This window comes from Anopheles nili, chromosome 3 (genome assembly GCF_943737925.1).
Source record: "Anopheles nili chromosome 3, idAnoNiliSN_F5_01, whole genome shotgun sequence".
NCBI lineage: Eukaryota > Metazoa > Arthropoda > Insecta > Diptera > Culicidae > Anopheles > Anopheles nili.
Genome location: NC_071292.1, coordinates 55,032,962 through 55,102,514, shown reverse-complemented (window position 1 = coordinate 55,102,514; position 69,553 = coordinate 55,032,962). Strand labels below are relative to the sequence as shown.

Here is a 69,553-nt window from a genome sequence, read left to right as displayed (position 1 = left end):
TGGCGCGAAATGGGCGAAACCTCGTCAATTCTTTGCTTTCGTACGAGCTCAGCTCAACACGGCATTATTTTTCACCCCCGAAACGTGCTTATTTGGGGTCGCCCTTTTTTTTGAAGGACCTCAAACTGCAACAACCTGTTCCCCACCGGTCTAGCAGATCGACTGGCCGGGCACGCTGCGCGAATGAATGAAATCTTCAAACATTTTTCAACATCGCGTTCGTTTGCTTTGAAGTGTTGCACCGGCCGCATCTGTGTACATCGTAAAAAAATCACACGAAACTCCGAACCGCCGGAACACACACACACACATTTTCCGCACCAGACGGGACAGAGCTCCTGGGAGCGTTTAGCTGCGCAACTTGCTTAAGAAGTTGTTTGATTACCATCCGCATCCAATCGCTTCAGGTTCAGGTCGCTTTCCCTGCCCGGGCTCCCTCTCAAGCGGGAAGGGAAAAAAAGAGTCACACGCTAGAACAACAATCTTTACCCGGTTTTTTTTTCGCTTTCCCTCGGCGCACTTTCCCCCAGCGAGCCCACCGCACCACGGGTATGATCTTTCGTCTCGATTTATGATAAACATTGCGTCCGCAAAAGGCAAACCGTCGGCGGGCGGCACGCGAGTATTGAAGCGAAATTCATTTGAAGTCATAAACGACCTCTTCTCGGGCCCATCCGCGGTTCTCTTCTGCTCTGCCGGCCGCCCGAGCAGCCGATGTGAATGGGGCATAAGGTTTCGAACATCAAACAGCGGCCAGTAGTAGTAGCGGCGACGAACCAACGGCCCAGTGGGAGAAAGACCGTATTACAATTTTATGAAGTTGAGGTGCTTCTTCCGTTGTTTTAGGAACACTTCGTAGTGGCACGGTTCGCGGGCAAGCTGCCGGCGAGTGGGACGAAATTTATAAACTAACCCGCTCTTGACAGGAATTCTCGAGAAAATAACAAACGCCCAACACGTTTTCCTCCCAGAACGGTCTCATTCATCGCAACGCATTGAGGAGCTGTCAATGAATTTGGGGAAGTTCTTTGGGGAGATACCTTTTTTTTTTTTGAACATCCACTCGTTCGATCACCCGGTTCCGAGTTGTTCGCAGGTGTCAAAGGCTTTGTCAGTCCACTCGCACAGACGCAGTACGGGCGTGTTGTAGCGCGGTTTTCTCGCGTCTCGCACCATCTGGTGGCAGATTGACCCGCGGCCCGTTGGCTGCGAAATCGCTGCCCAGTTGGAAGAGGCAACGCTTGAGCACTACTTTAAGCCACTTGACTTGAGCCAGCTTCGTCGCAGCTCGCGGCTTGCGGGGGAAATGGCTTAACGAGTCTCATCTATTTCTGATGGGACCTCACTTCCACTTCACGTCTGAAGTGAGAACCCGCAGCTGGGCCGAAGCGGAGCGAAAAGTTCATGAAAAATCTCGAAAGCCTCGCGTAGGCGACACGGCGTATCGTCGAAATGTCACCACCGCAAACAACTGTCAACTCGCTGGGACTTTGCAAGCGGGTCCTGGAAGTCATGGCCAACTACGTCTCTGTTGGTATGACGCGAAATGAATGCAATACACACTACTGCAAGGTATTCGGTAATGACGTTTTGTTTCTCTGCGAGGTGTTTCATTTCGTCTCGTCGCTATTTGCACCTCCAGCACTTTTCGTGCAACCCTTCGTGGTACCTCATCGTCCGCTAGCTGGTACAATTGCGTCCCAGATATCGCTTGTCGCCACAGATCACCCGGATCACGGGCATGAATCGTTCCACGATTTTCTGACAGATCACTGACTGCTCTCTTCAACGGAACGCTCGTATGTGCGTTTGATCAACTTCAAACTCGACACTCACTACTTAGCGCGCTGCTAAGACCAACTTACCCTTCGACCCGCAATTGCCTTCCATTACCACCTGCCCGGTCCTCCGCCCGGACACTCGCCCGCAGTCCAAGACCCCTAAACTAATTCAACCCAGGGGCTTAGAAATGAGATACCCACTCGAAGGGGACACACCGCAACCATCCGCTGACCACGTGGACGGAAAACCTCCGTTTCGGGAAGAGCCTGCGTGATCACGAATGACACGAACGGCACAGTTGGTGGAGCAGCCTCCGGACTGTGTGCGCGTCAGGTCTCTTCGTTCGATCCGGAGCTGCGAGAACGCAAACAAACGCCCGACCCAACGGGCGCAATGAATCGACGGTTTTCTCAACAGCTTTTTATTCCGCCACCTTCACGCTCGCTTATATTCGGGACGAACGGGGCGCGAAGCGTTTCGAAAAGGAAATTCCGGACCAGCGCAAAAGGGGAATAAGTTAACAATAAATATCAAATTTAAGAGTCCTCGACGAATCCGGACACTGCCGGTCCCGAAACATCCCGCCGGGGGTCGAGAATCGGGCCCAAAACGAGGGCAAACGAAAGCGAAGAAGCCCGCAGTCTGGATGGCTGAGTGTCCGGCTTAAATGTCAAGATTATGCAAAAGCGCTAAAAAAAAAGGACAGTGCGCTTGTGAGGCAAGCGACTTTGAAGATCACACAGCACAGGGCTTGGGCAACGAGTGTCGATGCATCCGTCAGGATGCAATTGTTCGATCGTGGCCAGTGCGTTACCCGAACATCACGCCTCAAGAACCTCTCGTACGGGACACGGAGGGATTGATTTCTTGAAGTAGCCTCTACGAGATGCATGGAAACGTTGGACAGAAGGCGACCCAAAATAGGACCTGAAGAGGCCTGATCCTGGAACCTAGGAGAAGCTCGTGAATGGAACAATTTATTAGCGCTATCAGGAGGGAGCTGAGGATCGAGAACTTTCGATGGGAACACCAACGAAGCGATCGAGAAAGCTGATTCCTTACCACGACCTCCTAAGACTTCGAACTCGATCAGCATTCATTCAGATCTACCTGTTTGTGAATTGTGTATCCAAAGAGTTGGCAGCTTAATGGCATTTGGAATGATATGAGTTACTATATAACGAAAATGTACACCAGAACAACACTCTTAGGAGCATCTATAAACGTATGCCGTGTGCTTTAGCGTCACATTTTTTAACAAGCGTGCATTCCGCACAATCAAGGCGTGCTTTTACCTTCACACAAAAGTTCTAACGAAATCCAATTACGCACCAGCAAAATGAAGTTACCGAAACAAGCTTCCGTGCGTTAGTGCACCTCGCAGCGGATCCTATCCGTCAACCTGTCAGCAGCGGCAGGGAAAAAGCCCATCCCACAAAAGGACTATTTATCCGCTGGACAAAACAGCGAGTGAGAAATAACCCGTAGCCACGGTGGATAAAGAAGAATACCTTCCAATTCCCACATGACAAACAGTTTTTGCACCGTTTTCAACCGCACTGGCCCGGCGCTGGAGTAAAGCGACTTCCCGGACGGATGATGGACGATGATTTAACCGGACCGGGCAGGTTGTGGTGTTTGTTTGAATAGTTTTCTCACGTTCCGTTTGGTGGTGGTGGACTTTATAAAGGGATTTCGACAATGAACGCAAGGTGGAATCTTTAATCCTGGTGAGTAATTCCATAAAAGTCATTTAAATACGTGATTTTATGGCTCTTTTGCCGGGTGACAACAGTGAGACGTCGAATTGTGAAGCTATTGTTACGATGGTTAATAAGGCACGTAGCAGTTTCAGTTTCTAAATAATATTTGGGAAAAATAAGCAAACAAACACGATTTATCGAATTATCAAGGACTGTAAATATGCTTTAAAAATAAGAAAAATCATTCCGTTCCTCGAAATATAGCAGTGAAAAATGGTTTTATCTCCATGCAACAGCGTCTGAACAGACTAGTCCCCACCAGAAGAAGCCAACTCAAGAGCAGATGAATTTCACAGCCACGCGCTTTGGTCCATATCAACACCTCGTTCCGGATGCTCAGCTAATTATCCGCTAACGGGCGGTTACACGCGCTATCGATTAGCCGTCACGCACCGGATCTCAGGAAAAATCCCAAAAGTCGACCTCGCAACCAATCCGGCCTGGGCCGGATTTTTTCTCGCCTCTCGCCCACGGACCCACGGAGGGTGGAGAGAAAATCGACACTTCGCTTCCGGGCCGCCCTCCTGTGTGCCTTTACGGTTTGCCGTTCACGCGCTGGACTTTCGCAAACTGTTCCGCACCGATGGCGTTGCGAGCGGCCTCCTAATCCGGAACACGTGTTCCGGTGCCGCCGGTTTCCTCTCGGTGACCGGAGGCAACCGGAAGAGCCTATCTTGTTTGCATACAAAGCCGCTCGCTAAAGCGATGGGCTTCTCCGTTCGGAGTTTTAGGCCGGTTGGCTCGTAAAGTCCTTTTCAAACGCGAGTTTGCCCTCGCGGCGTGACTCCTTAGGACGAGGGGTGTTTGTCTTTCTGGTTGCCTCCTACGGCGTGGAAATAGGACACTTCACGGTGCCCGTGGTGACTGGCAGTTGGGTTTAGAAGCACGTTATGGGTTTCACGCCATCAACAATCGTCACATTAGCACGCTAACGCTGGTTGCAGGATGCATAAATCAAGATCGTGGACAGATTTGGACCCTCGAATTGATATGCGCGCTTTTCACCGTCCAGCTCAGTTGGTTGCTTTTGGGTCAATTTATGAATTAGTTTTATTTTTCCACACGCCAACCCGAACTACGCGAGGCTGCCGCTTCCTGACATCATTAAAGTCGCATGCTCGGCAAATTGAGAGCCGACGAAAACAAATCATACAGTAATTCATTCAACACTCGCGCGCATAACCCTTGCCCCGGGGGCCTAATTTATTATGCGGCACTGCGGCCAACCTCGTGGTGCTATAAAAGACGCATCCCATATCGAGCCAGTTCGAGCTCAAAACCATCTGCAAACCATTGAGACATCAAACGGGCGCTCGGTGCATTCCGGCGCCACCAGACAAACCACCCTCCTCTCGGGTCCTTTTCGCGCAAAAAGTATCGCTTCAATGTAGTAGCGTCGAGGGGCTAAAACAAAGCCACACTGGCGTACCATTAATTGGCCACGGCCGGTGATGTGACGGTGTTACACGTGCAAAGGGCCAGAGGGATTGGAAAACTCGGTTGGAAAATACGGCACGCAATCACCACCGGCTAGCGGGAATGGCGCTGTTTACGCGACGCCCTGAAACTCCAGTCCAGTGTTTACAAAATTATTATACAATGCAACCGGTAAACACGGTCCACCGCTCCAACGTTCTCGCCCCAGCTGCATCGCACGCCCTTCGCTCAAGGATCGGTGGTGATCGTTTTGCTGCAGATTTTTCCCTGCTCAGCACCGAACGTTTGGCTTGCACTCCACGGTACTTCGGTGGAATAAATATATATAACGTACGAGGTTTAATTGAGGTTAAACTGGCGGCCCTTCAGGACCTGCCTTCGGTGGGTCCCATTCCATTCCTCACGGTTTGCACGGTGCAAGTGGGGCGCACTTTTTTGCACCACGGCTCATTGGCAATGAGGCGCATTTTTCATCACCTTCCGGAGGCGTGAACCAAAAGCGTCAGGACATCGCGCCAAGGGGCGTCTGCAGTCGGCCATGCAACGGTTGCTGCATTTTCCTGTTTCCCTTAAAGCGCCATCAAAGCGGGGCGACGAAGCGAAGATCAAAAGAGCATCCACCCAAGCGCCCTGGCGACGGGTCTTTTGATCGGCTTAGAAACCCGACGACGATCGACTAACAGCTCGTTGCTCCTGCGAGATCTTTGGCAGCCTTTAAAATCGTTCCCAGCCCGGAAGGGGAACAAGGAAACCATCCAGAAGCGCTTCCCATGGAATGGGCCAATTCATCTGCTCTCTCTCTCTCTCTCTTTCTCGAAACGCAGCATCGAGCTCTACGTCGACCGGCTGACCAACTGTGTTTCATCCGCGATGATGATTCACGCGATGATGAATGAAGCCGATCGCTTGCGGCATCACGGGAAAGAATAGAGCATCCCCTCCACGAGCATCTCGGCACACTTACCACGATCATCGACTCGAAAATCAACCCAGCTCCATCTCGTTCTCGTTCGAACAGCGTCCACTGCTCCACAGCTGAAGATCATGATCACGACCGTGATCGTATGATCGACGAAGCGTCCAGTGAGGGGCTCGATTCCACCACCACAAAAGTAGCCCTTGATAGGGCGGAACAATCGAAAATCAACGACTCTTTCGCGTGGATCGCTCCGCCAAGAGGGTGGAAATATTTTCCCACACTAATTTTTAGCCCACTCTTCAGGCCAATGGCTGTGTCGTTGCGACCGTTTCCCACAGGTACTCCGCATACCTAGCGGCTCGGAGGAGGCGCACACGGCCCGGTGCAGTTTCAGTGGGCAATGAAAATATTTTCCTTCATTTTCCCTTCCATTATCGTTAGCGTGGAGCTTTCGTGGCCGTGAAACTACTCCTGCCGGTACCGTTAGCGGCGTTGGGATCCCGGTAACTGATGATCTCCTACACCGCTTTCGTAAGGGGCACGTTTGTGCGAGCTACAGGCGAGAAATTCCTTCGAATATTCCACCCACCACCAGCTGCAGCTCCCGTCGAAACCAACGCCTTCAAAGCCAGCCGCATCGACGGAAACCTAACGAGCGTGACAATCAAAACAAGGACCCCGAAGCGGGCCGGAAAAACGGAAGCAAAGCGTTCGAAATGCGACCGATCGCGTCGCCACTCAGTCTGGCGAGTTCTTAGCGATCGCTAAATGCGGTCCCACCATCGTTCCCGGCTCGCACGTTGATGGCCGGAAAATGGCTTCCTAATTTATTTGACGGCTGCAGGTCCTTTTCGTCCTGAAACTGGAAACGTTGCACGTTTCGTGGGATGCACGACCTTCGAAAGGTCCATGATCGCTCCAGACGGTCCGTCGCCGAGGGCTGCGCCCATTAACGGCCGCGACTCATCTGTCATCGAGAGCTGGCGAACGCATTTGTTGTTCAATATTTGCGTTCACCACTAGCACCGAAATGTGATCCTCCAAACACGGCCACCGGCTCGAGTGGATGGAGGGATCGCTTTTGGTGTTCAATTTTACGTCACAGGGACGCGTCCGTGCATCGTAAGGATTAGGCGCGGTGGGACTCCACCCGAAGGAGAAGTTTTCTTAGGACGACCTGCCGGTTGGTGAGGACTTCCTCTAGTGCCATCCAAATGCAATAAGTCAATATTGTCAGTCGGAATTCCTCGAGACCGCACTTCAAAACTTCTCCACTGTCATGCACAACCACCACCACCACCACTTACGGCGTTTCCATTCTACCTTTTTCGAAGGAGATCACCCAAAAATGCACCTCCTGAGCAGGTTTCTTTTTTCGTCTGCTTTCCAACGCATAGCTGTATTGACATTCCCACCACCAAAAGCTGGAAACGATGATCCGCCCCGACAAGATGGCGAAGATCAGATTTGTTCCTCTTTTTTGGTTGGTATTTATTGTTACAAAAAAAAAACGAAATACCCATCTGTTTGTGGAACAAATATTGTTCGAAAAATATATATATTACCAACGGCAGCACCGACAGCGACTACCTCATTTGATTTCAATTGGGAGCTCTGTTTCTAGTTGACAATATCAAATGTTAGATGCATTAGCTCATAGCCCCTCAACCGCAACAACGCAGTGCAACACGAATCTAAAATCAAATCATAATCCAACCGCCAACAATTCGCGAATGACATACGCAACTATATTGAGGTCACGTCTACGGGATAAAATGTTGGTACGAGCGAAACACAACAGAAACAACAGTCTCAGCCGGTTGGTGCTGTTTGGTTTCCGCGCTTTAATGATTATCACTTTTTATCACGGGCCGCAGCTCGCGTGAGCATCGCAAAAGGCTCGGTTGCGCCACGGCTAGATCAACACGCAGACCCCGCAAGGACGATCGCGTACGAGGTGCAACGCAGGAGCGCAGTTGCATTGCTGATAGGCTACAACGAATATCCAAGGAAAAACAATAAAATTGAAAATTATACACCTGTTTGCTGCTGCTGCTGTTGCAGATGCTGCAGGGGGTGTGCGTTGGAGCCAGTCATTGGCTGCCGGAGGGTGGATAAATATTTGGATTAAAAACTCGATACTCACCAACAATAATTACATTTTGCCCATTTCGCCCTCACGATCGTCGTTGCAGGAGAGAGAGAGAGAAAACAAGAGATGTGAAAACCCGTGCAAGAAAGGGAAAGCGATAGAGCAAGTGAATCCGATGACACGGTTTTAGATGCTGGGGAAAATAGTAGTGGTGCGCGAGTGGAAAAACAACTCATGCATCGCTGTGGAAAACACGCGCCCAACGCTTGTTTCGTAGCTCCGGCAGGTTTTTCGAGCAGTTTTTTCGAGCACCTCCCGAAGTACTCTCCAGCACGATGGAAGCTGGCGGTGCAACGGCCTGCTACGATGCGTGTTCATTGTTTTTTGCGCCGGATGATGGAATCCCGATCGAAGCGGGGTTTCTACTGCTACGATTTCCTCGATTTCTCGATTTCTACTGCTACGATTTCGCGTACAGTTCCCTTGCTTTCCCTTGCCTTTAGGGGCCCCGAGTTGCACTCGTCGCTGGACCGAATGCTGAAGGGGTTTCCACCTGTTTTCGTGTAAATAAAATGTAATTAATTGCTTCCTCCATGAAGGTTTTTCCCCCCGCTCAGCGTGATGAGAAGTTGTGAAGTGAAAATCGAATCTCCTGCCCACCACGCGAACCCCTCTCGCTCCAGCAGCCCCATTACTCAGCGTTATTGCACGTGCAGTGAAGAGAAAAACTCTCCACGGCGAGTGGCGAGAGCGGCTAGCTGGCTGGAGTGGAAAATTTATTGCCCCACGAAGCTATGCCTTGCAACTGGACCACACGTGGGTAAGAACACGAGCAAGCTTGCCTTCCTGGAGCTTGCTGTCGGTGGTGGATGAAAAATGTGTTCCTTGTTACCCTTGGTGAATGTTGCAGCCCCTCAGTAACTGTTTAGTCCAGAATAACCCCCCGAAAATGCGTGTCTCATACGTGCCATTTCAGGTGGGATGTAAATGCACTGATTATTGGCTTCTTATAATGGGACATTCAGAATGCACCGTTACGTACGCCGGTTGACAATCATTAACCGACTTCTTAATACCCCTGGGAAAGTCCTGCAAACGCGTCCTGAGTCGAACCAGACGACGGAAACCGCAAAGTCAATACGTTAATCCCGCTCCGTTCGGCCGGCCATTACCCGTTTTCCCGGATGTCCCAATCGCTCGGTGGTTAGCTTTCTTTCACTACCTCATTATCCTTCGTGCAACAGGATGCGCAGGAGCCACGTTCTGGATAAGCCGGGCGTTCCGGATCGAGGCTGCGGGAAAGACCCAAATGCCCAGAGGTCGCTGGGCGACGGCACGACTCATTACTCCCGGGACCAATCGGAAACTCCCGCCGGTTCGTGCTGGGCCTAAAACCGCACCGTTCCTCCTTTAATCCCTATGTTTCGCCAACAACTCTCGCCAACTTTTCTGCCCATCGATTATCGGTCATCCATTCGTTCCGGAACGCCCGAAAACGGGTCGGTTCGTTCACGGTCACGTCTCACGGGGATGAGCAAAGGATTGAGTTGTGGCTGTTCGAGCGAAATGGGAGAAGAAAGTAAAGAAAGGAAATCTGAACATGAGCTAGCCCATGGGCCAATGTCAAAAAAATGAATGATTGAACTGTTTCGTGAGATGGACTACAAAATGAATCCAATAATGTCAGTAACGATACATTGATGTAATAGTAGACAGCATTACCAATCACGTTTTGTCACGTATGCCCTTTTGTCTTGGTGAACAGTATCCTAAATCATGTCTTGGCCTGAATGCATTTACATTTTCTTTTGAATGCTTAAACATAAGCTCATATCGCTAGGTTTTCCATCAAAAGCTTTTGTATATTGCAACGTAACTTGCACACAAGCTGTCACGCAATGCTTTGTATGCAATGAACGAAGGGATGAACATGAAACATTCAATAAACCTCATATTTGTAGGGCGTGAAATGTTTCATATCGTGAAATGTAGGGCGTGAAATGTTTCATATCGTGTTTAAGGGATGAAAAATATCCTTCAAACAATTGGTTTTTGGAATCAAATGAAAGTTATATGATTATTATGAAGGTTTTGTAAAAAACTTCAACACTTGAATATCTTTATCTATTTAGTAGCAAAAGGGGTTCACATTCGTAGTACTTAAACCATATAACTGGTGACGAAATATAAAGATTTGCATCACATTTAAAACATCTAGTTATAACATAAATCTCAAATAACATAATAATTTAGATGGAAAAATATATAAATATTGGATGTAAAGTAGAGCAAAAATGGCAACTACATTGGAACTTAATAATAGTTCGGAAATAGCTGCCATCAATTATAAAGTTTTATGTTTGAAAATACCCCTAATAGTTTTTTTTCTATTTTTAAAGGCCTGCTATGAATTAGTATAAAATATGTAAAAAGTAACACTCGGGTTTTGTTTTCCAAAATTTCTGTATTTCATCAACTAATTTCACTTTATCAAACTATTGAGTAATTACGCACATCCGCGCCTGCCTGTCTTCCATTTTGTTACACACTCTCTCTCTCTCTCTCTCTCTCTCTCTAACTGTCCTTCTCTCATGTAATTTCACTCACGCTCTCTCGCTCTCTTACACCTGATCGCACACATCCACACAACTATTTACAACCAGCCAACCGCGACCGAGCCAACCATACAATCCAAGATGGCCGCCAGTTTCACCTGGCCGAGCGGTCGTTTCCGCCATCGCGGTGTCTTCAGTACGGCGCCGCCAGATTCAGGTGATTACCATGATGGTGGTGATGATGGTGTGGATGTGTGTGGTGGGAGTGTGGATGATGCGCGTGATGATGGTGCGTTTGCAGGTGCGCATGATGCAGATGATGATGATTTCCGATGTTGTGCTGGTGCAGCTGTCCCGACGGTGACGGAGCATTACTGACCGGTGTTCCGTTCGCGAGCATTGCATGCCCCACACCAACACCGTACACACCACCGGTTTTACAGTCTAAGGATGTGGCTTCACCATCCGTTACACCTCCGACGATGACCACGCTAGATGGCGCTGTTTCGTTGCTTCCCGGGCTGCCCAGTACCATCGCACCAAGGGCAGGAGATCCTCCATTTGTCGTGCCCGGGGTCGTCGATCCGGTGGCAGAGGATGACGCTGCACCTGAAGCAGGTGGCACCGTCATTTGTGACAGGGATGGCATCTTTAAGCCTAACGAACCGAGGGATGGGAACATTCTAATTAGTGGAAGGAGCTCCTTACCTAACAACGGATTCATTTCCCTGAGATTTCCCTGAGAGCAACAAGTTGCAACGAGGCCTAGATTAGAATCACTTCGCCCAAAATATCTCACGAGTCGTGCCGTTGACACTTGTCCAAGTTGCCCTTCAATTTTTCATTTTTTTTTCCTTCTCTCCTATTCCCCGAAACTCGACATCATGTCCCCAATTTTTAAGAGGAGTTTTCTTCTCTCTTTCTTCCTCCCAAGGAAAAAACCCATTCACGACGCGACGAAACGCTTCCCGAGAAGAATAGGGAATCGAAAAAGTGCCACACCAAACATGTCGACATAAGCGCTAATGGGGGTACAGAATGCACAGACCCACAGACAGCCGTACGCACACGTCCCATGGTGCCACGGGTTGTGTCTACCGTGCGTCGTAAATCAAATAATCTTAATCGCTGCTAAAACGATACTTTCAACAGCTCTCGGTCCGCGTACAGCTCGCCCTTTCGCTTCGACACATCGCTCCACACGTGACACGATCGCGATCGGGCGACGAGAAGGCGATCCACGGGCGTGTGCACGTAGCCAACTCAACGACACACAAAAAAATAATGTCTTCAAGTGGCCATCATCGAAACCGAGGGCCCGCGGCGCGTGAAAAACGAGAAATCCAAGTGACGGACGCGAACGCTAGCCGGCGGATTGTTTCCTGGTAGCGTCTCGATTCGAGGTTTTTTTTGGGGGTAACTCTATACCAGGGCGTTTCTTTTTGTTTCACCATTTAGGCTCATTTCCATTTCCTCGTGCCAGCAATGATCGTAAAACCGGAGGTCGATTATTATCGTCCAACAGTTGTACAATTGTTACGGAGCAGCGTGGAACAAAACGATGCCTTTTCTACGCCGTTCGTCAATGAAATCGAGATCATGCAATGATCCTCATGATGCTATGCTGACGATCACAGCAAGTGCGGGGATCATTCTCGATGCTAAAGCCACCTCGCAACACTCACCTGCATCGAGTCCGTAAGGAGACGTGGCCGCATTAGTGAAAGTGTAGTTGCCATACTCCAACACCGTCCCAGGTGTCTGTTGCGCTGGAGATCCTGGAGTCTGCAAGGGCTCATGCAGCGACGTGTGCGTGATTTTCGAGTACTGACTCAAACTGTCCGCAGCCGTTGGGTAATGCCAACTAGAAGACCCGGTGGTGGATGAAGCCGAATCGGCATATCCTCCACCCGGTTGGTGTGTGCCACTTCCCGAGGTGCTTTGCCCTATCACAGCCGACGGTGGAGGAATGCTGGCGTACTCCGCATATCCACCGTACGGCTGCGATAGATAGCCCCCCGAGAGCTCCGTCAGCTCGTAGCCGGTGTTTCCGGTGGGGTAGAACGCGCTACTTCCACCGTATCCCTTGAGCTGTTGCTTCCGCCGGAAACCACGTGGCCGTCGTCGTAAGCTACCCTCATCCTCGAACATGTACTCAGCCGACGCATCGATCGTCCAGTAGTGGCCCTTGCCCGGTTTGCCACACTCCTTCGGCAGCTTCTTGAAGCACTCGTTCAGACTCAGGTTATGCCGGACGGAGTTTTTCCAGCCATTGTACTCACCGTTGAAAAACTCGTACCTGTTGGAGAGAATCGGACGCAAAAACTCAATCAAACGGAAGCGCGAGCAACCCTTGCACACAGCTGCCCACAGCGCGTCTCGTAGCTGTCTTCGAGATGTGCCAAACGATTTATGGCTTATTTTCCCACCATTAAAGAGGGACATGGACCACCCTGGCGGGCGCATATTATCCTCAGAAATGGATGCTTCTACGGTCATAAACCTGACCGAATGGGGGCTTTTTTTGTTAGCCGCGGTAAAGAAGATTGCCGGACCGAAAATAGACATCTGCTTGCCGTCGTCCGATGATGTCATGCGCATGAAAAGCGGTTCCATTTTCCTTGTGTCCGGATTTTGGGCCCATTGGAAGCCCGCAACGAAACGTCTTGTAATATGATAAGACACGATAAACGGCACAGCCTACTGCCATAGATCTAGTCCCCAACGTCGTATGCTTACTTCGATTGAAGATACTTGTAGATTTCACTCAATGTGCGCCTTCGATGTGGCGAGTCCTTGATCGCCATCACGATCATGTTGATGTAGCTGAGCTGCGGTTTTTCCTGCCGTCGGCCACCGTTGGGTTTCTTTTGCCCTTCAGCAGATCCATTCGCACCACCAGAACTCCCATTGCCCGTCGTACTGCTGAGCTGTTGCTCTCCACCACCGGAGTTCGAGGATGTACCCTTGCGACCCGTCGAGCCTGTTGGTGTCGTTGTGCTGGCGTTTGTCACCACCGGTGGAGTCGTTGAAGTCGATCCAGGTGAGCCAATATGCGACACGGGCGAAACTGAGCCCGATTTCGAGAGATGAAGTGATCCTCCGTTACCGATCGTAACGTGCCCACCGCTAGTGCTGGTTGCCTGCGTTTGATGTTGCTGTATATGACCCATACCGACTTCATTCCTTTGACCAGAGCACACACTTCCCGTTGGATCTGGACCAAGCGCTCCATCGTGGATCTGATGTTGGTGCAAATTATACTGATGCTGAGGATCCGAGTGCTGCTGGTGTTGTTGCTGCTGATGTTGCTGCACGTTGAACGGGTTCGGAACGATCGTCGAAGAGCTCGGTGAAACGTTACCAGCACTTGGACTACTGCCATTACTGCGCGATCGCTGCACCATTGGTCCACTCTGAAGCTCACCTCCGTAACCCATCATCACCGACGGCTCTCCGGTCAGCTTGAGCGTGTTGATGGAACTTTCCAACAGATACGCTCCAGGTGTGGCTCTCAAACACTCCGCACCAAGCCCCGAACCATCGGCACCGGACGGATCCGGATCGTTTATCTGCGAGATGAGGTACGGCGATCGGTGGTTGATGTAGTACGACGGTAGCTTATCGAACGCATGATGATGCGGATGATGATGATGATGGTACATCGATGGGATCTTTCCACCATCACCTTCCAGCTTAAGCTCGATGTTGCTCGGATACGCTACGGTACCAATTATTCCCGGCGGCGATTGGTTGCGTTCGTCCAGCTCGTCCTTCACGTCTATCCCGTGAGGATGCTGTTGCGGATGATGCTGCTGCTGCTGCTGCTGGTGCTGTTGCTGCTGGTGCTGATGATGGTTATGATGATGATGATGCTGGAAGTTTGCGTGATGCTGCGGGTGCGAATGAGACACGGTCTGTGCGTGATGGTGAAACGGAGCATGATGGTACGGATGGCTCATCATTGGTCCGCAGGCACGTCCGTCGTCCTGTTGCTGTTGTTGCTGCTGCTGCTGATGATGAAGGGCTGGGTTTTCTATGATGTGTGCCGAAGCCATCACGATGTTTGATGTGTGTGGTCGGTAGTGGTACCCGCTCGATGGGTTACTATTGCCACCACCACCGACGACGATGATTCCCTGATCATCAGTAACGTCCACCATGGACGTAGTTGTATCCATATGTTCTTCCGTTTTTATCATGTCGCGGGGACCGATTAAACTAGTTATGGTTTTTTCCCGACGAATTCTCACTGTTGGCACTCAGATCAAACACTTTGCGATTCACGATTCTTAATCGCACACAGCTTTTCACAGGTTCACTCGGTGATCAATTCATTGCTCGTGCATTTTCACTTCAGAGATCGTTGTTTCACGCCACCAGAATAAAAACCAGCACATCGGGCACTAACGGACGTAGTCCATCCCGAATCGATCACGATCGATCGCCTCCGAGCACTTGATCGACACTGAGCTCGACAGCGCCGTAGAGCGAGTATTCGCGCGAACCCGCTCTGGGGTTCGAAGAAACAATCCACGAGAAACCCCCGTCCGCACTTGACGAAGCGTAATGATCGACTAATTTGAGAAATCCTTCCGAAAAAACAAAATACCACACCGAAATGTAAACAACGGTACGGACGCCCGGCCCGGGACGGGTCGGCCGTTGGCGTGCCTTTTCCCGCCAGGGTCGCGTTTTCCCCGATCCCGACCGCTTGAGACGGGCGCTGCCAGAGCCAAGAGGGAATGGAGATCACCGCACAGGCCGGCAGCGCACGCCACTTGCCCTTCGTGCCCTCTGGTGGGTCGAACGGTTTTGGTTTGCCTCTGCACGCGCGTGTGGACGCCGGACGTCTTTCTTCGTCGTGCGCAGTTTCTCCAGCCGCGGCAGCGTGTGCTGGGGCTTTGTTCCACACAACCCCCATCGATTTAACAGTACGGCATTTTATAGCAAAGATCGTGCGCATGTAACCCAAAGGCTTCATATTAATTTATCTCTGATGTTATGTTAATTGTTACGTGGGGTTATTTCCAAAAAAATGCTTTGAAATGTGCTTTAAAAGCGGATAGAAAGTCCCATCCCAATCCCAAAACTTTCCATCAACCCCCAAATGGGGTTGCACACTCAAGGGTTAACGTTGCTCGCATACACTCCCACAAACGCAACCCATCCGACAGCTTCACGGCTTGCTGTGCCATTTTTATTTTTATTTACCCCCACTGCCAATGCTGCGTTGGCAAATTCGCAGCCACAGCGGGAACGATTCGGCATCGAACGCACGCCATTCGCGCCCGGCAAGACGCCGATTGTAGGGACGCGATCGCGAGCTCAATTTATCTTTCCCACGTCGCCACACCATGGGCGGGTTTCGGAAAATGACGATCGTTGTGGGACGCGCGCGGCGTTGGAAAATACGGACTGCCCGCCGGGCAAGACAAATGGCTAGATTTAATGGATGGCATAGGCGGCGATTTTCTCGTTGCGGCAGGATTTCGATCATTTGCTTGTACCTCCGATCTTCGTGATGGAGGAAAAAGTCATCGCTCGGGAAGTACGGGAAATTGATGTAATTAATTACAAAATCGAAAAGCAAATTGGTGTGTAAATTACATCTCCGCGGTAACTCCAGCACAAGCTGTTATGTTCCCGCATTGAGGCGATTGCTGTGGCATTTTGAACAGCTCCAAACAGCAGACATGACACACCAAACCAGCAGAAGATGCTCCCAGCCAGACTGCGCCGAAGCGAGCGTTAATTCACCCTCATGCCCGGAACAGGCGCACGACGGAAAAAGGCGGAGCTAAGCTCAGTTGTCGCTCGCATCCTCGCAACGCTCCCCCACGCAACCGTAATATGGCGGGGGTTGGGTTTTCTCCCCAAGCTTCCTGCATTTTTCCTGCGATTTCTCAGTCACACCAGTACAGCAGCGAGCGAGAGCGTGAAAGTGGTGGCCTGCACGAACGAGAATCTCCACGAGAACGGCAAATCAATCAGCAGGCGTCGGTTTCCAAGGCGAACCAATCCGACGCGCGGGTGCGTCAACCGTCCGCGTCGGTTTGCGTTCGCGCCACGCTTTCCTTCTGCGTGCGTTAATGTCCTTAAAGCGGCTCACAGCGAGCTCGCCGCATGGGCGAACACATTGTGATGTTTTCCACAAGATGGAATCGATCGATTTGGCCCCTTTCGTTGGGGCATATTTCGCTCGATGTCGCTTCCCACATCGCGATCACACCATAACGCGCGTTTCTGCTTCACACTGCAGCTCCAAATTTTATGATCTTTCTGATGATAGTGCAATATATTGTTCTTCTCTTCTTTTTGGAACCGGCAACAAAATACCAACCAATAAATTGTGTTTTTTTCTCCTTTCTCTCCCTACCCTGACGAGAAACAGGAAATCGCATTCTACGGTTTGGTAATGTTTACAATACGATAAAAAAAACTGAGCCTGTAATCGAAATTCAGCGTGATCCGTGTGATGTCAGCAAAATTTTCAACTGAACTTTGAGCCTACGAGGGCAAGAGCAACAAAGTGCAAAGCAGATCAGAATGTGATGAAGTGTGATCACATTTCGTTTTCGATTTTTATCCACATCCGCCTAATGTGTCGAAATAGGCACATTGTTAACACATTCGGTTACTCCTTTCTCGAACGGTTCTATCAAATGTGATCCATGCTCATTTAACGAGCAAAATGAATTGATTACCAACCGCCCCCAAAACACTCCCAATCGGCCTGAACGTGCCGTGTCACCTAAACGGGCGATTATTCATTCACAAATCCACCACAAAATCTGCGATCTGGATAAACAATTTGACGCATGAATGATGCCGCTACAGCCCCTCGGGGGCGATATATACTCCACCGGCAATCAAAACCAAAAGAAGTAATCCCAGCTGATGGCTGAGGTTTACGGTGCGCCGTAGCCGAATTTTGGGTAAACAAATAGTGACCCACACCCGAAAGCCAAACCCCACACCGGTCAGTGCTTACATTTTGCATACTTTAATCCACCCCGGTACACTCCAAAAACGCAGTCACGGGAAAGCCGGGAAGGTCAAGTCCGGCCGTATCAAGGCGCCAACCTGGCTGGTCAAGCCCAAATAATCAACAACCGAACGCCGCTCACCGTCCCATCACCGCCGTTGTGGGATAATCACAGCCGGGCAGCCGGGCAGGCCCCCACGGGCCTGGGGAACTCCATTCACTAAAATATGTTGTATATCTCTGCATTCGCTGTAAATGTTTATGATAGCAAAAGCACCCCTTCACTAAACCCCGCTTTCGTACAGCATTCAAACCCAACCACCGGCCCGGATTTCTCGTCTCCACAGGCTCCAGCGTGTCCGAATCTCAAAAGAACGTCACAGCTTTTGGGGCCAGCCATGGCGTGGGTGGTGATGGTGGTGGGAGACACGAAGGGAGGGCTTAACTGCAAAGGACTTCCCCGAGCTATTTGATAAACAGTGTTTTATAATTTATAACAAAATACAAACTGTTTATATAAAATTTCTATGCCTCCTCGCCCTGGCGTTCGCAAACCCGCCTGCTCCAGTCGAGTCCTTCGTTCCTCCTTGCTTTCGTGGGGGTGCGTGTTTCTTTTCGCTATGATTGTTTGCGCGCTCGGTCAGTTCCTAGACCTGGCTGGCCACGGAAGGAAGTCCGCTAAGTATCCCTGAACTTGCGTGCTCCTGCGTGGATCAATTGGGTGGATTTGTTTGTGCGCCCGGATTCCGGTCCGGTTGTTTGTTTGGGGTCTTTTGCTTAGTAGAAACTCACCCCTCGGCCCCAGTCCATGCAGCAATGTGTGTGTGTGGGTGCATGAGCACGTTCCGTGGGGGTGAAAGTGATGAAACTTTACAAGAGCCGCGTGTAAACAGAGGCGCCAAATACAATACGCTAAAATTGTTTGTAAACACCGTGCACTTGCGTATTTGTAAAATTTCAAAACATATAACCCGACCCACACAGGCCACAGGTGGAGGCGGTGGGCCGTGTTTATCATCCGAGTGCCGGGGTCGAGGTATTTTGGAGAAAGTCCGAATCCGACCGCAGGACTACTGGCCGATCGCGGTAGCGTAAACGTGCGTTGTTTAACATTTTGTGTTTAATGAACGTTAAATTGGACCGCGACCTTAACCTCCTCGCAGGGTGGCGGACACTCCCAGCAGCAACAACAACAACAAAGAACCCACGCACTGTTTATGGTGGAAGTGTTGTCAACTTGTTTGTACTCGGCCTAACGCTCGCGTAGTATCAATAAATAAACGATAGCCTTTTCGCCGTGTAGTAAACAGCCAGTTCCAGCTTGGAGCTCTTGCTTTATGAATGAATCCTTTACACGCTTTTCTTTGCGTGGGAGATGCAGACGATTATCGAAGATCGTAAGTACATCTCTTGGTTTGCTTGGTAAAGCATTAAGGAACAGGATAACGATTACATTTTGATAGCGTATCATGAAAGTTTACTAGCTCAAAATCCTGTAAGCTTCTACGATCTTCAGAACGATCTTCAGGACGATCATCGAATTATTAAATAAAGATGAACTAGCAACATAACGCGGCACAAAAAGGCTCCATCTGCCAAACCCCTGTCTATCGTGCTCTAATGAATGCCATTAGGAGATCAAACGACGTTCAAACCCCCATCCCGTTCTAAGGCTTAAACAGCTCACGTCAACAGCCCCATGGGATCCTCGATTCGATGAGGCAGCCAACATGAAACGCGTCAAACGCGTCGGAGATGCACCGATTCCGGTCCCAATTTCCGATCGATCGAGCGGTACGCTTTCAACGCCCCTGTGACGATGCTTTACCCCTTTTTTAGGTGGTCCCTTGATCCCGGAACCATGCCGGCTGCCAGCCGCGACTTGTACACACGCGCTTAGGAGACGTGCGAGAAAAATTGGACACTGGAAGCCAAATGGAAAATAAATCATCATCTCCCGCGAGCGAGAGAGAATCGCCCTTTGATCTTTTGCTACGCCGCCTTTTCCACCGAACCGAACCGAAAATGGCCCTGGCCAAAAACCCGTCTACCGGCTAAACGGTCCAACCGGGTAGTGCGTTGGAAAAACCACAGGAATTAGACTCACCCGGGGAAGCCAAGCGATCGTTCGCGGGGGAGCTCAACCCGGGAGCTCAAATGGTCCGATTTTCCTTCGCCGAAATCCATTAAACGCTCGGTTTCGGCTTTTTCGGTTCACGGGCGAGAAAAAATGCCCCACCATCATTACGGCCACGGGTTCGCCTTGCCCGGTTCCGATTATTAGCACCTCATGATGGCCGAAGGTGCGGGAAAGCAAAAACCAGAGCACCGTTTGCCAGCAAAAGGACTGACTCGGCGTGCGCACGCACGTAGCGCAGGGGTCGCTCACGAGCGCACGTCCCCGGGGGCGGCATTTTCCGACTGGAATCGCCCATTAAAACCGACCCCGTTCGCTTTTCCACCGTCGGAGGAGGCCACCGTTGGCGAAGGTAATTAGAACATCATCGGAAGTGTTGCGGATGTGTTGAATGATCTTCGATGTGAAGCCAATCGATCCCAGGAGCCGTGCATTGACGTGGTTTGTTTCAGCTTCGTTCGGTTGGCTTTTTTTTTCTGTTGCTGTTCGCCCCCGCAACGGGTGGCAAACGGTAATGCGACGCGAGCCTGAACCATTTTCTATTTTTGTGCCAAACACCCGGCCCCGGGCGGGTTCGATCGGAAGATTTCCCGGGGCTCTCTCTCGATAGGCGACGTCGATCGGTTTGCGGATCTTGCAAACTTTTGAAAATGGAAATTCTTAACAAACGGGACTCTGTAAGGTGTACTAAGGGTACTTATACCTTCTCTCCTGCCAATTTATTTGCTTTCTTGATTGTTCTTTTGCTCGTTTGAGTTGGAACAAAAGAATCCAAGCGAAGCCGTTTCGGGGAAGCGTCGAGAACGCGATCATGTTAGATCCGACACAGCCACACGTCATTCACTCAGCCCAAGATGCGTCAAGATGCAGCTAATCCGTCGGTCATCCGAATGGCATCCATCGCAGACGAAATGCAATTCCAACCCTCCAAAATTCCCTTCCCAAACCACCCGTCAGCGCTGGAACGCGACGCCCAGGAAGCCGGGAAAACGCGATTTATAAATTAATTAGTGTAAAAACATTAAAATGTCATAATTCCGGGGCGGGCATTGTTTACATCAGTGTACTAATTATACGCTTTGTTTACAACACAACGCGCAGCCCGAACGTAAACAGGCCGCCAGCGGGTGCTGATTTTCCCGGGAAAGCCGTAATAAAAAAAACCCCACATACACACACATCTCGCTCTTTCACTACGGCTCGCTCGTTCGGGGGCAGGTCGAGCGAAGTTTTCCCTGGAAGCAGAGAAAATTCCGGGCTTTCGATGCCGGGAATCGTCACCGGGGACGCGATCGTGGACTCGGTTTGGGGCGGGTTCGTCTGCGGCTGGCTGGATTCGATAGAAGATTTCAGGAAAAGCCGACGCACGAAATGTGAATGAAAAGATAGGCCTCCGGCGTTTACATTTGTTTTACCAAGCCGTGTAATGTTTGCAAGAGTTTTGGAGAAGATTTTACACCATCGGCCAACTGAGCAGGTGCTCCTTACAAAGGGAGTACAGTGTTCTTTTCGCAAACACCGCAACAGAAGTATCGAAACAACCGAGAAATTCCACCTTCGTACCGGATTCTAGTCCATGGCCTGCTGGGGAAGCTAAAAATAGTCGACTTTTCTTCAGCTTTAGCGCAGGTTTTGCAGCTTAGCTCGGTCCAGTTTCTAACTGTTGCCGACCGATCTCTTCCCTGCCGTTCGAAAACGGAAGACAGAAACGATCTGCTAAATGCCGCAGCAGTTCAAACAAGCTGACAAGCTCTACTTTACACCCAGCGACACAGGTAAAAGCCGGTTTATCCGTTTTTCTGTGGAGCTTGGCAGCTAGTCGTGGGCTTTAACAGGACTTTTCCCTTGGGAAATTTCCCAAAAACCCCCCTGCCACGAAACACGATCGCGGATGTTGTGTTCCTGCTCCCATTGTCTTGCTGCCAGTGCAGCTTCATCTTGTTGACCCAGCCAATAAAACACGCACGCAAGTCGGGTATCTGCTCAATATCACCCCCAACGATCGATTATCCACGGACGAGGTCGAGTCGAGACCCCCAACCCCCAAGGAGCACCAAGTGCCGACACCAAATGGCACCGTCTGCGAACACCAGCGGCTTCTCCTGGGCCACCGCGTGCTTCTTTGGGGAGTGCTGTTTCACGAGGGCATTGAAAAATTTATGCTGATGTGTCAGTTACGAACGTCGGTTGGCGGCTTCCTGTCGAAGCTCCTGCCGACAGGCACAAATTTCAGTACGAGTGTGCATTTCAGATCATCGATTCGATTAACGGGGCGTTCGAAAAGCACTGAAAATTCAACTCAAACACGTATTAAGACGGTCAAAAAAAGGGCGGCGTAGAAATATATCACCGCTATGAAAGGAACTAGCGTGTACGCGTTCGAAATCGATACGATCATCTCGCTAATTTTGAGCACATCCTCCCCGGGAGCCCGAGTGCCAAACAGAGGCAGAATCGAAGAAGGCCCCATCGCCCCAAGTCCCCAAATTAGATGGATCGTTTTCACCCAGCCCGCTCATCGCGGTTTCCTCCACCAACCAACGGACCACCCACAGTACGGGGTTTTTCCAGCCGCACAACCACCGCAAAGCCGCAAAACCCAAGGAAAGCGATCTTTTTGGCGGCTGTCAAACGATGATGTCTTGCGTCGGCCGAAGATGAAAGGACCGTCGCAGCCGTCAATATTCTCACAAACGGCGGCACGGTATTGCGCGATTCCCTGTACGACATTCTACGTTCTGCCGCCGGTGCTGTGGATGGAGAAGTAGAAAACAGCCGGGAGATGGAAGCGAGCTGTAAGACCACGTTCTGCCGCGCTGTAGCAACGGCGAAAAGCCATTAGAACGGGTGAAAAAGCCTGGCGACGACCTTCCTGGCCGTGTGTCTGAAACCAGCGGCCCTATCGGTGTACCGATCCATTTCAATCCATTCCCCTACCGGTGGAGGTCGAAGAAATCGGTGGAGTTATTTATTTGTACAAAACTCACGCCATGCTCCGAGCAGGCGCCACGTGATCGGTTTTAGGAGGCCGTATTTTTTTTCTCTTTTTTCACGCCCATCTCTCGATCTCAACCCCACCCCCGACCATCCCGATCGATTCCTTCCCAATCGAATGCTTTATTATCGATCTAGCTCTGGTACGATCGTCGATCTGTCGGTTTTCATGCGTGTTCTTTTAATACACTACGTGCGTGAACGTGCTGCCAGCAAACTTATCTTCGATCGTTGGTAAAGATCGGTTGATCGTTCTCGTGAATTGAGCAGAATTCATACGTTACACAATCTTTTCAAAAGCGATAAAAACTTACTAACCGCTTACAATGAGAAACCGGTGGTCGTAAAATGTCACCACACAAAGGTTGCGGCCATGCCAGGCGAAATGGATCCTCCCACAGGACTAATTGCCATCTATTATCTGCTTGACTTGACGTCGCAACCCTGGCCCGTCCAAAAAAAGTCCTGGCCACCCATCGCAAAACTCGATGCCCACTTGAGCCTCTGAAACCGGTGTCCAGGCGCCGGCGACAGCAAGTGGCCAGTGGCTCGCCACCGCCACCAGGATGAAGTACGGCTCTGTGTGGCTCTTGAAAACTCTCGGCCACAATCCGGTTGGCGGCAAGTGCACCGGGAAGGGCTCAGGGACAGCTGGAACGACAACAGAGATCGATTACATCCGAGCTCGTTCACTTGCAGCCTCGGGACGGAATGGCATCCTTCGGGACAAGTACATGTGACAAATTGACGCCACGGTGTACGACGCTGCAGGCCACCAACCGAGAGTCTAACCGAAGGTTGGCCAAGTTAAAGGCGCCGGTTCGCTGCAGGTCTCGGGCACGGGCGTGGATGCTGGGAGGGCGATCGTCACCATATGGTGATAATGTTTTACGCCCAATTTACTGCATGACAACACGCCGTAGGGTTAAGAAATCGATTGACCAACGGATGCAAATTTAAGTTTTAAAGCTCTCATTTGAGAGCACATTTGTGAAAATGAACCCGAGAGGTGCTCTTCAATTTGCTAGTAATTCCTACCTCTTTCAAACATTGTTAACAATACTGTTTTCGTTGCTAAGTCAATCATTTCTACAATCAGTCAATGCAATTTCACAGCACTTTACCGTCCGCGCATGTTTTAGATCTTTAAGACCTACCACACGCAGCAGCTCCTAGCAACATCTCGCAAAGGATCGCTTCCTTCGAAGCCGGTTCGGCATTTTTGTGTGAAATTCGAATACTGCCGAATGCTGGCTACCCTTCCAGCACCCAAACATCCCGACCGATCGGTTCATTACGGGTCAATCCCGAGGGCGGAAAACGAAAAGGAAATTCTGGTTGCGGCGCGACGCTGCAACATTTTTTTTTGTTTTCGGCAATAAAACATGATCAAGCCGGGAGCCCAGAACATCGGTGACCAAAAATACACACACACACACACACGTCCAGCATCACGGGGAACATGTGTTTTGCTTCATGTTTCCCCGCTCGTCCCGCGAGTGCCCTTTTCCGTGGTCGTAGGGCCGGTTGCATAGTGCAGCATTTGTTTACACGATGCGCCCCTAAGTTCACCGCGTGAAGATCCGAAGGCCATCAGCATCATCGACGACGGCGATCGATTGACGGAAACACGCATTTTATGTCCCGTGAACAGGCTTCCTGCGAGTACGCGCAACCTGGAGCCGCTCCTGAAGTAGCTCAAGTGCCAAATTGGTGTCGCCAGCGATGCGGATTTTCCACCAAACAAAACCTTGCAGGATCTCAAGTGATCCTTCACACTCGCGCGCACTGATAAAGGGAACGGGATGAGAACATGTAGATGACACCATCCAGACGGAGAAAGAAGCTCCCTAAACCTTTAACCTCCCGGTTTAGAAAGGCTATGTGCCCTTGTCCAGGCGGCGGGGTTATGAATTATTGGATCACTCCATGTGCCGTGGAGAGTAAATATTTACGCTACAACCCTAACCTCTGGAGTATGGCAACGGGGAGTCGTAACCTTTTGCCACTGCCTCGGATCCGATACAGTCGTCGCAGGACTTGATGAAGCGTTCGTTAGCGGTCCTGTGACTTCCGTGAGCGAAGATGACTATGGAATTGAAGATGCTACCAGCAACACCAGCAACGGTCTCCGGTGCAGACAGACGAGTCGACAGCGATCGACAATCGATCGATAGCTCAGCACGGTGTAGCTGAGGCTGCTCATCATGGGATCTCACGTCTCTGGAGCCTCATCGTGACTAGTGATCGTGACCGCTTCAAGCAGAAGAAGGTGCAGAGTGATTTATAAAATACAGCATCTGAAATCTGCTTGCAAGAGGTATCGTTGGATCGATACAGCGTTGAACTTTCACGCACGTGAAACGATCCATTTTATTTAAGATCCTTTTTTACGGATAAAAGGCCAAATTTTATGCATTTCTTAAGGATCTGTTTGCACAACTGAAACGTTGAAATTTATCAAAATGGCGAAAACCGGTGCCATCAAAAAATCTCTTTGCCCCATTGTAAATCCTACGTTGAACGGAAGCAGCCCCCAATGAAAGTAGAAGAAGTCACCAAACATAAAGCATAAGGATGCTTTCCTTTGTTATTTTTCCAACAAATCGGTAAGGATCCACTTTTTAATTATTTTCTTTACTCCCTGAACGATAGCTTTGCTGCTCGTTGGAACAGCGACGTTATGGCAAAGTGTTTATTTTTCTTGATTGTGATACAACCGGCTCGACCTATCAAGTCGATGCATTCGGGAACGGTCAACAAAAAGATCCCCATCGTTCGCTGTTGTTTCTGCCATCCTCCGAAACAAATGGTGCTCGAACATTGTGATTTCTCTTTGAATGCATTTTTTCCCTTTCTCATACGAAGGTTTTTGAAACAATAAATAATTCTGTTGCTTAACCATCCCCTGGACTTTGTTCCCTTCATTTGCAGCCATGAAGCTATGCAACAGCATCAGTATCGCATAAAAACCATGTAAAAAAGACGTACCCACAATGCATGGAAATGAAACGTAACGGGTATAAAAAGTAGCGTCCATGCTTCGGTCGCGACCGAAGCCCTTTTCGATGGTCGAAAGACGATCGCTTCTACCAATGCTCTTTTATTGCATCTCGTGAATGCGCTTTAGAGAGGAAGGGATAAGGAATGACCCACGCACTGGATAAATAAATGCGTTCCATTTCCGGAACAAGCGTAATCTTCTTCAATCCACGAGGTTGAAGGACCAAGAGGGTATTTTTTCAATAATTTTACTTATCTCATTAATATATCCACAAAAAAAATTAAAAAAGAAGGTTGACAGTAAAGATAAATCATTATGATATTTTCCATTCCTTTCCATATTTTTCCATATTGTTTATCATTTCTTATTATTCATTTCTGCTGAAAAATAATTAAAACAGTAACATGTTGCATTACTTTGATTTTTATATACCAATCAATAGCAACATAACTTGTTGATATAACCAATGTAATAAATAAATAAATAAATAAATAAATAAATAAAATACTTTTTTTAATTCAAATAACGGATATGATAAAAGTCACCAACCTGATCAATTGTTTCCGTTGCAAAAATTGTAAACAGGATTTGTTAGTTATTTTAAATTCTATTCATTAAATGTACCCTCAATTCTATCACATTTAAAAACAATTAATTTAAGTATGAATATAAATGTAATAATTTCTAATTTCTCATCCCAAACAAATTTTTTTTAATTCCTCACTATGCAACTATCCTTAATATCCTTTTTAAATAAAGCAAAAATAATATTTATCTGCTCATAATTTATCGACATATTTACAACTATTGCAATGAAAAAGTATATATTGTGTTCATACAAGAAAATGCAACAATTATTCGTTTGCATAGCCCTATGATATATTTATAACATCTGAATTAAAATAGATGTATTGATATCCTTAATAACCTTTTTTTTAAATAAAGCAGAAAATATAACATTTATTTGTTAATCGACGCATATTTGATTTTCCACAACGGATTTTTCCAAATGGAAACGTCATCAAGGGGGTAGCCCTCTACGGATTTTCCATAGGATGAAATGGTTGTTGATCAAATTATAACACGATCGTAGATTACGAAATAATTTTAAACGAAATATCCTATACAACTTTAAAATGTGTAAATCAAAGCATTTATCCAATCAAATTGCTAACGCTTTGCATAAATTTTTAACTAAGTTTAATGAGGTGGCAAGGTATAGCTCATTTGTGTGAACATTTTACTGCATATTACAACAGAAGAAGCAGAGAAAGAACGAAACATCATACGAATCAAAAAAATTGGGATATTATGATAACAATATGTCTGCTTTTGTAGTTCTATTGTACCAATAGTTTTCTATACAAACGAAATAATTTACAGAGCGTCTAACGGCTGACTGAATAGACGTAACGAACGTTTGAAATTCAACTGACGTGTCACATTTGATGTTTATATGCCATAGTAGTGTCTATGCGTGCGCTGCGCGAAATTGTTTCGAACGGTTTGTTGGCTAATAATTGTATAGTTTATATGTTAGAAATAGTCGAAATCCCATTTACCCTATTAGGATCTAATGATTAACATCAAAACATTTAGTATACCATTAAGCGGTTAGTGTGAGAATGTCGGCGTAAAATGTGTTGCCGTAAAAAGCAAAGGTGGACTTACCTCTTGTTTCCGAACTACACTTGTTACACATTGTTTTTTATATTACACCAGTGTTCTTTACATTTACACAATAACTAATATGATCACTTGGACACGTTTTTTCTTGTTCACTATCGCCAAAACACTGCAAAACCACGACCTGTTAGCCTAGTCGACTTCCGGTCGGCTCAATACTGCAATGGCAACATTATAAGGGATGCAGGGGCCGTATCGACCTTCACAAAAATTTTATATAATCTCTTTTTATGGTTTTCTTTTTCAACATTGATCACTTGATATTCTAAAATTGTACACTGGTTAATTTCAATTAGCTGTTTTGTGTAACAGATAAATATAATTCATATATATATCAAACTTTGTAAGAATGCGGTGCGTTGGCCCCGTGCTCCCTTAAAGAGAGGACGCGATCACAAACCCGAGTCGTTCAGTGCGTTGGTCTGATATTGTGTCTAAGTTTGGGTCGTCGTTCGGCAGCTTCCACGCCGTGATCCTTCATTGTATTGCGTTTAAGCTTTGGGATGTCTTACAGGTGACTAAATAAATCATACGAATTGTTCATAAAATTGTGCTCGCTTGAATTTGCTCACTTGCAAACCAAAAGATCCATCCAAAGCGAGCATACCAGTGAAGAAGAAAAAGTAGAAGTTCGTAGATTGGACGCGTAGACGTAGTGCAGTGAAAGAGCAACAAGCAACCTCGCTGTGCGGCTTGTTTTCTCAGCGTCCAATAACAAATAGCCCTGCCCAATGTCGGTTTGATCAAATCTAAAATATTCATCGAAAAACCCGTCAGTTGCGTACGCTTATTCCTGAGGACGGTGCTTCAAATTTCCGTTCAAACTCGTTCGCGAGAGATAGCGAAGCGTTTTGACGTTGGGAGGAAAAAACGACCCAAAAAAACCTACGCCCAGCGCCCTGCGATCTTTATCGGCTAGCTTTGGCCGCAAGCTGTCACTAGGGCCGCTGGACAGAACCCAACCGGACGAGGTGTGCTTCGAAAAGCAAAGTAACCATCGACCGCTGGACTTCTGTCTCGACTGCATTCCCTGTGTGCAACAAGTGGTCACCATAAAAAGCAAACATCTATTCTATTCCCCAGGAGTGACGGAACGCAGCAGCGCCAGTGTCGTTTGTGATACGTTATTTTTTTCACGCTATACTCGTGAGTTTCCCCCTGTTTGGTGACGAATCCATCGCATTTCCGCACTACACGCAGTGCAAGAGATAGTGCGGAAGAATCGGAAGAAGAGCAGCGGGAGTGACGACGGGCCCGAAAGCGGCCGGGAAAAGCGGTGGAAAAAGGTGCTTAATTTTTGGGTGCCGTCGTGTGTTTTTTTTTCACTACGCCACAGCGCGGCGAAGTTTTTGACGCGAAGAAAAAAGTGAAATCATCATATCTTCAGGTGGTGCGCGGGTGGTGTGAGTTTTTTTCGCTTGCTGCCTTCTCTTCATGCTGTTTGATGCGCCTGGCGGTGGCCGAAGAGCCAGCAGAAGCCTCGTGAAGGGTGGGAGCCGTATAATGTTCAACGCAGCGGTGGTGGCCTGGGTTGTTGGGTGCTGATTTCGAGAGCGGATTCCGACGGTTGAGAAAAAGCGGGCGGAAGAAAAAAAATCCCAAACGAAGTGAAGTGAAAAGGCAGAAAAAACGCGAGTGCAGCATAGTGCCGAATACAGAAGGGAAGGAAAACAACAACAAGAAGCCGCCGCGACTCTCTTTCCATTGTGGAAAGGCACGGAGGAGAAAAAGTGGTGCAAGAAGCGGTGCGAGCGCGTAAGCGAGAAGAAGATCACGCGTGTGTTTGTGCGTCTGTGCGCGCGAGGTGCGTCTGTAGCTGTGTCGGTGGTGTGTTACTTCTTCTTTCGCTTCCTTCGAGAAGTTGAACCAGGCGCGCGGGCCGAGTGTGTTGAAATCAAATCAAAATGGGTTGTGCAGTGAGTAGAGATAAGGAAGCCATCGAGCGGTCGAAAAATATCGACCGAGCCCTGCGTGCCGACGGTGAACGGGCGGCCAGCGAGGTGAAGCTGCTGCTGTTAGGTAAATGTCATTTTTCTCCCCTTTTCCCGTTTTGCGCTACGCTTTCTCCCTTCTCCAGACAGGCCACATGCTCTGGTGCGTGCCGCGACCGTTACGATCCTCCGCGGTTCTGCCCTTGCGTGCGTGCGTGCCCTCCGAACGCGTCTGTCAGTTTCATTCTTGCAACTGTCAAGCATCGACGAACGCGACGCCAAAACTCGCCTTGCACACGCCCCAGCCAGAGCTTGATCGTGAAAGGAGCGTAGCTAGCGGCTAGCGTGATATGCTGCGCCAGGACGACTAGCAGAAGTGGAGGAGAAATGCTAGAAAAATCCGCAATCGTTCGCGCAACATATGAGCCATCAACCACGTCCGTTCCGATGCTAAGAGTACACCTTCTCTACGTGTGTTGAAGTGGTCACGATGTCCGGATTTCATCTTGGTCGAGTGGAACAGTGGTTGAAGTCTAAAACAGAGCCCGCTCACTTTGATGATGCTTCTTTGTGTGTTTGTTTCGAAGCTTTCGCCACCAATGAATACTTCCAGCTGGCTGTTAGCGAATGCGAATGCGAACGATTGACAGATCTAATTTCTTAATCCAAGCGTGCTGGAAGCTGACGAAAAGTTGGCATATCAAAAAGCCTCCTTTGACGGCATAATTTTGCTACAATCCCTTGGGATTAGCTTCCTCTGTGCATTTGTAGGGTAAATAAGACGCAACTTTGACATTTATGTTGTGTATCTAAACGCCCATGATATATAGGCAATCCATCGCTCGAAGGCGATGATGCCCTGAAAATAAACCGTGCGAGAAGAAAGACCAACTGCCCACGCTCTTTACTTTCGAAAAAAACTACCAGACCTGTACACAAACATTACAGACCGGAGCGCATCTTTTGTTTACATTTACCCATTTTGGACGGAAATAGCATCGGGGAGCGGTTGGGCTCGGTCGTAAATATGCTCTCGTTACACATCCATTATTAACGCCAAACCGTAAAAAAATCCTCCAGCACGGGTTTTCGGGAAAGAGCTGCGAGTCTCGCAGTTGTGGCGAAGTTGAATTCCTTTCCTTCGAGGTCACCGAGATGGGTTCGATCTGGGGCCGATTGGTGTGCAATTCCCTCGAAGAAAAGTGCACCCGGCGCATGTGGTCTGGACGCACGCTTCTCTCACAACAATCCACTCGATTGTGCACGGAAATGGCGAGAAGATCATCGCGTGATCTCGAGCCCCAGGGGCTGGTGATCATCACTCCGTTGACCGAAAGCGGGTTTCCGCTGCCAAAGGCAAGCATTCCGTTTAATAAAGATGATGAATGCTACCGATTAAGGGGAGCAACAAATTCTCGGGAACAGTATGAGTAATGAAGCTGTGCTAAAGAAAAAAATCGTTCGTCGGAGTCTGTTGGCTTAGAGGTGCTAGAGAGCTAGTAACATAATGGTCGCGGGAGGTAACATCAAACAGCGAGATACAAGGGCATTATGGGTACAAAAAAACGCCAACACTCCAAATAGAATTCGCTTTGGCCACGAACCACCCAAATGAATAGCATTCATTATTTCCTGTAGCGTAAGCGTTCTGTAATTCCTACCGAAAAAAAAACGTAACGAAAGATGCTGAGCAGATCGGAAGCGGGCAAGGAAAAGAAAACACACACTCGCCAAGATAGGAAACATTCATTACCTCCGCCATAACTTCCGCGGTAAGAAGATGGTTGGTACTTGATCGTGTGCTTTGTCCCGATCGAAAGGAAATTACAGCTAAAAAGCAGCGCTACGCAAAATCAGACTAACGTAAATCCATCGAGAACTAATGATATCTACGTACGACCGTTGCTACAGATCGCTAAAGATCGATCGCATGATCTTGCGTTGTTGAAGCACGAAAAAAACGCAACACAAGCAGAAACGGCCGGAACAAAGAGAAGAAAAACGTGGTCTTTAATTGGCCATAGAAAAACCCCGCAGCAGCGCCGGTCCACAGTTTTCGATTCCGGTAAGGAAAATCGAAATCAACCTGTGTGCGTTTGGCCGTTGGAGGCAACAAAAAAAAGTGAACGCGATCGTTTATTTTATTTGGCTTCGCGAATTCGCATTCGAAATTACCAAACTAATAACAACGCGTGGGTTGGAAGTGGTGCGAGGATCGAATAGAGGAGTTTATTTTCGGTCTGGCGATGGACGGCGGCCACTGAGCTCGCACGGTATTTGATGGTCTGTTGATCGAAATTGCATCGCAATGAAGGGGCACAATTAATTTTGCTCACCAATTGGTGGCCAAACCCCCCTGCGGTGAAAGTGATCCTCATCAATTTAATTTCGCAGTTCAATGGTTTTGTGAATTTGCCCATCTTAGCCGACGTATTTTGAGGTCTGATGAAACGTTATTAAATATATATATTTTATGTTTAATTATGTTCACTTTTTACAACTTTGAAATTTTTGCATCAGATTTAAAATTGCGTAGAACAAAAGCAGTTTCGTTGGGGGCTTTAAATCGTAACATTAATAAATGTTCAATTTTTTAGCGGTGTGAAGTAATGCTGTTTCCTGCTATCACCCCACCGATGAGTTGTCGAGTGTGTGGCGCCTTTGAACAGCAAATAACCCCCAGTTCAAGTAGCGCGTTTCGATGAGTCATATTTTCCGCTTTGAAGGAATCCCTCTCCGGAGATATCGCCATCGAAACCCCTTCCACCGCCGGGTTCCCTTGTTTGCTCAACCAATTGTTAGACAAATAATGAAGAAAATTCATTCACTCACTCATTCATTCCGAAGCAAAGGCGACAAGCAAGCAACTGCAAAGGGATAGTGGCCGCAGTGGCGGAGAAACCTTCGTTGCCGTCATAATATCTGCCACCAATTAACATGACTAATTCAAAAAGCGACCGCAACCGAGGGTTTGATATATGTGCAGTAAATGGTATTTGTATGCAAAAATAACTGGTCTTATCTCTTGCAAATTGCAAAGCCTGATTCAATGTTGTCATTTTGATTTTTGAGCAACCTACATTGTTGAAGGCAACGGTAAACATTTCTTAACATAGTATTCTAAGTGTTTTATTTTTACTTGAATGTATGCAATATTCATGCGAATACATTCAGTTTGCAAGATAATTTACGGCCATTTCCTATTTTTTTCATTCAAGGCATTTGAATCTACGTACAGTTTACTTCTCTATTGCCTTTAGACAGAGGTGGGATGCCTTTTCAAATGGAACTAACATGAACCACTCCGCTGATTGTTGTTCTCAATTAACCTACAAATATTTTTCATTCACACGCAAAACACCCCTAACCGTGACCTAGGGCGTGCGTCAACAAATTACTTAGTTTTTTTTTTGCTTTCTGGCGATAAGGAGTGTTGGAGCTTATGAACCCACATTACCCTCTGTGTGGTTGGTAATGGTATCATTTCCCAAAATTCATCACCAAAGGATCTCTTTTTTGTCCTTTTGCGGGAAGGATAACGTCAAACGGTCGCAAGTCCAACCATATTTGTTAAACCAATATGAACATACGTGTGTCAGCGATAAAGGTCGTTTTTTTCCTTCAGTTACTAGCTCAGGGTTGAGAACTGAGCGGAGTTTGTCGCATCACATGACATCACCACCCGGAACGCGGCGATAATCGTACCAATTCATTCACTCGGTCGCGCGTTCCCTTCTCAACTGGTGGTGGGTGCATTCTGTTATGCTCGTTCTTCGGTGACTTCGCAATGTGTGGGCAGGTTTTTCATGTCTTTAAATTCCGCCATCCCATGCGAGCCGTTCATAAGGGCAATTTTCAAAATTTTCGATTTGTATTCATCACCCCAATGCACATTGATCGCTACCCTGGGGCAACCTTTACACATTAAAAGTTCCTGTTTTCGCCCTGCGATTATCACGTTTGAAGTGAAACAGAAATAGCAAAAAAATCGCGCATAAAAAAAATTATCAGTAATTACATTGCGGCATCGGCTTTTCTTGGGAGGTTTTGTTTTATTACACTTCGAATCGCTGGTTCAGATTGTGTACAGCACCGTGAGTCATTAAAGCAAGGAACTGTGTGTGTGGAAAAATATTTCAATACTCACCATTGGATCGCTTTATCACAGTTGTGATGTTACATCTGTTTTTTTTCGATTCAACATTGTTACGTTAGATCCTCATTTTATCAAAAAATATAACAAACGGTTTCTCTTCTAGCAAGTACAATTCTATTTCTATTATAACTAAAGAAAGTAATTAAAAGGAAACATGCGTGACCGCCAGAAATTAAGGCACACATTCACCATTCTCTTTGTATTCGACAACATTCCTTGCCTCCAGCTACCTTTAATGTATGCTCTTGCTCACTCAATGTTCGCTCAGCTACTCTTCAGACGCCCAGACGTTTTGCAAATGATCCGTGACACGTTATGGACACGTGCGGTCATCTAAATGCATGCCGGTTTACGCAAGCAACCAGTCGGCGACTACTGCTAGCGTTCGTTTTTGTTTCCTGAACTTGGCGAAAAATGGCTGGCAATGTTTTCGCTCTAACTATATTGCTGGGCGGCACGAATTTCGCAATCGGCACATTCGCATCATAAAATTAGGCAAAAAAAAAGGTTGTATAAATGTTTTCACCGTTCGTCTCGAGGAGAATGGTGTTTATCTTTGCAGATGGTAAACATTTAGTTGTAGAAAGTCCAAGTCGATGGACTGTTGTGTTCATTATTTGCTAGATTAAGGGTTTCAATGTCTATTCTAACAGACAAAAAATCATAATCTCCTCAATCTTGCATGCGCAACCAGCAGTGCCATTGCATTAGTACGCCAAAGAAAGTTAGATCAATCATTCGATCTTCTGAATGTAGATCACATGTGGCCTTTGCGCATTGCGCGATCGTTCCACATTCGCGGAGGGACATAATATCGCATAAATAAATCATGAATTCCACGATGACGTCTCGATGTGTTTTCTCAGCCCTTTAGACCATCCGCTCGTGTGGGACAGAACAAGTACAGCAATGCATACGCACTTCGTTGCAATGGTATGGCCTCACAGTAGCCTAGCGTTCCTATCTTCTTTTTTTTCGCCGCGATCGCCGACGTTTGATAAAAACACCATCAACACCATGTCGCCCTGTTCTCTCGTAACAGTTTGATTGATAGCAACAGAAAATGAAAGTTCAGCAAGGCCAGCAGAGCGAGGTGGGAAAAGAGAACGAACGCGCGCAGAGAGGCAGGCGATGGCACACAACACCACCCACCCAATCGGCGGACGTGTACATGTGTTCCGAGGGTGTAGACATACAGCGAAAACTAACGCGATTCCCCATTCCGTGGATGTTGTTTCATCCCCCACATGGGCATCCGTCGCGAGGCGGTGTTCCGGCGATAGAAAAAACATGCGATCGCTGATATACGAAACCGAAACGGGGAATGGTGTGTTTTGCTTCTTTGCGGGGTATAACCGACAGATTGACAAAATTATAAAGAAGCAATCGTGGGCGATAAATGTGTCGATTGCAGTCAGTTGCAGCGATAATGTCGGCGAGATACGGCGATGGTTGTCAAACAGAAGTTGCTTTATTGTTCCGGTGCCGGTTGACGTGCAAACTTTAGTCAATGGAGGTCAGATTTTTATTTTAGAAATATCTCCGGCCAAATAAAGTTGATACAGCTGAACCACATGGTTTGGCTAAGTAACTAAATAGCATATTGGATATGTTTTGGTAAACGAAAGAAGTACTGTTGGATGTAACGACGATTCTTCCTAACATAATGGCCATTAACGTTTGATCTCAAAATGGCAGCGCGGTAGTGGTAGAGTAAATTAATCACTCACTTGTGTTACTCGCTCACAGCCCCCTGTGCACCGTTATCTTATTTGGCTAGTCATTCCCATTAAAGCAGTCGAATAAAACGTTGGAAGCACGCCCAAGACACCCTTCTTTCGACACAATGGGGTGTTCGGAACACATCTACAAACGGAAAAAGTTTATGCAAATCCGGAAGATGGTCACTTCCTTGGTCGGCGTTTTTCAATGGCGTATAAAGCGGTATATTTCGAATTTGTGGACATTTTTTGCGCCAATGTCCATATCCGAACTTAATTCTTGTCACGTTTTGTTGTTTATCGTTCGAATTTACACACCATTGTGGAGTTTGGTAGAAGGATAGACGATAGTTGAGAGTAATTACATCCTCATTTAAAATGTAATATGTTTAAATTCAATCTAATATGTTTATATTTAAGCATAGTACATGCATTAATTAAACTAGAAGTTTGTTAAACAAGCAATGTGATGTGACAAATTCTGAATAGCCTTATCGTAGTGCGGTATTGTCAATCAATCATTGCATAGTAAAAAATCAAGGATTTGTCTCGTTTAAATATTATCAAAACAACTGCAACCGGTGCTAGCATAAGCGTGTAAAAAATGGCAATGGTAGCGCAGGTTAAGTCCTTGGACTTTACTTGCCCCACAAGTCAATTGCTATTTGCCATCGCGCCAAAGATCACATCGAGTAGCACGGATAGCCAAGACGGTTCTTGATTTGCCTCATTTGCGATGCATGATTCATCAGATTCTTGTCGGTACCGAGATCCACGATGGTACCCTGGATCGACCGGTACTTCAATCTTGCAAGATTGACCAGCATGACCCTACACAACGCTGTTTGGTGTGGCCTTTGACATAGGCGTTCTAAAAGAGATCAAATTCATTTAAATGCTTCCGAAGCGACTTCTCGATAGAGAACGGTCCAGGCAAGGTTGAGTCTTGACAGGCATCAATTAGAAGGCCTGAAGGAAGAAGTTTTGCGTGAAAATGCACTTACTAAGTCCTCCTTTCATCCACTCTATGCTGCGTTCTTATCGATCCCCCACCCTTGTGGTTTTTTTTTTCTATTGTTCTCGATTGCAGGAGCGGGCGAGTCGGGTAAATCGACGATCGTAAAACAGATGAAAATCATCCACGAAACCGGCTACTCGACGGAAGAATGCGAACAGTACCGGCCGGTCGTGTATAGCAACACCATACAGAGCCTGATGGCGATCATCCGGGCGATGGGGCAGTTGCGGATCGACTTCGCCGACCCAAGCAAGACTGATATCGCGCGCCAGTTCTTCACGTACGCCTCGGCCACCGAAGAGGGCGAGCTGACGCCGGAGCTTGTCTCGCTGATGAAGAAGCTCTGGACCGATCCCGGTGTCCAGCTGTGCTTCTCCCGTTCGCGCGAATACCAACTGAACGATTCGGCCGCCTATTATCTGAACTCGTTGGACCGGATCTCTCAGCCGAACTACATCCCCACGCAACAAGACGTGCTAAGGACGCGCGTCAAGACGACCGGCATCGTCGAGACGCACTTTAGCTTTAAGTCCATACATTTCAAGTAAGTTTTTTGGTTTCACAAAATAAAAAAGGCAATGAATTAATGTGTTTCCCTCCGCTTTCCGCAGGATGTTCGATGTAGGTGGTCAGCGATCGGAGCGAAAGAAATGGATACATTGTTTCGAAGGGGTGACGGCCATCATCTTTTGCGTGGCACTGTCAGGTAAGGACATTTTTCTGAATGCATTAATTCGGTTTTCAATGTCAATTAACACATGAAATGAACTCTTTAGGATACGATCTGGTGCTGGCAGAGGACGAGGAAATGAACCGTATGATCGAATCGATGAAGCTGTTCGATTCCATATGCAACTCGAAGTGGTTCGTCGAAACATCCATCATTCTGTTCTTGAACAAGAAGGACCTGTTCGAGGAGAAGATTGTCCGATCCCCGTTGACTATTTGTTTCCCAGAATATAACGGTAAGGGCACATTTCAGCGATTTCCGTGCTTTTGGGCATTATCGTTCACTCAAAACAATTTGTCATTTTGCTCTGCAGGTTCAAACACGTACGAGGAAGCATCGAGCTACATTCGGATGAAGTTCGAAAATTTGAACAGACGAAAAGATCAGAAAGAAATCTACACCCACCTAACGTGCGCTACCGACACCAGCAACATTCAGTTTGTGTTCGATGCCGTCTCGGATGTGATCATCAAGAATAACCTTAAGGACTGTGGGCTGTTCTAAGCAGGCACGGAGGAAGGATGGGAACATAGCAAAGGCGAACTCACATTCACGGAGCTAGGGGCAGCTACAGACCACCGTGTCCATCCTGGGTTTGGCTCGGTTGGATACGTTTTCTCGGTCGGCAAAGAAATGCTACCTTTACGTGTTTTTACCTATTTGTCGTTAGCGCTATTTTATATGTTTAGTGTAGATTTAAGAAAGCACTACTTCCGAGTATGCGCCTCAGTGCTTAGTAGTGGTAACCGCTAAATCATACCACGTTCAGTTATTCGTACAACTTTCGGAATTATACTCTCTTCAGGCCTGATTCTTATGGTGGTTGCTTGGTGCTTGACTTGCATCCGCGTTCAGCTACTTGGAATTGAGATTACAACAAAAACACATGGAACGATGACGACGATCGCTTTAGATGATTTAAATTACGGTGTGGTGAGGGTAATCCTTCCAACATGCGAACGCGCCAACGCCACTAACTACGCGCAGCACAAAGGCTTAATCATATTTGTTTAGCTAGTGACATGCACTTAATTTAATGCATTTTTTCAACACCGTTGCATGGTTCGTCACAAATATGTCAGTTGAAATTGTCCATGGCGCTTTTCTACTTTATCTTTTTCAACTCTTGCATGTTTTGTTCCCCAAAAATCATATTTATAAGCAAGCGTCGCACGTGCTGGTGGTTTACTTACAAACATCAGCAGTATCCTTTTTCCATTTTATTTTTACTCCTCCATAGATGATTAGGTTAGTGTAGGAAAAATAAAATAGAGCTAGGGGAAAAAACCAATAAACGAGAAGAGATCAGGTCGAACGTTTTGGTCGAAGTATACGCATGAGCGTATATGCTGGAATGCCACTGTGGTATATGGCAAACGGACCTTGAAAATGTTTCTGTTCAATGAACGAACGAACGTACGCAAAAGTATCCCAAACGATAACATAATAAACGTACTCATGGTGCAAATAGACACACAAAAGAAAATATAAAACATGGCCAGCATAATCGGCCGAGCTTTGCAAACAAAACAGAGAATTTAAACTAAACAATGACTGCACATCAACTTATCGCAATAGCGCAAAATTGCCGTGCCAGTCAGTTGCCAACTAGCGCAAATTAGCACAATGTGGTGGGTTATACGGAAAAGGGTTTGGCAGGGAGACACACATATAGTACACTCTTGGAGAGTATGATTACCCGCACGCGCAATGCAGTGAGTTTTCATTCCATCAGAGGGAGTCTATCAGTGTTGCCATCAATAAAAAAGAAGAAGAAGCAGTAACAGGGATTCTTAGATATTTAAAGCTAAAATTTACGTTCTCTTCTCTAGGAGAGTAGCTATCCTGAGGTCATGATTTAGTTGAGCTTCACCCAATTCCACAACGAAAACCCATTAAAACTTTTTTACGTTCGCATAAGAATTATGAGATGTGTTGGTATTATTTTACAAAAGGCTATCACTTCTGTACTACTTTTGTCAAGTAAAACGAGCTACTAGTTTTATTTTATCTTTTTTCTCTTATGCTTAGAACAGCATCATAACACTCTCTCATCTCATGCCCGCTCCATGTATTTGATGTACTTTCCATTATGATATTTTTGCTATAAGAAATCAGCGGACGGCTACGTGAATGCGTGTGATTCATGTAGGCGTTCGATACTTTTGCCATTCCATCAGAGTAATCGGTGAAGACCGTGCAAATGGTCCTGCTTTTTTGTTCCTTTACTTTGACTTTTATTTAATGCTACGCCATTCGCATTTTAAACCGCCAATCCAGAGCCTTTTTATGTTCTGCTAAAACAGGTTACAAGTCAATTGATTGCGTTTGGCACTTAATAGGTTTTTTTTATAAAACTATGCTTCATCAATTCCATTTGAAAATGCACCGTATTATGCTTTGCTTATGCGCTGAGCAAACTTTCTGAAACACCACAACAGTTTGGCTTTGATTATCGTAAAAGAATTAACAAAAAAACGGGTGCATGGTACAAACGTCCATGATCGTGCATGTACGTTTATGTTGTTGCTGTTGTTGTTACCGATCGTGTTTGATTAGGAATTGGGCGTCAGAAAAAAACGGCTACCTGGAATGTAAACATATATAGTGAATATTGCTGAATGGGCAGAGTGTTATTTAGGCCACAATGGGTTCTACAAGAAACATTAAGTTCCAAGAATTTACAAGCATGCTTAAAAGAAGAAGGAGCTGACTGTTGCGTGAGTGCAGGGTCATGCAACTGACGACTGGAGTCTTGGAATAGTTAAAACAAAATATACGCACAAATCAATTTTTGGAACATTTCAGCCAGATGATAGAAACATTATTTTGTAACGAGCGTACATGTTAACATATACATATATTTTTGTAAAATAACCGTGTTATTGGCAAACATTTGTAAGCATCCAAATCCCGTGTGCTTGTGATGGTTTATGAAGGTCGGAAGATCGTCCGCAAAATACTAACTGAAGAGAATATTGAGTCACAATTTATCACAAGCTGCAACGATACCGCGAGTAACTCTTCCTGTTTTATATGCCTAAAAGTATCCTGCCAAATGTTTGGTGCTACCGTTTGGTGTGTCCCGCGATGCAACAAATATAGCTGATAGTGTACCAATCTGCCAAAATCGAATGGTGCAAAACGAGCACAAAACGGGCGTGGAAACGTGGTGTCTATCAATATACGTGTTTACCTACATTGCAATAACAAAATAGGCAAGCGAGATCAAACAAAGCAAATCAGATTCCATGTAAATGCACACGTACACAAACACACACACATTGACAAGAGTAAGCCAATTTTTATATAAACATATATATTTATACACATAGGCAAGAATAACGAAAATAAACCACCGCAAACAGGAGAAAAGTGAAAAAAGGAAAGCAGGCGCACAGGAACTGATCTAACGGAGGCAAACTGAGGGACTGGAGGAATTTTACCGGTAAAAGTATGTTAGAAGACGCAAATGTTTGTTTCTATATATACATATATATATATAAATCTGTGTATGAATGTGTGTTAACTGAAAGCAAATCTATTAATTGATATATAAGGAGCAAATTAAAAGGAAAAATCCGTATTACAAGCTACAACACAGCGATACCGATTCACAATCATGATGGAAAAAAGATACTAACATCGAATATTTAACTACATCAGTTTACGGTCACTTTTGTGAATGGGCGATGGCACGAATTAGGCTGAAGGACCGTGGCACGAACGTTTATTTTTAAATGTTGAAAATGGACAGCAAGTTAACGACGGCGAATGGTGAAAGATGTTTACGATTCACCTCCCGTTATAGCCTGTTGATAATGATGGAATGCCGGATGTTGCAAGGAGAGAATTCAGATTCATTAAGAAAGGAAAAAAATATATTCGTTTCGTTCGTTAGTGTGAGATAGGGAGAAAAACACCCGCAAAAGGATATAACGTACGTTGTGGCAGGACGATGAGAAGAAAACGACTTAATCATGATAGTTATTTTTTCTGCGAAAAAGAACGTAAGCATCCTAACACACTGAACATGTGTGCACGTGCGTGCATTCGTTTATCCTTTTGTGCAAAACCCCCGTTTTCCTTATGTATGCCACATGGAGAGCCCCCGTTGGCAACCCGTCTTGATTTGGTATGATAAATATATTGAACCACAAATGGAAAGTTAACGAATATTTAAATCATTTATTTCAGTTCCACACATCCGAACGAATCGTTCTTACGCACAAAAGATCTTTTGCGAAACAACATGCGATTAGATTGCTACCTTCTCTACGTCAGATTTCATTGTGCTCTGATATTGGATCCGAATATATACAAAACCCGCCAGATTAACGGTCGATTAGACAATCCGTGAACAATGCGTTGTCGGCCAGTTATCATTCGCCACTCAGTTGAACCGAGTGTACTGTGCCCGTGACCGGTGCCAGCGAATTAATCCGAATCAATGCTAACCCGATGAATCCTTCGTGCGTGTCCTTTTGGTGCTTCCTCAGTGGGAGCTTGGTCGTCATTTCCATAGTTCACGTCGCTCAAGTTGTTGCACAAAACCTTCTGACGAACTTCGAGATTCAGCATGGGTACGTGTACCCACCAAGTGTGACTGTGGCCGAGGGAGAAGTTATACACCTGCGACTGCTCGTACCGATGCAAGAGGGCGACCGATGTCTGTATCGAGAGCCTGGTTCCCCAACCGATATCGACGTACACGGTAACGACCCACTGCCCGTCAAAGCACGGCGTAACGTTCAACGCGTAAAGCTGCCCCGACGGATCGATGAGCTAGACTGTGGCATTCGCGTCAATCCGGTGCACCAACGAGACGCAGGATTCTGGAGGCTCACTCTGGTGCGTGGTACGGAACGGATTCGAGGCGTCGCAATGGTGGATGTGATCGAACGTCCGGTCGTACCGGAGGTTGGAATTGACGGAACTGGTGGTGGTAGCGTGAGCTCGTTGAACGAAATCAGCCCCGAACGGACGGAGTACTGCTTCGTTCGACGTCAGGGACCATCCGGAACTAGCCCTATGGCACAGGGTGCAGGAAGTGTACCGATGTACGAACACTGCCAGTTGCCACTGAGCGACACCGATCCGACCGGAGCGGGCGTGTGGAGTGTGATTGCCGGCGTGCAGGGACAAATGCGCGAAATGACGTACGGAATTCACATCGAGAATAAGGGTGAGATTTTGTGTGCCTTGGAAAGTAGTTTAGAGGAGTCCTTTTTTGGTGAGAAATTTGCCCTGTTCAAATCTTCGCTTTTCGATTGCGCTTTGTTCGTTTATCTTTCGCACCGCGAAGTAAACATGATTGCATTGATTGAACTGCTGCTGATAGCGATTGGCCATTGCCAAAGAAAGTTCAATCGCTAAAGCTATTTCGAACCCCACAAAAACGCATTTCAACCAGTCACGTTGCAATGTTCCCGCTAATTTCTACACTTTCCGATTTCCCGCAGAGGAGCGCATCGTGACGGATGTTCACAAGGATCTAGACTACCACGTGCTTTCGTGCAACCTGCTCAACACCAAGCTTATGCTAAAATTCTGTCGCTTCGAGCGCCTTGCGGACGGTTTCGGGCTGAACGTCATCCCTGGTATCGGTACGACCCGATACGGCTACCTCGGTAGCGGATTCGAGCGTAACGAATGCGGCCTCGAAATCCTCAACCCGGACGGACTCGACAAGGGCACATGGAAGTGCCTGCTTGGATACGGCGATGACTCCATCACCAAGGTGTCCGGTGCGGTTGTAGATAACTCGGACATAAGCCCACCGTTATCGATCATCGGGCTAGACGACATGGTGACGGCGCTAAACGGATCGACGACATCGCTGCTGTGCAACGCCAACAAACCCATCGACTACTGCTGGTTCCGAGGGCCGCAAGGACAGTTCTTTTCTCTTTCCGAAAGGCTGACTGAAGCACACAACGATGGCCACTACTGGTACAGCGGCATTTCCCTGACGATGGGCGAGTGTGGTATCACTTTTAGCGCCATTTCGGAGGCTGAACACGCGGGCCAGTGGCACTGCTACGTGGGAAACGGACACATCTCCGCCCTAGAGGTTTCTGCAATTTTCCAGCTGCGCATATCGACCTCACAGATGATCTCGCAGGTCGATCAGGTTGAGGCTACCCTAGATTTTCCCGCCCTGCTCGGATGTGACTCGATTCCCCGTGGAACGCCGCTGCAATACTGTCGGTTTGTGACTCCCACCGGACTTGCGTTCAGTCTGAATGAAAACGTAACCACCGACCGGCCCGTTCTCGAGCGGTTCTACTCCAATCCGAATCACGATCTTGCGAAGGGTTCGTGTTCGCTTGTGATCGCTTCCGTGCACGCGGACGACTTTGGCCAGTGGATTTGCGCGGGAAAGATTGAAGGACACCCGACGGAGCACATTTTTAGCATCACACTGCACGATCGCAACGAAAACTTGGCACCCAACGAACCGAGTGGGGAGTCACTTTCAGCGGCCTCGATCAGTGGTATGGTCATCGGAGCTATCGCCGTATTTGCTGGCGCTATCGGTGTAGGATACTGGCAGTTGCGGAAACACATGCACCGGCAGGCAGCTGCAGTCAACGAACAGATACAAATGCATCGCATGGAATCATCATCCCCGGTGGAACAGGCGCGATTGCGCCAAAGCATCAGCATGATAAGCACCGGGAGCGATGCCAGTAGCACTGAAAGTCCACAGAACACTCGCAAGTACCAAACTAGCTTCTGAAACGGCGTGCCTTATTCACAGATTCATTGCATAGAATTTACAAAATGATAAATATACGTTACATCATGATGGTTCTAATGGGTGTGTCATGACGTTCAGTATGCTAGAATTTATTGTACAATCAATGAACGGAAAAGCACGGTTCCCGTTGTGTCGTTATAATGCTACTACAGCTTAATACTGTCCTTTCGCATTTGAATGTTGCGCAGGAGAGAAATGTCTGACATTGCAAACTGACGACCACTGCTGGTGTTGAGATCGTATAGTCTGTAATTGGAACAATAATACATATAATTATAACACAATGTACAACAATCGAGCAAAATTGACAATATCTAATGGTAACATGATTTAAGGTCAACCTCAGCACCGTCAATGCAAAAGAAATTTGTTGAATAGTAATATATTATATCCTTATTTTTTATTTTACTCTTTCCACACTCCGGTAACTTGTGCATTCTAATTCTACCACTATTAGTAGCTTGAGAAGAAATGAACCATTCTAAATGACACTATCGATCCTAAGCCAGTAGTGCTTTGGAGACAAATTTCCTACAACGTCGAGTTGCTTGCTGTCAACCAATTTGCTGATTAAAAATTCAATGCTGCACCACAGAATTCGTTTCGTTGGTCGCATTCCGTACATTTCCCATTCCTAACGAACTTGCAAGAAAATCAATACATCCTGTTCATGGTTCCGATTCTGCTGTCTGATTGAACAATGCAATGGCCAAGTCTTTACATCGTCTGCGAATAATTTTACCAGATGGCGTCATTGGCAGGCTTTCGACGAAAAATACTCCTCCTCGCAGCTGCTTAAAATCAGCCACCACTTCCGCCAAACCATCAACAATCTCCTGCCCACCAACCGCTTTCACATCCGGCAGACGAACGGCTAGAGCCACTGGCAGGTCGTTCCCGGGAACCGGTATGCCCGTAACACAAACCAACAGCAGACGTCCTCCAAATTGCTGCATAATGATCTGCTCGAGTTCGGTCGGTGAAATTTGAAATCCCGCATATTTAATGATGTCCTTTTTCCGATCCACCACAAAAAACACTCCATCGTCGTCGAAACGCGCAATGTCCCCGGTGTGAAGCCACCCATCGGGGTCAAGCATTTCAGCCGTTTCCGATGGGTTCCCGTAATACTGCAGAAACACGTACTGTCCTTTCAACAGCAATTCACCCTCGACGTCCGCATCGACCGGTTCTCCAGCATCGTTCACAACTTTTACGGCCATTCCGGCATTCGGAGTTCCTATGGCACCAGGTTTGTAGTGTTGCCCCGTGGCAAAACCTCCACCACCGAGTTCCGAAAGTCCATAGCCCACGATGAACTTTCCCTCTTTCGAGAGATACCTCTCAAAGGAACCTTTTAACTCCGCCGACACTGGACCGCCTCCGCAGAGTATCAGCTGAAGACTGGAAAAATCGGCCATCCCAATGGTCGAATCGGCCAGCATAGCCAAACCCTGAGCCGGCGGTATGAAAAGCGTAGTGATGCGATATTGTTCCACCAGATCGATCGATAGTCGGGCGTTGAAGCTTTCCCGTGTGATTATTCTTGTCGCACCTGCCATGGTAGCGGTCAACAGTACACCCAATCCGGACACCCAGTACAGGGAGCTAAAACACAGCACCCGTTCCAGATCGCTCGCTTTCCACAGGTTCGCAGTGTGAGCAATGCAGATTGCGTGCGACAAACACACGCCTTTCGAACGGCCCGTGGTGCCTGAGGAACACAGTACGATGGCCAACTCGTTCTCAGGATCTTCGATGTGTTGTGGGCTAAAAGTGGTTCTATTGTACTTTACCACGGTCGATCCAAACTAATGCAATGCAATACTCACGCATAAGTCATCTCAAGCCCATTTGGCAGGAGGAAATCATCCACCGTAGGATAACCGTTTAGGCGTTTTCCGATCACAATGAGCTGCGGGGAAATTTTAGCCGCTTCGAAGGCCTGCTCAAGCACTGGCACCAGTTCATTATCGCAAATGACCGCTTTCGGCTCTACCGTTCGCAACATATGCTCGTAATCCTCCACCCGAAAGGATGGATCCAACGTGTTAAGTGGAATGGCAGCCATGAAACACCCGAACACGACGGCGGCCAGTTGTGTGCCGTTCCTTGCGACGACCGTTACCAAATCGCCCCGACTCAGACCACATGGACCGGTTAGGGATTGGGCAAAACGTACACTCCAAAGGTGCATCTGGTGGTACGTCACAAAGCGTGAACCCTCAACGCTGATTTGCGCGATTCGGGTCGGTGTTCGCTGCAGTATTCGATGCAACAGCTCACCGAGCCCTTGGGCAGGATTGTACAGTGGTGGTGTCGGAGGACCATGCCAAACTTTCGTTGTCCCGTCGAAGAATGCCATCGTACTGAATGTGGGATTGGTTTGGGCAAAATCTAATCCAACCCGAATGGAATGCAACTTATGGCATTAAATAATCATCCAATGCAATGACACAGTTAGCATTTCTTAAGGACCCGCTGGTGCCAAAGGTAATGAACAATGATAATAGTAGGTGATTTGATTGAGAGTGAGTAAATGAAATTATTGGGTAACTAAATCGCACGCTACTGCACACAGTAATTTACATAAAAAATGCAGCAACACGAGCTCTTTTGCAACCGCATTGTAGACTTTGTAAATCATATGAATTGAAATTAAATGTAAGCACAAAAAACTTTAACCCTCTATAACTTACCTTAGAATGAGTCCTACCGTCATCTCGTCGGTTGCATTGATTTTCAGCAGATTCTGCACCAATCCGTTCGGAACTAACTTCAGCACGCACATGATTCGCTCCCGTCCACTCTCGACCAGCAGCGATAGGAACTGGAACACAAAGTACACCTTCGGCGAAAGCTCGTCCGTGGTGATGTGTTGCGTGAACGTGCGAAACAGCATTTGTAGGCAGCCCTGCAGCGGTTCTTTCAGGCTGGTGATTGCGGCCGTATCCCAGCTAGCTGCCGATTCCATTGCACTTTCGAGCGCAAACTCGTTACTGCCACCATCGCAACCGACAACACCCATGCCGTCGAGATCAATCTTACGGAGCTTAGCGCTGGTGCACATCGAATCAATATCGGTGTCAGCATCGGTAGCTGTTCCGCCGCGTGTGCGCTTTTTGGACGAAGTCATCGACATCTCCATGGTCACAATGATGCAGTAGACGCAGAGTTTTGCCAACACACGGGATTGTGGATCGACGATCTCAGGCAATCTGAAGCGAGAGGAAAAATATCAATTTAAATGAAATACAATACTCTACATGTAATGAAATTTAATAAACTTCGACTCAGATATACGTACTGCTGTTTGTTGAGCAACATCATTGGAATAAGTTGAGAAAGCAGCGCGATCGTGCATCGTTCGATGTCTAGGTGCATGATGGCAAAGATCACACCCATTGTTTTGTTCAGGTCTCGAATGTACTTGCATAAAAACAGTTTCGCAATTAGCTTCTCGACCAACCAAACAGGGCCGCACGACTGGAGCAGCGTGTCGAGCAGGAACGTTGTTTCAACCGGAAGCCAACCACGTTCGGCGATCGCTTTCCACGCTTCCTCAAACTGTTCTTCGAACGATAAATGCGAGACCATGTGCTGGCTAGGAAAGAGGGCACGCAGCTTTGGGTTGATCTGAGGCATACGCTGTAGCTCCTGCTGCATACGGCGTATTATTTGTCCCATCAACCCAAACCGCTCCTTACAGTAATCCTGCTGTTGCCATTCGTCAGCCTGTGGTCCCGAAAGGGCACTGCATAGCTGTTGTACCATGTTCATCGGCTTCACCTGCTCGTCTTGACGTACCATCAGCATGTAGGCGCACAGCCACGACGAGGCACAAACTGCAAACGAACAAAATTGCGCCTTCAGTCCGTCGAGCATCTTTTTTATCTCCACAGGAGAAAGTGTTTCGTTTTCCCAAGCCATCAACACCTGGTGCAGCAGGGCCGGGATAGTGTAGCAGATGTCTTCCCAACGTAAATTGCATGCCTTTAACCCACCGCCTTCAGTGTTATTAAGAGCCATTATCAGCTCCTCCAGCACCATAGGGTCAGCCTGCTTAACCATGGTCATAGGAGATTTGCTTTTCTTCCGTTCCACCATGAAATCGCGCACCCATTTCTCGAAGAAACTATTTCCATTCTCGGCTAGAATGACATCCGAACCGTAGCTCTGAGCGATGCAAGCCAATATCATGAAGGTAACATCGAACAATGCCCCACGGGTGGTGCTCGCCTTGCCCATCTCCACACTGGTCGCTTGTTTGGCGTAATCGTTGCACTTGAGCAAGCCCGAAATGAATGCTTTAAACTTGCCCTCAACCGATGCCACAGAAAGTACCAAATCGAGACTGTTACCCGTAAGCACCTGGCAGAGCATGGCCAACAGTGCATCTTGCACTTTGCTGTGATCGGTACTGAGCGCTTTCAGTATTCCCACCAAAGGCGATTCAACTCGAAATACAAACTTTAGCATCAGCGTAAGTTGGGCGTTGCTTGATTCGAGTTTCTGAAGACTCAGCGTGGCCGGCTCACGCAGCGCAACGAAATGTTTCTGCTGCGTTTCTGTCACCAGATTATTCTTCACCATCTCCTTCAGCAAGCATTCGACAACGTTGCACGCACACTTCATGTCCATGTAGTCTAACACCGGGGTGTCTTGGAGCAGCATTTCGAAAGCTTCCACAACCTCGACACTATAATTTGTGCTTGTGGCTTCGTCCTTTTGCTCTTTGCCGTTGGTTTTGGTGTGAATCTGACGCAACACGTGCGGAACCTTGATGAACGTAAATGCGCACAGCATCGACTCTTTCGACGTTCCTTCGACATTATTGAGCGAAACCAGACACCCACGCATGATCTCGTAGTATAGCCTCGCGTACGAGAATCCCTTGAGGCGCTTCAGATTGATGAGCTGTGAAGCGTACTGGTTCGTGTCGCACATAGGGTTCAGCAGTACCTCGATGGCAATCATCGGCTGCAAACTATACGTGATCGGTTCCACTTTGCTCGCATCGAACAATTTCATCTCCAATCCGTCCACCTCGAGCATAACGAGTTTGCGCATGTAATCAGTCACGGTGGTGTTTTTCTGGTTGCTTCCCACGTGCGCCACATAACCAGTGGTGATGGTGAGATTGTTAATACCATTGAATCGCTTCTGTAGCGTGATGAACTGTTCTGGATCTTCGAATTTTCCTATTGAGATTACGCCCAACAGGAACGGGCTTTCGGCGATGCGTTCGAGCACACTGGCCACGCGCTGTACCACGTCTTGTTCTTCGGTTTGCAGCGTGCGACTCTCTGCATACGACTGCAGTATACATTCGTAGATCTGAAACAACCAATTCACCAACGAAACTGTGGCGTTTGTGAGAATTGATTCCTCCTGCTTGCCTCGGCAGGTCACTCCTTCTATGATGGACTTTAGGAAGTCGAGTAAAGCAATCAGACAGTGGTGTTTGTTGAACTGCTCGTACTTGGCAATGCGATTGAGCACAGTTGCATGGGATATCAGATGGGCGCAAAGTGAATGTTTCAAATAAGATAGAAACAGCTGAAACAGTACAAGACAAATATAATTTTATCGTGCTTTACAGTGAATAAGTGCGTGCAATACTTACCATATTAGCTCCTGACCCTACTACCGCTTGCTGGATGATGGCATCCGCCAAATTATACACATCTCCACTAACGCCACGTGTGAGTATCTAGGAAACGGTAAATGTAAATTAATGAAAATAACTCAACCAAGCAATTAACTGCACGCATCACATATGCATGCAAATCATAGCAATCACAAGAAAACTCTATATTTGTCGATCATAGTCCGTAAGTATGGCGGACAAGTTTCGGTTTGGGTCCGGATTTATTCGCTTGATCGGTGGAAAACGAAACAAATTTCCTGTTCCACCTGGCGAAAAATCAGCAGAAGCCAATTTTACCAAATCATCGCAGACATCATCAAAATCTCAAAGAATCACGTCACCGGTCAAAGATTTCTACGCAGTTCTTGGAGTGAGCCGCGCTGCCACATTCAGTGACATTAAAAAGGCCTATTATCAGCTAGCGAAGCAGTTTCATCCGGATAGAAACACTACCCAAAATATTTCTACCAGCCAAGGCGGCACAGAACTGCAATTTTCCCAGATTACTGAAGCTTATGAAGCATTGGTACAAGAATTGAAAAATCAGGATAACTTCGTCGTTGATTTGAATCCTTCTCTGTATCGAGATATCAGGCAAAAGCATATGCTACTACCGAACGGCAAGAAGTCAGTAGCAACGATCAACGGTACCACGGTAAACGAACTAAACTACGAAGACGTCGTACTCAAAGTCACGTTCAAAGAATCGGTGCAAGGTGCAACACGGGAACTTACATTGCCGATTGGCGTAAAGTGTAATCGTTGCACATTCAAGGGATGCCTAACGACGCATAACGAAGAAGGCCTGTGCAGCATTTGCCACGGTACGGGAAGGCAGGTGTTCCATACGGAAAATGGCGATCTTCTGATGCCTTGCAAATTTTGCAACGGAACAAAACAGGCCCCCCATAAGCTAACGTGCCCAAAGTGCAATGGGAAGGGTATAGTTATGAAAACCTACACGTTAACCGTCAACATCCCGAAGGCATCTCAGCATATGGACCGCTTTAAAGTCCGCATTCCTGGTCTGCAGCGACAGGTTAACATTATACTACACGTGCAGGACTCCGACCTTTTTAGACGCAACGGCCTAAATATATACTCAACGGAGGAGATTACGATGCTGAAGGCTATAAGAGGAGGTAAGCTGTCTATCCGTGGCATCAATGGGATCTTCAACGTTAACCTGGAGCCGGGCTCGTCATGTGGCACAGAAATACGCATCCCCGGAAAAGGGCTGCGAGATGAAATCCATAAAGATGTTGGTGAGCACATTCTCAAATTGCAAATTCGCGTGCCGAAAACGCTCACACCGAGGCAGCTACAATTGCTGGAAGAATTCGAGCGAGCGGTCCAAAGTGACGCGTAGCGTTTTCACTTACCGTTTTCACATTAATTCCCCATTGGCAGTCGGTCCAGCGCTCTTTCCACGCGCGTAAAAGCATCAATTTCAGCAGTGTTGTTTTGCTGGTGGTTTTGGAATTGTCCATAATCATTTTGATACTCTTTTTTACGGAATAAAACACTGAAACACGACCCTAAGCAGGGCAAGAAATTTGTTTACTTTGGTTGCTGTCAAATCGGTAGGACGCTGACATTTCCACAGTTGGCATATTTTTATTGACATAAAAGATCTAGTTACCAATCGTGCGGAATCAAACGGTAAATACTATTATCAGAAAAAAATACGAATGAAAGTCTAGCCAATTCATACGATACCATAGAAAATAAATGTTTAGTTAACACAGCTCAACAATATGTAGGCCACGGAAGTCAAATTCATGAAATAAACTAAAATTCACTCTTCTGTATGCTGTTTTCTAATTTTTCGTAATTTGCTTATTAAAATAAGTAGTTTTATGATGTTGTATATTATTTATATTTCCATATACGCTAGATGTTATAATAGGTGGATATATGCTAACGATAAGGATGAACTTGGTTAGCGGACTTAATATTAGTTTTAATGCCAGATGGCATTTTACCCATCGGTGCATTACCAGAGGGTGAAACCGCACTCATGGGCGATCCCTGCCGAATCGCTGGCGGGATCATGACTCCAGCGCCTGTCGGAGGTCCCACCGGGGCAGTCAAACCATTGCCGAGCCCAACAGCAGCCACGAGGGCCTGTGTATCGGTCATTGAGCTGGTTTGCTGAATGCCAGGCCGAGTGGAAGATTCATTTTCCCAGTCCTCTTTCGCTTTGCTAATTATGTCCCATACGTGCGATATCACTTTATTGTATTGGGCAACCTGCTTCATACTGGCTTCTACGGTGAGGTTATTGGCTTTTGCTTCATGAGCAGCTTGTCTACTCTCGGCTCCAGGATCCGGCTTAGTTCGCAGATAATCCGGTGCGAGATCATGTGAAAATATTGGCACTCGGCCTTCGGTTAGCTGCAGTAAGGCTTCGTCGCGTTCTGGTGTCAGCATCAGGGGTAACACCGTAAGGTTTCGGAGGGGTGTTCCGATTTCACTACTAAGTATTTTCATCAAACCTGTCAACTGTACACAAACGCATTGTTAATCATGTCACGCCCAAAGAGTGTATGATTGAAAACTTACATGGCTGGAAATTAAGGCAAAATTATCCAAAAACGTAGGCCAATTGATCGTCTCATATTCTGTTTCTAATCTATGTATCATGACGCCTATCGAATGCTTTAAATCATTCAACCGATTCAACACTGCCTCCAGCAGCATGTCCAATTGTTTTTCTTCACGTTGCATGATGAGGCCGGTTTGTTTCTTCCCCGTCAGCAATCAAGGCATGTGCGCAGATGGCTTGGGTTCAACTGCAAAGCTGAAATAGTTTCTTTAATTTCCTATTTATATTAAAATTTACACTCCAACAAGATGCACAGAAAACTGAATTGAACAAGTAAATAAACACAACCTAAGCATAGCTGTCAAATGCTTTAGTTTGCTTTCTTTACCCAATTGACAGCAGTGTTGTCATTTTGCACACTTATTTTCTGCCATCATCGCGCACTTGTTAAAAAAAGAACGAAGGGCAAAAATACAACTCGATCGTCGCAAAAAGCAGTTCAAGTTAGGTCAAGAAATTCTGCATTTTGCAGCTACAAAACGAGAGAATTAATCGTAAAGTTATTCTTGACTCAACGGGAACTAAAAGTCCTGCTGTGAGTTCCATTCGCAGAACATAATAAAGGGTTCAAATTCAACAGTTGTGCGTATAGTGCTCGTGAACGAAGGTACGCAAAACAGAATAGAAACAAGAAACAGCGCAAAAACAAACCCGAAAGCAAAAGGGCCTAGCAAAGCATCCGTGAGTGTTTACGTCTATGATTGGATCGCGCGTGATACTGCCTGATAATAGGAAAGTGGCGCTTTGTGGTTGATAAACTCTCGTTTGCGCATTGGTATTTTTATTTGCGTGACCTTATCGTATTGGTCTAGCCAGTTGTGCGAAAAACAAACCGTATACCGAATCCCAAAGATTTCATCTTCTCGAGGCTTCGAATCGTCAGATATAGTGGTTATCCACCCTCACCGAACAAGAGCGTAGATTCGTGCAGTTGTTCAAGGTTAGCTTAGTCAGTTTAGTGCGCGTAACTGAACAAAACCGTACCGAGCGCCCGTAGTGAAGTTTCAGATCACGACGTTATACGTGAATAATATTTCTGCGACAGTTTAATCGTGCAATTTGACGGTCAAGCCTAATCGCTTAGCAAAGGCATTGTCCACTTGCATCAGCTGTTCCGAAATACAAAATACATCCGTCAACATCGAGCTAAGCTAGCACCGACCGACTGCAGTGATTGTAATAATAACATACAACGCCATCGAGCTGCGCTTCTGTTCTGTTTTCCGTTTCGCTTGTGGCCTTGGAAAGTGGTTCCGCTGCAAACACAATCATAACAAAGACCAGGTCGGGCTTTCTACGGCTAGCGTTCCTCGGCATACGGGTAATACGGCATGCAACAAGCATTTTGCATATTTTTCTTTCTCTATGCACTGTTCCACATTTAATGTGTTCGACTGATAGTGATTTTTCTTCACATTCTGAACGTTGTAGAACTAGAAGGCTTATTCTTGACGTTTTTTTTTGCTCTCCTGTTGAACGTCATCCGACATAGTGATTCATTTGTATTGAAGAATCGTAAGTACAGGTCACCGTGCATTAAACAAAGAACTAGCACCCACCCGCGGCGAGCCTGTTCCTGTTGAAGCAAGCCATGAGCCTTCTGGCGAGACCGGATACAGATGCTGGAGGATTTTTTGTCAACTTCAATCAAGATTGCTCGTCAGTATCTATATTGAGAGAAGGTGGATCAGGGGTCTTGATTTTATATCTACCTTTAACTCTTGCCTTTCTTCATAGATCCTTAGCGGTTGGCTCAAAAAATGGTTACAGTTTATTTTCGTTGAATTCCGTCGATTCGATCCTGGACCAAATTTACTTAAGTTCTGGTGAAGACATCTGCCTGGTTGAGCGTCTGTTTAGTAGCTCGCTTGTCGCGGTGGTATCGCTGAATGCTCCAAGAAAGCTAAAGGTACGGTTTGGTGGTGCACCAATGGCCCTTAAAAATAACTGTGTTTGTTTTGTGCCCTTCTTTACCCACAGGTATGCCACTTTAAAAAAGGAGCCGAAATATGCAACTACTCGTACTCGAACACGATTCTGGCGGTAAAGCTGAACCGGTCGCGGCTAGTCGTATGCTTGGAAGAAAGTCTTTACATTCACAATATTCGAGACATGAAGGTTGTGCATACAATACGTGACACTCCGCCGAACAAGACGGGACTGTGCGCTTTAGCATCCGATTCCGACCACTGCTACTTGGCGTATCCTGGCAGCGCCACCGTCGGAGAAGTGCAGATTTTTGATGCGGTCAATTTGCATGCAAAAATTATGATCCCGGCCCACGATTCTCCCCTCGCGGCGATTGCATTCAGCCAGATCGGAACAGAGATAGCCACCGCTAGTGAGAAGGGCACGGTCATAAGAGTGTTTTCCGTGAGCGACGGTTCGAAGCTCTTCGAGTTTCGCCGGGGCGTGAAGCGTTGCGTCTCAATAGCGTCCCTGGCGTTCAGTACCTGCTCCAAGTATCTATGCTGCAGCTCCAACACGGAAACCGTGCACGTGTTTAAGCTTGAGCGTGTATCCCCCGAAACGAACGACGATCAGGGAGCGGGGGATGCATGGTACGGCAAAATTAGTAAGGCCTTTACAAACTATCTGCCCCTGCCGACACAGGTCACCGATGTATTTTCGCAGGGTCGAGCTTTTGCATCGGCCCTGCTTCCTGTGGCTGGACTGAGACATTCCTGTGTCATTACTACGATACAGAAGACGCTAAGGTAAGGATAAAAAACATATTTTACTTCGTTAAAGTCTCTGTCCATGTTTTTTTTTCTCTTCTAACAATTTACGATTCGTTCTTATTATTCACAGAATGCTGGTAGCATCCCAAGATGGATACCTATATGTTTACCAAATACCGACGGAAGGTGGTGAGTGTCAGCTCATCAAAAAGCATGATCTCAGAAATATTGAACCTCCATCGAATCCGCCGAGAACGGGTAAGATCTGGCTTGCATCTTCTAGTTTTGTGTTACAAAGTTCATCAATGGTATCCCATTTTCTTGTCGTTTAGAATCAGTGCCAATCGTTGTGCCAACGGTGGTACCAGCCGGTGGGTCAAGCTATGCGGCCACTGTTCGTGGAACGGGTGGTAGCAGCGTGGGCAGTGGAGGCACCGGTTCAGTGGACGAGAATCACCATGGCCATCATCAGCAACAGCAATAGACGACCAACATCCGTTCTTAAATAATCTGAAGCCGGACTATACCGGATCGCATACCTTGAGGGAGCTCGGGTAAACTCCTCCAAGACGATGGTTTCCGGAAGCTCTCTTCATATCATTTCAGTCGTTTTGCTTGATTGTTACAATCGGAGGGATTTGGATCACCTACCAGAAAAGAACAGCAAAATCGCTTACAGCATTTGCTTAGCTGTGTTGTGCTCGGTCCAGATATTACCGAAAGCTAAATGTTTCAGTAAGGACATCTTGTATAAAATTATTATTAATTTTTCTGCAATTTAATACATAGCAGTCAGTACATAACCCTCTGACTCATACGTAAAGGTGATCAAAACCGTATAAGTTTGTTTGGGTTAGCTCGCAATTTAACAACGTCATTCGCACGGCACAGCGAGACTGTAGAGGATCCCATGGGGAGGATAGCATTAATGTGATAGAAAGCCGCATAAATAACATCCGCTTAAGCAACAGTACCGCTAGCAACGGACACACATTTACAGATTCGTTGCAATTCAGTAACGCTTACGCATCCTATCAGACCTACAAATTTCCGTTATATTATGGTTCTGTGAAGAGGTACGGTTACCTATATGGAATCATAAAGCATAGAGGCAGACGATACACAGCGGTAGCACTGTTGAGATTTCGATTTAGAATTGACTCCCGTAGTAAAGTTTATTTCGTAAACATATTTGCTTTCCGTTACAAACCTATTCATTGCAACGGAAATCCTTAGAAATGTTAAAACATTATTTTATACGAGCATGTCATATTAAAGAAGTTGTTTTAAAAAAAGAATCCCCACTTATACTATAAAATTTAAAACTAGATGGAGGAGTGAAGCAAGCGAAAACACATCAACATAAAATGCTTTCACGTTTTGAAGGCTTTAAAATGGGAACGAAAATAGATTGTCTGACGATAAGATTTATCGATAAGCAGAGGGCCAAGTGAATGTAGGATTGAAAGTTTTGGCTCGATCGAAAAGGTGCCGGTTATTAAAATGAAGGATTTGTAGCGTAATTTCGTGAAGTGGCAAAAGGTAAAGAAAACCAACTGTGGGGCACTAAATTGCCCCGGCACTAAAGTTTTCTCGAAGTGTGATTTGCCACGAGTCGTAATACAGTGAATTAGATCAGTTGGCCCGTTGGTACAACTGATTAAAACTTGATTCAACAATAGTTTTAAGGATATAAATAAAAATATTGATCAATAAAATCTTTCGAAGAAAAAAACCCTTTTACCCTCTTGGGCTGGTTCGGGAGCGTGCAGCGTACCATGCGTCTCCATCGCATTTTAAGCGATACATGTGCCAGATGCAGTTCAAGAATTGATCGTTTATTAATGCTACATCGTATGATCGTAATCTCATTTTGTGGTTCTTTCATTTCATGTTCTGGATGATTGAAAATGAAATAAGTTTGGTTGGTCTGTTTCATGTTTTGTTCTGCAGCGTACAAAGTACCTGGCGTCTCCATCGAAACTCGGTGCGTTACAAGAGATGAAGGTTTATTGATGTTACATATTATAATTGTAGTTTTATTTTATGGTCCAAAGTTTCATCATATTGATCAACAAAAACTTTCGAGAAAACCAAACCTTTTAAATTTTTGGCAGGTTCTGCAGAGTACAAGGTACCTGGCGCCTCCATCACATAGTTTTATGCCTGTCAATGCTCATAACCATAATTTCATTCGTGATAAAGATTGGAAACGCAAATATCAATTCCCTTGTAATAAAAATATTCTCGAGAGGTAGCTAGGAAACATTTCTCAGTCACCATAGCAACGTAAAGCTGTCACCGATGAGCAAATTCAATCACACCTACCATTGACGGTTATTTGTGGCTGTGGTTTTGATGTTGCAAAATTTTTGTCACGAAGAAACAAATAAGTGATCGTAAAATAGCACCAGCGCAAACAATTTATACAACTTTTAGAAATCATTTTGAACTATCGAGCATGTTTCATCCGACACACCGAACGGCGCGTTTGTTGAGGGTTCCGATGGCGAATACCAATTTCAGTTCACCCTCCGTTCCGTACTCCATGCGTCACTCGAACTTACAAAAGTGGACCCATCATGAAACATCTGTGCCGAACTTTCATCCAGTGCACCGTAGTGCGTCCCAACTTTCTGCAAAAGCAATTTCAACAGTCAAATCTACGAAGAGTATTTCAGCGCTACCGGTGCGGCCAAATGAAACTGAACCCAAATCAAGCATAATTGAGGCAATAAGAGCATTCAATTGGGACAGTTTGTATACCGACTGGGGTAATCGTTCGAAACTCGCGAACGTTCTGCAACTCATCAGAAATATTCCCTCCAACATGGCAGCGATGTGCTCTGTGGTAGCAAATTCTCGCGAGTACGAGCTGGCCCGGAATGCCATCGTAGCCGGCTGGCAGTACACCGTGTGGGTAGCTCAAACGGCTTACTTTTGGTTGGGGCTGTTTCTGGAGTCACGCGAGTACTTTTACCTTCGATACTACACCCTGTTGACCATCGAACACACAATATCCTGGCTGCGGTATGGACTTCAGCTGTCGTTTGATCTCATCCGAAAGTATGCGCTAAAGAAGCAACAGTGATCGCATTTTCAACAAGCAAATACTAGCAATTTGCTTGCGAAAACACAGTAAAATAAAACACACAATTTGTTCAATTTTATTTTACTTTATTTCTCCGTTTTTCTGTTCAACGACGTACGTTTACTAGTTTTTGTTCTGCGAATCGATTGGTTTTGAGTGTTGTCTTTACACATCAATCTGTCCAAATTTACTTAGCTTAAACTTTTATACTCTCTTCCGCGCATCAGTTTCGCTACGGTCTCGCTTATACTCTGATACATACTGTGCTTACTTATTTGCTCTCGTTCGCTTCATCATGCTGTCGGTCTTTCCATGCGTCGATCAAGTAGGATCTCTTCCTCTAGCGTTTGTCTGTCCCTTGTTTAGAAGCACTCTTGAATGTTGTTGCTAGTATTAAATTATGATTCGGTACCATTTGTATTGGTTGTTTTTATTGATCTTCCTTTGCCTGTCAGTAATAGTGGTACTAATAAAAGTAGTGTTTTATTATGTCGTCCACCTCCCATCGGGATTTTTTTTCCATGTTTAGTTGATTTTTCATCGTTTTCTTTTGTTTTATTTTGGCAATTACATGTAGCGTAGTGTACTAAATGGGCTATCCTTTATTCATTTATTCATTCATGAACGAGTTTGCTGCTGACATTTCGTTCAACGATAATAGATAGACAAACAGGTTTCCAATTTTCGACACTCTCTTGCATGCTGCATTATTTTTTTGTTTTCTATTTCGAATGCCTACCGTCTGCCACCGGTGCCTACCGTCACTGAGTAGTTTTTGGGTTAAAGGATTTTTTGTTTTGTTTGAAGTTTGTTACTTTTTTTTCTCGCTCCACATTCGTCGTTTATCATGCTATAGTTATTCCTTAGGTTGTTGTTAATTTTTTTAATAACTGTTTGACGGCCAGTTCACAGCCGCATCCGCATAATGCGTGTTGATTTTTTTTAAATCGCCTCCCTACTTCCGACACATGGAACGCACATTTGCATTTTTTTTGTTTTATTTTCTTGTCATGGATATTTGGTATGCTGTTGTATTTTTTTCTTCTTCCTTTATTTTTTTTGCCATGTTCCGTTTGATGCTATGATTACCATTAAATGCTAACTGAGTTCTACTCCTTTTACTGCTTCATGTTGTATTCTGCGTTTTAATCATTCGTCTTGCGCATCTTTCCAAAGTTTTTAGTTGATTGAATACGTTATCTTTCTTCTTTTTATTTGATCTTTGCACTACTTTAATCATCGCTGCCGTTGTCTTGTATTGAAGCACTTTTTGCACATCGGTAGCCCACGAAGTGTGTTTTTCTTCTTCTGCACCTTAGCGTTCTTATCATTGTATGCATTTGATGAAATGAAATCGGTACAACTAAAATCCTGAGTCACGAGTCTCGCTGTAGACTCTTTTGCTGAGTTCGATTCTTTTCCTCCAATGATGTTTCATGATCAAAAAGACTACGTGACGCCACAGAGATAATTGCGCACAGATACTTTGCTCCGTTGATTTTGTTGATGCTTACTTTTTTTGTTTCTTTAAAGAGAGAGTAACAATTGAAAAACTATTCTTTGCGTCATCTGTACCAAACACCGCTCGCGAAAATCTCGAAAATACCTCATTTACCTTAGAAATATTGTATGTCTCTTCATCTGCACTGAGGTCCAGCCTCTTTGATTTCACCATCTTCCAATCTTCTCCCAAACGCGCTAGACTTGCAGCTGCTAGTTCACCTAATAGCATCTTACGAATGTGAATTTGTTCCTGACTGTTTGGTTAGCCAACGGTGCTTGCTCACGCACAATGCCTGCTCACGTGCTTAAAAAAGCAACGACAAATCAAGGACAACATTAAGGAAGCATCCTCAAGTTGTGACACGTTCGTCGCAAATTCTTCGCCAAACATTTGAGAAAAAAAAGGGTCTCACAAAAAGTGTCAATTTGTGCTTTATCAGATAAGTAGACACGTGCTACTTGTAAAGGATACATGTTGCGTTTCTCCGGGGGTGGTTTAACTGCGTTTACATCCCGTTCCGGCGTGTACTAGCAGGGGGTTTAGTGATACTATTTTAAAAGCGTATTCGTACAACTCGTAGGTTGTGTAATAATTCGATTGGCTTTTGCGCAAAACGATCGCCACAACACAAATAAGAATGCGTCTCGCAAGCTGCCGAATACTCGCGATCTGGTGCGAGACAATTGCGATTTTATTACTGTTGAACCGGTCGCTGAGAGTTGATAAAACCGCTTAGTTTTAAGGTATAGTGTTGTGCCCGTCTGCCTTCATGCCGATCGTATCTGTTTTGGATGATTATTGTATTGTTCATGTGCGTTACTCTGTGTCTGTGTGTATGCATGATTGGTATCCTTTTGCTCAGTAAATTCAAAGCTAAACTCAATTGGTCTTGTTGCGATGTTGTTGAAGTTTTTCTTTTGTAAGTATAGTTAGCTCAATATATGCAGTACATAGAGAACTTATAATGACGTTGTTAGTTTTACTATTTTATTATAATATGCTTTCGCCATGTTTGACTTTTGATTCCACGTATGGGAAGTGTTTATTTTTGGTTATCTTATTTGTTGGTGATTTGTGTTTTTGCATCACGCTACAACAAAAAATCCTGATAGCTTCTTCCACACGCACAGATTACATTTTTTTGTATGCGAACGAGAGACCAAACTTGATAAAATGGTTTATTTCCTGTTCCTGTGCGTTCCGCACCAACTAAGCTGTAACTAAGCCAGGACGACCATTTTCTTCCAAATAGCTTTAGTTTCGCGCGTATTTTATAGTAAACCAAATTGTAATCATGTTCAGTTACCGAAACGATGCCTTCCTCGGTTTACGATGTATTTAGCGAGAGTGTGGGTAATGAATGCACTTTGCTGCCGTTCCGGTGCAAATGCCAACAAATCAACGAACTTCATCGAGATAGAGAGAGAGTGATAGCCACATTCATGTTTGGTTTGTTGTTATTTTGTTTAATTTTATTTGCAATTACTTAAACGTTATTTCCACTAGCGCCACGTTTCACTACCGTTCACTAGTTCATGATCATATATTACAGGGACAAATATAAGTGTAGTGTTGCATTATTCTTTCCTTATTTGCCTCTCTCTTTCTCGCTTTCTTGCATTACTTTATTCATATTTCACATCTTCTTGACTTGCATTTCGGTTGTGTTACTGTCCTGCCGTACGCAAGAGCCGCCTGTGCTGCTGTTTAATTTTTAAATCTAGTTGTATTCTATAGAGTTTTCCTTCTTTTTTTGTTGTTGTTTGGCAGCAATGCCATATTCATTACCTAATTTTGAAAGTGTGAATGTGATGTGACTGTAGTGGGCTTAAATTTGGTTTAGCGTACATGTTGCCATTCGAACAAACTAGCGTCCTTATTAATACTCGTCATCAATAGAACAAATGTGTAGCTTCCTCGTCCGAAATGGAAAAGTAAAACCACCTTACGCAGCTTGTAGAGGATGTAACGTAGAGTTTCATTCTTTCAACAGATTTGCACAAAAGAGTTGCTTGTAAACCGAACCGGCTCGTGATGATAAACTACCTGCCACTACGGGCTGTGGGCGATGAACTCAATCTCGCTTTCGAATGACGCTGGATTTGCAATGTGGTTTGTCTAGCTTAACGTTTAGCCGCTATTTACTTACACTAACATTGGTTTCCATTTTGTTTTGTATTGTTTTGCTTGGTTTTTCCTTTTTCTTCCTGGGCATTAGTCCCCCAGCGTTCGGTTGTGCGTTACTTGTGCGTTACTGTTGTACGCCTGCGGGCCATACCGCCACGACAGCTGCACGGCCATCGCGCTCGATGTTCCTCCCATGTGTGTTCGTGCTCGCCGAGGAGGGAAAACGCATCCTGCGTGCGAGTTCGAGTTGTGCGGGTTCCTGATTGGCATGCCCGACTTTCGGCCTGGGACTTGCAAATGGCCGTCACCGGCAAATGCCGCAAACGATACGGTTACTTGATCATGATCCTTGAATTGTGTTTACGCGAATAGTTGAATATATATGTATATGTTTTGTTTTATATTTATAACTATGACCTATACCTCGACCTGCCCTCTCGTCCCCATGCCGATCATGCGAATCCATGGGTTGGATTTTTCTCTTATTAAATCGTCTCATTTCATTCGGTGCGATTGAAGGATACAGCAAGTGTAGGTTGCAATGTATGGTAAGCCTTCTCTTCCTCCTGCATCGATCGGTGTTTAATGTAGCTGGGTGAGATAATGCATGAATGTGTGTATGCCTGTGTGTGTGTCAGTGTGTGTATGCGCATGGTGCGCCTGCAGCGGATCGCAAAGTATGACGTTGATCTCTTCTCAGACACACCTCCTCGAGAGGTTTCTCCGGTTTTCCATTTCATATATAAAAAGAGCATCGTCACCACCGTCTCGCTAGTTTGTTTGTTTTTTTTTTTCGCAACGCATTAGCCGTAAGATTTGGGTCGGAAATAAAAATCTGCATCATATATCATAAATACATATATTAACCTAAACGGCAGCTTCATCCGTGCCGTTCCATGCTGCGCTTTGTCGATGGCAACGGATGCCACGTCCATAATCGCCGGTAACACTTAATTCCATACCCGCAGGAACGAGTCCCAGGAGCCGGTCGCGACCGCCATGCCGTTCTCCGTCACGCCTAAACACGACACCCGGTTGTCGTGTCCTGCCAGGATGCCCGCCCGTTCCGCCTTCAGCGTATCCCAGACGTTGCAGTTGAAGTCATCGTATCCTGCCAGCAACAGACGACCCGATTTCGAGAACGCCACGGACGTAATTCCGCAAATGATGTTATCGTGCGAGTACATCGCCAGCTCCTGGTCAGCCCGGATGTCGAACAACCGGCAAGTGGCGTCATCTGAGCCCGTCGCAAAGGCGTGCCCATTCGGGAAGAAGGTGACCGCGTTGATGTCGCTCTCATGCCCCGGGAATGTCTGCTTACACTGGCCCTCGCGGATGTCCCACAGCTTGGCCGAAGCGTCACACGCACCGGACACAAACACCCGGCACTGGGGCGACAAGGACAGCGCCATCACGTCACCCGTGTGCCCAAGAAACGAGGTGCACTGCTGGCCAGTCTCGATGTCCCACAGCCCGCAGGACATGTCGCCCGAGCTGGTCACGATCTGGTTGTCGTCCAGGAACCGGCAGCACGACAGGTAGCCCGTGTGGCCGGGCAGCTCCCGCGACACACGCACGTTGCCCTCGCGCGTCTTGAGGTTGTAGATCGAGCAGATGTTGTCGAGGCCTCCGCAGGCCACGAAGTTGCCGGACGGTGCGTACGCGCACGTCATCACCCAGGACGAACGGAGCGGGATCGCGTGCACCTTGTTGGTGGTGTGCGAGTCCCACACGATCAGCTTGCCGTCCTGCGAGGCCGACACCAGGTTCCGCGAGTCGCTGCCCCAGTGCATGGCGTAGATCTTGGCCAGGTGGCCGCGCAGCGTGCGCCTCGTGCGCATCTGTATCCGGCCGATCGGCTCGAGATTGTTGGTCGCCTGCACCAGCGACGTGTCACAGGCCGCCTTCCGTGCATCACGAATAGCGTTCTTCAGGGTTTCCGCCTCCTGCCGCAGCGCTTCCAGCTCGTTCATGATGCTGTCGCGATCGTATAGCAGCTACAAGTGTGTATGCAAAATCCGCCTTCCTGCTGTCTTACGGAAGCCGAGGCTGTTAAATTCCAACGAACTGAGGAACGGTTATTCTAGTGGCTCTTCTAATGACGATCAAACGTACCGTATATACACCGTACGTCTATTCAATCCGTATTAGCGCCCTGTTTGTGCATTCGTTTCCACTCGTTTTGTGCAAGTTCAATGCTGTCTCCTACTGTCGGTTTTTTCGTTTGCTGATTACTTTAAATTCAACGGCTAACCGGTGGCTAAATGCTCCCTTTTTGTCGCTAAACACTAACGTTAATGAACACTGTTTTATCGCTTGATTTCTACCGTGTGTTGTGTGCCGATTCCGAAGGTCCTTTGGATGTGAGCTCTGGACCAAGGCTGTCACCACCACGGACGACAAGTACTGCCGCAGAATTGTTGTACCGTCATTAGCAGCCGTTCGCGGCACGTCTACTGCTTGCTGGTCCTATCTGGTGGATTGTGACCGCTTTGCTTGCCGTCTTAGCTGCTCGGTTCGATCCGACGAAATCTGACGTTCCTCTCACCTTCACACGCTATCGGTGCACACGCTGATACCGACGATTGTGATGATAAAGATGATGATAATGATGATGATGGAATTACGCCAAACGGAAGGCGAATCTAGTGGTTTCTGGCGAATGTGTCCGTGCCACCGGTTACTGGTGTTGAAGAGGTCAACGAGAGCGAAAACAAATGAAAAGAAAAAGAAAACGACACAGAATAAGTAACGTGAACAAGGACTGCATACCGAAGAGCAGCAGTGTGCAACAAATAGGAAGGAAAGGACATTCATGAGGATAGGTGAGAGAATGCCATGAAGAAAGTTCACTACGTTTAATTGTTATCCTGCATGTGCAATTTTCTCAAAGTTCCTAGACGAATGGAAATTTACGGCATGGTTTGTGGCCATTCAATCTCTTCCGCATGTGGGTGAAATGTCTCCCAATATGGGCTAAAGTGACTGCAAGTCGTCGTGGCACCAGCTTGCCAAACGTTTGGCACCGATATCGACGCAGAGTGGGTCTAAAATGTCCAGTACGGTACGGAACGGTAGAAGAAGAAAAAAAAACCTTAACCGAACAGGCGACACACACCCTACGAAGGAGTTCAGTGCTATTACTATCGAGTTTTCCTGCCTTTTCCACGCTCTCACTCACTCGCTCGTCGTCCGCCGAGTCACCGACACCGTTTTCACACTCGCTCACACTAGCTCACGCACAGATTCGCTTCTCACGTAGTGAGCTCACGCCTTGTTCCGTCACATTTTCTCACTCATCTTACTCGGCAAGCCTACTGGGATCGTGGAAAGCCGTCCTAGTTGCTTCCGTGGATATTGAAAACGTCCCCAAAAGCTTTCACTTTGTTCGATTCTTCCTTAGGGGAGTCACTTTGTTGGGCGTAAAATCGAACAGATTTTACTATGCGATCGGGCCCACGCGTGGTTGATGGGAAAACTCCCACCCAAGAATGCCACCGGTCAGTTTGTCACTTTTCCCAGCCACCCTTTCGACAGTCGACGGCTAACGAAACAAGTGTGTCCCCATCATCATCATCGTCATCTCGCCAGCGTAATGTGGGACAGGTGTGCGCATACATTTGTGTGCACTTTTCCGTGCGTGCGCTTCGCTGAGAATGTGTGTGAGTGGGGTGTGCGTGTGAGAGCGCGAGTTGATGAGCGTGTGTTGGTCTCCAAAAAGGCTCCCCAACTCGAGAGGCGCGGTCACGCGCGCCGACCGTGTGCAGGACTCCGTGTGATGGAGCGATGGGTGTGTGCGACGAGTGAGTCCCCTTTCCCGCTTTCCCTCCCAATACACCGTACGCGGCTGCAAGGATATACCCGCGAAGGATGATGAAACGGTTCACCACTTGTTCACTCGTTTTTAACACCGGTTCTTGCGCTCGGGTACACTCCCGTTCACAAGCTGACCAGACATGCGTTTCTTGCTGACGTCTGCCAATTGGCAACATCCAAGTAGGCACATCTTTTTCCCGACACTTACAGGCGTTTGAGTACTACTGTCCCCCCCCCCCCCCTCCTCCTATTCTTATGCTACCTGCTGCTCTCACTGTCTGTTCCCACGTTCACGGTTTAGCGCACACATTCCATACTCCATCCGGCACACCACATCACACTTGGTATTGTCGAAGTGGAGTAGCGGGGGCACTTAGTACGTACGCACACCTTTTTTTTTTTTGCTTCTTCACTGTGTTCGAGTTTTCCCTGCTAGGCGAAGTCCTAACTTCATTCCTTTCCTACATCCCACCCGCTAAACGCGAGCCATCGGTGCCGTTGTAGGACATTCGCTTTTTTCTCTGATCGAAATGCAAATCAAATTCTGATTTCCATCCATCCGACGCATGGACCTACACACACACAGCCACTTGCACACACACTCACACACACGCACACAAATGTATGCACGTTCACTTGTACGCACAGTGCCTACTTTTCCATCCATGGCACTCGGCACGGTATGCGAAAGCGCAAGAGAGCGAGCGAGAGCGAGCCGATGAAAATGTACGTTGGAAAACCTTTGGAACCTTTGGGTGTGAAAAACGGCACAGCAGTGGAGAGAGAAAGTCGATGCTGCCTGCCCAAGAAGGATGATACGGTACGTGCCAAGGGGGGGGGGGGGGGGGGGGAAAGCGCCAGAGAAGGGCAGGTACAGGAGCGTCTAGAGTTCTTTTTTTTTCTTTGCCTTTTGATTAACGTGAAGGGTTAAGACGCCGGCGAGGGCGTGTATTGGCATGGGGTACGGGATACGGTTGAGGAAGAAGAATGAATAAGAGAAAAGCGAAAATTTCCACCACCACACCACCTACTCCGTTTTTGCCTTTTTTTTATTCCGTGGAAAACTCGCTAAGGATATAGTGGCCCCAAGTGGTAGCTCGAAAAATGAGGATCATTTTTCACCGAATCTCGCGGCAGGTTGGAATGTACGTGGAACACTTCGGGAGGTTGACCAGGGAATCAGGAAAAACGTTTTGCCAATAGCAAAGGAAGAAGCTTGCGTGTGAGGATAATGCAAGGTGTCGAACCGTTCACTGCTGTTGCTGCTACTGCTGCTGCTGCTGCTGCTACTGCTGCTGCCGCTGCTGAACGTACTTGCATGGCCGTGCCCTATAGCCGATTCGAACGTCTGCTACAGGTTTGACGGGGTTTTTCTACCACAACTGTTCGCACATTTTCGTTCAATAGCCCGGGCGAAACGCGGTTTTTTGTACGATTTTCTGGCCCTGCGGGAAGCTCGGAACACACTAGACACGGCGATTTTCTATCGGACACCCTGGCGTACGCGAACACGACGGCACGACATGGAGAATTTTCCTAATTTCCTCGATGATGACACTTTGCACTCACACGCACACAAGCGGGCCCATTCTCTGAGCCGTTTTGGGGCAGGCGGCTTTACGCTCTCACACACGCTCTCTCTCTCTCTCTCGCTTTCTAGGCGGTTGCCATTTTTTTCTCACCCTAAATTTTCTTCCATCCCCCACTTGTTGTGTATCCCGCTTGCGTACGTGTGCGCACTTTTGCTCCTGCCGAGAAGGAGTTTTCCCGTTCGCTCGTCACGCTGAGCAACTTCTGAGCAATTCCTGCGAGCCTGCCATCCGAGAGAAGGGCGCACGCTCTCGCTTTCTCGCGTTTCGTGTGCGAGCGGGGCGAGGAAAATTAGTGAATCGCATGCGCACCGACGGGGTGCCATTTCCACTGCTCATTAGCGCCCGGTGAAAATTCTACCTAACGTGGACGTGAATCAGCAACCGCAAGGATCCTTATCGAACCGGTGTTTTAGTTTGTGCTGTTTTATGCGCTGTGAGGGCGATATGAGACGAGCTATCGAACGAAAAAAAAGGATTAAATGCAAGAATCAACAGATCGGAAGCGTAAGAAATAATCACCCCAGAAATCTGATTGTATTACCATTTGCACAATCTACACCTTTCCTTTCACTAGTTCTTTTTTTCACTGGATGTTTTACTGCAGTTTGAAATGACCGTTTATGATCGACGAAAAAGTTCTACCAATCGGGAACTTTTCGCTGTGAAAGTTATCATACTTTTACATTTAACTACTTGCAGACGGTGCAAATATCCAACTCTTATACTTTATTTCTATTTTCCACGAGGAATACAAAGAGTCGACGAATAAAGTCGTGAAGACAAATGAAAATCGGTTTAAGTAAAAGCATCCTTATGCACCACAGAACGAACACATACATAAATTAATAGCCAGATGCAATACTCGCTCGCAAAATACTAGGAAAATGGTTTGTAGTGTACCAATATCACTAGAAAAGGATCAGCATTGCCATCTTACCTCATAATTGAATTCTTTCCGCACGACGAGACTCCTTTTAAATCCAGAACTGCCTCACAGGACACCGTACGCAGTCAAAACCATAGCCAGTTGTATGTGTTTTTTGTTTTCATTTTGTTTTATTCGTATTGGATGATTGTGTAACATAAATTGTACAAATAGCGCCACCATATTACACACGCTAGTTCAAAAGCCCCTAAGAATTACATTAGAATTAAATTAAGTTTTCCTTCCATTACTTGCCCGCCCCTCACGCAGGTCACCACGTTACGGGTGGTTTTTTTTTTTTATTTCCAATTTGTGTCTCCTTTAGCAATAATTTGTTTGTTTTTTTTTGTCGTTCTGCAACTCTTCTGCACCGTTTGCTTTTTATCCGTACGCTTTATTCATTCTGCTATATGTTATGCACTGCTGCTGCTGCTGAGCTATATCTAAATCATGCTACATTTTGCACAATTCATTCGTGTTCCCTAGCGTTTGTGACCATCCGCCGCTTTCTTTGCTATAGTTTTGTTTGATTTTGTCCTAACGCACTTTATGTTTTTACTGCTACAGCCCCCCCCCGTACGGTTTTGCTTATTGGTTGCATCGATTATGGTTTACTCCCGCTTCTGTTTTCCACATTTGTGTTCTTTCTTTGTTTTGTTCGTCCGCCTGGTAGGATGCGTTCTGATAGAAATAGAGTGTGTTTTTCTTTTTCCTTTTCTTCTGCTTCAAGTTAGTTTCCTCAATGTTATTCCCATCGGTGCCCTCGATGGCCTTTTTTTTTGTTTATACTCATATTGGTTGTCGCTACCTCAAAACTAGCGATTCGCCTCCAGCGTTCCAGTGTTCGCGTATTGTATACTTCTTCATTAAAAGCATAAAATTGGATCTGGTTTGCTTCTCCCGCCCACCGTGTGATCGCTGGATCGCTTTGCGCTTCCCCATTTTCCCACCACTTCCTTATTTCGATATGGTCGTACTAAAACGTGTTTGGCTCCAACGATCGAACGCAAAAAAGGGTAACGCATGGGCCGCTCCTGGCCACCAGGCAACCAGGCGAACCGAACGCTGCAAACGTTCGGGCGCGGGCAAACCCCGAACGAAAAACCGCAACAACGACGCAACACAGGGCCTGCCAAAGGAAGGAAAAAAAACCCACCCTCTCTTTTGGGTTTGGGAGCGGACTCACACCACGTCCGGCCGTGGCCCGCGAAAGCACCACCACGGGAAGCAAACATCGCGCAGGCGAAGCGAAACGGAAAATTCGTGGGCAGTGCGCGTTCCTGTCTCGGTGTTCTTGTGTGTGTGTATGTATGTATGTGTGTGTGTGGGTGTGTCTGTGCGCTGGGTATGTGTGTCCCTAGCAATTCCGGTTCCCTGTTTCCGGTAATCGGTAGTTTGATTAGTACACGTTACTCGCTTCCCTCCGGTTGGATTTTGTATTTACTTTTCCACTGTTTTGTGCCACCCAGCCCCGTACCCCGGGGGGGTCAGGTGTAGTAGGACATCCTCCGGACGTCCGTTTGGGACATCCGAGGGTTGCTTTGGCGCGCAACCATCCGTCACCCACCGCCGGTGCACGGTGCATACTAAAAACCAATCTCTCCGGAAACTACTCGCCCGCGGCCGTAGCGGAAAGAGCCCTGTCCGCTGGCGCGTCGAGTGAGTCCCCGCAGAGACCGGCATAAGCCCCTAGATGTGCCGTGTTGGCGGGGTTGGCGGGTGGTCACCAGGTCGACCCGAGCGGCCATCATCCGTTGGCAGCCCGAAAGGACGCGCGCTCAACACCGGACGGAAGCCTCGCCACACATCCACGGTCGCTCGGAAGGATGATCATCGGTGTGATAGGCTACGGGTATGGATACGGGTCCAGGAGAGTTCCGTCC

The 69,553-nt window shown here is 46.8% G+C and overlaps 8 protein-coding genes across 8 annotated transcripts; 4 read left to right on the top strand and 4 right to left on the bottom strand.

Annotated features, from left to right (window-relative positions):
* Positions 1-10,555: 10,555 nt before the first annotated feature.
* LOC128725420 (forkhead box protein biniou) lies at positions 10,556-14,750 on the bottom strand. Its single transcript, XM_053819161.1, has 3 exons — positions 13,288-14,750; positions 12,234-12,847; positions 10,556-11,205 (listed from the first exon to the last, which is right to left on the bottom strand). The coding sequence occupies exons 1-3, from the start codon at positions 14,748-14,750 to the stop codon at positions 10,742-10,744; spliced, it is 2,541 nt and encodes an 846-aa protein (XP_053675136.1). The 3' UTR covers positions 10,556-10,741.
* A 14,511-nt stretch (positions 14,751-29,261) lies between these two features.
* On the top strand, positions 29,262-37,417 carry LOC128727801 (G protein alpha i subunit). The gene is made up of 5 exons (XM_053821746.1): positions 29,262-29,376; positions 36,256-36,727; positions 36,795-36,889; positions 36,960-37,148; positions 37,227-37,417. The coding sequence occupies exons 1-5, from the start codon at positions 29,262-29,264 to the stop codon at positions 37,415-37,417; spliced, it is 1,062 nt and encodes a 353-aa protein (XP_053677721.1).
* Positions 37,418-41,374: 3,957 nt separating this feature from the next.
* On the top strand, positions 41,375-43,655 carry LOC128724639 (uncharacterized). Its single transcript, XM_053818362.1, has 2 exons — positions 41,375-42,098; positions 42,376-43,655. Exons 1-2 carry the CDS (start codon positions 41,375-41,377, stop codon positions 43,653-43,655), a joined length of 2,004 nt encoding a protein of 667 aa, XP_053674337.1.
* A 138-nt stretch (positions 43,656-43,793) lies between these two features.
* Positions 43,794-50,822, bottom strand: LOC128726695 (mediator of RNA polymerase II transcription subunit 24). Its single transcript, XM_053820517.1, has 5 exons — positions 50,709-50,822; positions 49,303-49,389; positions 46,984-49,235; positions 46,376-46,894; positions 43,794-43,922 (listed from the first exon to the last, which is right to left on the bottom strand). The coding sequence occupies exons 1-5, from the start codon at positions 50,820-50,822 to the stop codon at positions 43,823-43,825; spliced, it is 3,072 nt and encodes a 1,023-aa protein (XP_053676492.1). The 3' UTR covers positions 43,794-43,822.
* On the top strand, positions 49,517-50,695 carry LOC128726697 (dnaJ homolog subfamily A member 3, mitochondrial-like). Its single transcript, XM_053820520.1, has one exon. It carries the CDS (start codon positions 49,517-49,519, stop codon positions 50,693-50,695), a length of 1,179 nt encoding a protein of 392 aa, XP_053676495.1.
* Positions 50,823-51,198: 376 nt separating the features above from the next.
* LOC128726698 (mediator of RNA polymerase II transcription subunit 8) lies at positions 51,199-52,056 on the bottom strand. The gene is made up of 2 exons (XM_053820521.1): positions 51,892-52,056; positions 51,199-51,831 (listed from the first exon to the last, which is right to left on the bottom strand). The coding sequence occupies exons 1-2, from the start codon at positions 52,054-52,056 to the stop codon at positions 51,247-51,249; spliced, it is 750 nt and encodes a 249-aa protein (XP_053676496.1). The 3' UTR covers positions 51,199-51,246.
* A 1,469-nt stretch (positions 52,057-53,525) lies between these two features.
* On the top strand, positions 53,526-56,328 carry LOC128726696 (WD repeat domain phosphoinositide-interacting protein 2). The gene is made up of 5 exons (XM_053820518.1): positions 53,526-53,593; positions 53,672-53,843; positions 53,915-54,651; positions 54,746-54,873; positions 54,948-56,328. The coding sequence occupies exons 1-5, from the start codon at positions 53,526-53,528 to the stop codon at positions 55,097-55,099; spliced, it is 1,257 nt and encodes a 418-aa protein (XP_053676493.1). The 3' UTR covers positions 55,100-56,328.
* A 5,801-nt stretch (positions 56,329-62,129) lies between these two features.
* Positions 62,130-63,310, bottom strand: LOC128726568 (guanine nucleotide-binding protein subunit beta-1). The gene has a single exon (XM_053820382.1). It carries the CDS (start codon positions 63,308-63,310, stop codon positions 62,288-62,290), a length of 1,023 nt encoding a protein of 340 aa, XP_053676357.1. The 3' UTR covers positions 62,130-62,287.
* Between the last annotated feature and the right edge of the window lie 6,243 nt (positions 63,311-69,553).

What these genes read in the sequence shown, in the direction of transcription:
- LOC128725420 (XM_053819161.1), bottom strand. Translation starts at nt 14,750, where the DNA reads ATGATAAAAACGGAAGAACATATGGATACAACTACGTCCATGGTGGAC. An exon ending in TACAAGTATCTTCAATCGAA is followed by an intron (nt 12,848 to 13,287) that starts GTAAGCATACGA and finishes TCTCTCCAACAG; the next exon opens with GTACGAGTTTTTCAACGGTG. An exon ending in TCCTTACGGACTCGATGCAG is followed by an intron (nt 11,206 to 12,233) that starts GTGAGTGTTGCG and finishes TCGGTTCGTTAG; the next exon opens with GCTTAAAGATGCCATCCCTG.
- LOC128727801 (XM_053821746.1), top strand. Translation starts at nt 29,262, where the DNA reads ATGGGTTGTGCAGTGAGTAGAGATAAGGAAGCCATCGAGCGGTCGAAA. An exon ending in GGTGAAGCTGCTGCTGTTAG is followed by an intron (nt 29,377 to 36,255) that starts GTAAATGTCATT and finishes TCTCGATTGCAG; the next exon opens with GAGCGGGCGAGTCGGGTAAA. An exon ending in TTTAAGTCCATACATTTCAA is followed by an intron (nt 36,728 to 36,794) that starts GTAAGTTTTTTG and finishes CGCTTTCCGCAG; the next exon opens with GATGTTCGATGTAGGTGGTC.
- LOC128724639 (XM_053818362.1), top strand. Translation starts at nt 41,375, where the DNA reads ATGAATCCTTCGTGCGTGTCCTTTTGGTGCTTCCTCAGTGGGAGCTTG. An exon ending in AATTCACATCGAGAATAAGG is followed by an intron (nt 42,099 to 42,375) that starts GTGAGATTTTGT and finishes GATTTCCCGCAG; the next exon opens with AGGAGCGCATCGTGACGGAT.
- LOC128726697 (XM_053820520.1), top strand. Translation starts at nt 49,517, where the DNA reads ATGGCGGACAAGTTTCGGTTTGGGTCCGGATTTATTCGCTTGATCGGT.
- LOC128726695 (XM_053820517.1), bottom strand. Translation starts at nt 50,822, where the DNA reads ATGATTATGGACAATTCCAAAACCACCAGCAAAACAACACTGCTGAAA. An exon ending in TAGGGTCAGGAGCTAATATG is followed by an intron (nt 49,236 to 49,302) that starts GTAAGTATTGCA and finishes GTACTGTTTCAG; the next exon opens with CTGTTTCTATCTTATTTGAA. An exon ending in ATGTTGCTCAACAAACAGCA is followed by an intron (nt 46,895 to 46,983) that starts GTACGTATATCT and finishes CTCTCGCTTCAG; the next exon opens with ATTGCCTGAGATCGTCGATC.
- LOC128726698 (XM_053820521.1), bottom strand. Translation starts at nt 52,056, where the DNA reads ATGCAACGTGAAGAAAAACAATTGGACATGCTGCTGGAGGCAGTGTTG. An exon ending in TTGCCTTAATTTCCAGCCAT is followed by an intron (nt 51,832 to 51,891) that starts GTAAGTTTTCAA and finishes GTTTGTGTACAG; the next exon opens with TTGACAGGTTTGATGAAAAT.
- LOC128726696 (XM_053820518.1), top strand. Translation starts at nt 53,526, where the DNA reads ATGAGCCTTCTGGCGAGACCGGATACAGATGCTGGAGGATTTTTTGTC. An exon ending in ACGATACAGAAGACGCTAAG is followed by an intron (nt 54,652 to 54,745) that starts GTAAGGATAAAA and finishes TATTATTCACAG; the next exon opens with AATGCTGGTAGCATCCCAAG. An exon ending in ATCGAATCCGCCGAGAACGG is followed by an intron (nt 54,874 to 54,947) that starts GTAAGATCTGGC and finishes CTTGTCGTTTAG; the next exon opens with AATCAGTGCCAATCGTTGTG.
- LOC128726568 (XM_053820382.1), bottom strand. Translation starts at nt 63,310, where the DNA reads ATGAACGAGCTGGAAGCGCTGCGGCAGGAGGCGGAAACCCTGAAGAAC.